At 44.1% G+C, this 52499-nt stretch overlaps 2 protein-coding genes across 2 annotated transcripts; one reads left to right on the top strand and one right to left on the bottom strand.

Moving 5' to 3' along the window:
* Nucleotides 1-5842: 5842 nt before the first annotated feature.
* TMPRSS3 (transmembrane serine protease 3) lies at nt 5843-24507 on the bottom strand. Its single transcript, XM_040056190.1, has 13 exons — nt 24490-24507; nt 23024-23168; nt 21224-21334; nt 20189-20305; nt 18663-18786; nt 17525-17650; nt 16781-16824; nt 14531-14696; nt 12577-12746; nt 11174-11269; nt 9873-10015; nt 8566-8718; nt 5843-5860 (listed from the first exon to the last, which is right to left on the bottom strand). Exons 1-13 carry the CDS (start codon nt 24505-24507, stop codon nt 5843-5845), a joined length of 1431 nt encoding a protein of 476 aa, XP_039912124.1.
* Nucleotides 24508-26946: 2439 nt separating this feature from the next.
* On the top strand, nt 26947-46871 carry UBASH3A (ubiquitin associated and SH3 domain containing A). The gene is made up of 14 exons (XM_058419394.1): nt 26947-27059; nt 30890-30943; nt 32234-32420; nt 33802-34000; nt 34696-34865; nt 36265-36473; nt 37260-37386; nt 39503-39602; nt 41107-41229; nt 42018-42110; nt 43127-43271; nt 45232-45344; nt 45853-45959; nt 46648-46871. Exons 1-14 carry the CDS (start codon nt 26947-26949, stop codon nt 46783-46785), a joined length of 1878 nt encoding a protein of 625 aa, XP_058275377.1. The 3' UTR covers nt 46786-46871.
* The last annotated feature ends 5628 nt before the right edge of the window (nt 46872-52499 follow it).

Here is a 52499-nt window from a genome sequence, read left to right as displayed (position 1 = left end):
TCCATGCTGTGGAACCTCATACTCAATGTACAAACTGGGGGCAGTTTTCTGTGAGGGGCTGGGGGCTGCGCTGGGCATTGGTCAGTGGGTGGTGGGCGCTGGGTATCACTTGTTTCTCTTGGGTTTTATTTCTCTCCCTCTCTCCTTTTCATTGCTGTTGTTCTTTTTATTAATATTATTATTTTCAACTATTAAGCTGTTCTTCTCTCAACCCACAAGGTTCACTTTTCCTTTCTGATTCTCCTCCCCACTGTGGCAGGGAGGGGAATGAGGCAGCTGCATGGGACTGGAGTCACTCAACACTTCTGAACCTGTTGGACAGAATTTAAGAGAGAAACTGCAGGAGAAACCAGTAATGCCAACATCTGACAAGTTTTGTGCCAACTTGTGACTGTTCCCAGCTGAGGGAAAAGCAGGGATGTTGCAGGCTTTGGGTTGGCATCAGCTGCTGGGCTGATGCTCTGGTGCCTGCCCTGCCTCCTGCCCAGCCAATGCCATGGGCAGGGTACATGAGGGACAGCCAGCAGAGGGAACAGACACAGACCTGTGCAGAAAGCAAAGGGCTTGTGAAGCAAGGAGTTCTCTGGGAGGTGGAGAGGATCTGGGGTATTTCAGAGGAGGAACTATAGAAATCAGGGATTATGGTGGCATGGGTGGATGTGGTGATGCAGAACCACAGAGGGGCAGGGACACAGAGCTCTCCAGCTGCCATGGACAGGTTTTCCTCCTTCTGCAGGGAGAAGCAGGAGGAAGAGGTGAAGGAAATCTTGAATAGTTGTCACCTTTCTCTTCCCTCTTCATTGCAGCCATGGTGCAATGAAGTGTTGTTTCTGGAGAAGTTTAACTTCCACTTCCCTACCAGCTTTAAGGCTTTCTTAAAATTCACTTATCTGTACATGGCTATAAGTGTTTAGCACTGGGTACCTGTGCAGAAATATTTTTATGTGATGGTCTTATTTGTGAGTTGTGATCCCATCCTGGTCCTAGTAAAAGTGCTTATTAAAAAGGAAGGTTGCCAAACTTCTAAATAAACTTTTTTCTTTCTGTCATTGTTGAGTGACAAAGCAATTTCTAAGGAAAAGGATCTTTTTCACTGTTAATGTCCAATTATAAATTCAGCCTCCAATGGGAATAGACAGGTATTTGGAGATGTGAATACTAAACTGCTCAGCAGATCCCTCTGGATCAAAGCCAGATCTGCAGTGACACCTTACTGCTATCCCACTGTAATCTTTTTAATATTTTGAAAATAAAAATATACCAAAGCATGAGAAATCCGTAGGCTGTGATTTCCAGGGCATCCCACAGTGTGAGAAGCCAGCAGCACTAGCACACAGCAGTCCCAAAATTTGGGGAGCTGAGGCCAGCACCTGCCAGACGAGACATGGGAAGGTCTGTGGATGCTCTGACCACACTCCCAGATGCCTGAGAGTCCCCTCCTCTGCTGGGGGATCTGCATCTCCTCAGAAACCTCTCCTCAAACAGCCAAAAATGTGACAAGTGCTGTATCTGCATTTACATTATCCACTGCCGGTGGCTGAGGCACTAAATGCTCAGCGTTTGTTTATTTTTTTAATTTTTTTTAAACAGAGGATGGAGGCAAAATTTTGCTGTATGCTGCCATCTGCTGTGGGCCTCATGATTATGAGCATTTCAAATTTGTTTCTGACAGAGATAATGCTGCTTAAAGGTGACCAAGTAAAAGACACGTGGAGTTGTATGAAAAGGATCTAAAGCTCCCTTCCACTTGGCCCTCTATGCAAGATGCCCTTCAAACACTGGGAAACCTGTAGGAAGGAATTATGATTTACTGGTGATTTTATGGGCAAATCATTTCCTTTAAGTGCTTCACTCTGTGGTGCTTCAAGGCATTCTTGTTCTTTTCCCTCCTCATTTTTCCCTCCCTCCCTGCCTTCCCTCTCTCACCTGAAAGCTCCAGGGGCACCACATTTATGGCTGGCAGCCTCAAGCAGAGCTCTGACGTGGGTGCCCGAGGCAAGGCCAGGCTCCTGCCTCAGCTGCCAGCCCTGTGCCTGCATTTACCTTGAGTAAATACGCTCCAGCAGCAGGAGGTGGGGAAATCAATAATCTTTTTTCCTCTAGCTCATTGCATCTTACAATTGCATTGCTCACATTGGCAGTTATCAAAGCTCTCTTCAGGGAAATGAATTGGTGATGGAGCCAGTTTTCTTTTGATCAGGAGAAACTGGTCTGGTCGTATTTTGACAACCCATAAGACTGGTGCGGTTTTTTATGTCTGCCTTGCCAAAAATGATGCAAACTGTTCAAAAACTTGCTCATGTACCTGATGTGGATACTGGGACCACAACCTACTGTCCTTTACTGGGGCTGGAGCTCCACCAGCAAGAACACGTGTGACAAAAGCAACAAAACAAACTTGGAAGCCTCTGCTCACGTTAAACACATCAAAAGAGAGATTAGAGGCAATGATCGAGCGTGCTCTTTCAGTCCAGATAAGAAACACTTCCTTGTACCTTCCCTAAAGTCAAACACACCAGGTAAGCTCCTTTCTTGCTGTGCTTTATGTAATCTGGGGCTCTTGGTGCCCACAGCTCTGATACTGCTTCTCACAGGGCTTTTTGTTGGAGGAAATAAATTTGGCCTGCAGATCTTAAACCAGTGCTACACTCACAGAGATGCTGCAGTGTGTGCACCTTTCAGGGATCAAACTAGGCTGGAACCAGAACCAGCAGGATGCACAGTGGCAGCCCTTAGGATGAAAGCTTTCAACCTGCTTGGTTTGGATATTGGAGACACTCTAAAAAGTGAAGAGCCAGATCTGATTTTTTTTCAAGCCTGATGTACAGTTCTTAAATTTGCATTTACAGACTTACTTGAATCTTGCCCCAAGAGCAGAGCTGGGCAGATCCCCACCTCTGTTCTGAGATGTACCTGGTGCAGGATTGTGCTAAAATTGTGTCAAAACAAGTCAAATGAATGTCAGCTCTTAGAAGGCACTTTGGCTTACTCGGACACCAATCTTAGGCTCTTGTCTTTGTGCTTATCTCTGCCTCTTTACAAAATTTCCTGTTCATTTGTACATCACAAGCAAAAAAAAAAAAAAAAAAATTGTATTGGCCAAAGGAGAGTTCATCCATGTGATATTTCTCAAAATGCCTGGGAAAACTGCATACTGAATAAAAGTCACTTGTGGTTTATCCAAACTTACCAGCTTTGTCTCAGTTTCCTGACTAAACTGTCACGGTGACAGGAACAGATGATGAAAGGCAAAGGAATTTTTCTTCATGTGTTGGTCGGAGTGTGAAGAACATTGGATTAACTCCCTGACAGTCTGTGACATGTTGCTGCAAGGCTGTGCCTACAAGCAGGTTGTGTTTCTAAGGGATACCGTGGTTGTAATTTAACCCTGTGTCACACCAGTGGTCTGAGTTCACAAACCAGAGGCTTTTTCATCAGCCTCTTTAATAACGTGGCAAATATACACTCCCCTAATATAAAGATCTTAAACACTCCCAAGGTGTTTACCATGAAACCCCTAATCAGGATTAGTTAAACCAGAGCTGCCTTCAGCCCCACCTGCTTTGGCAGCCCTCTGTACCTGCACATGTGGTGTTGAAAATTATTTTTGTTGAATAAAGAGAAGAAATCCCAAGGAAAAGGAAAAGTTTGGTAACCTGCCTTAAAAGCTCTTTGAAAAGTTGCTCTTCTGTGCACCAGTTCATTCCAGTTTAATACAGATAACCAGTTCATCAGCCTGTGAATAAAACACAATGCCCATGTCCATACAAAACACCTCCCACAGCAAATGTCCTAAACCCCCCGCTATAGTCACTTGGCTTAATATAAAGAAATATGATAATATTGTGATTATATTTATTTTAAAGCCTCTGGCATGAATGTTGATGGCATATGGAGGGAGAGGAAAATCCAGCTGTAGGGAGTGACTCTTTTATGTGGTGAGGTGTATGCAGCTGGATGATATAAGGTCCCTTACAAACCAAACCATTCCATGATTCTATGATTCTATATCCTGCCTGTGCATTATTAAGACAGCACAGCAAGGGGTCTAACAGAAATCAGAAGGAATACTGAAGGGAGATTTGCAGGCTCACTGGTCTGGGTCTACCCATAAGAGGCTGTCATTGATCTGGGGGTCAATGTGGCTTCTGGTTGGGAAGATTTCAGGAGCTTTCCACATTTTACACTGGATTTCTCTTTAATACAAAAGCAGACCACAGTGGATAGCTATCATACAGTCTTTTTATAGAAACAGAAGAGTTCAAAAGGAATTTTCAGGGATCCTTTCAGGAATGTGAAATAACAACACTGTCAGTACCAAGAGCAGCACCCTCATCTCCAGACTGCTGATAATACAAAATATCAGCCGTGTTGGCCTGTGAAAATGTCATGATAACAAGCAATGAACAGAAAAATTCTTCTGAAAATGTCTCAGCTACACAAGGGTTCAACGTACTTTGTTGCAGTTCTGCCATGCTCCTGTCAGTGGAAATTAATTCCAGTTTGCAATAATGATTCCCTCTTCGTTTTAACAACATGCAGGCTTGGGAAGTGCTGTTTCCATTGCGCTGCACTTTCTTCAGTCAGGGTGAAAGGTGTTGGTGCAGTGTCAAAGTTTGCATCCACAGAACAAAGAGGAGGTTGACAGTTCATGTGGGTTTGCTGTTTTCTCTTGAATTTGACCTGATAAACTGGAGCAAAAATTAAGTTCTGATTCTGCTGGCGCTTTCTTGCAGTAGTGGTGATGCAAATACTGATATAGAAGCACACAGACTGCATCCAAAACCACATGTCAAGCAGATCACCAGCACCTGATCAGATGATGAGATCAGTTTTGGCTGATAGTGGAAAGTTCTGACAATATTATCCATTATTCAGCCCATGCCACCCCTGGCAATCAATTCTAAAATTGACAACTTTCACGCCGGGATTTTTACAAAGGCCAAGTGTCAAACAATCAGGCATTTTCCAGCCTAAAAATAGCTGAGACTGTGGTATTAAAATGGAAATCAGGAAACCACAGCAGCATTTCAGATATTTTGTCCTTTGTCTGGCTGGCATCAGTCCATCCACACACCGATGTCACCAAGAGGCACAAAGAGTGTGGGATCTGTATTAGCAGAGAAAAGGAGGGAAAGCAGGGCATAAAGAAGCTCCTCTTCCATTTAAGTTCAGTAATCTCAGAATTTTCCTATCATGTTACAACCTGTTGCTCATTTCAGAGATATTTACTGCAGGAAAAAACCTAAAAATTCGATTTTTAGGAACCTTGTTCACAGGGACATGATAATATATTTGAATTCAGAGATTATTTTTTCCAAGAGTTGAACATACTTGTCAAAAGTGCCAACCTTCTGCTTCCTGCTTGCTTTTGGATCCAAAGTAAGCTGCTGCTGCCTGTGCAACAAAGCATGGACCTCTTGTGGACCTATATGAATACTTTCAGGAAAAAAGGTATTTTTGTAGTCTGGTTCTTGGAAGGTAAGTACTAAAATAACAGTGAACAACCTGATCTAAAGTTGTTCTAGTCTTTTTCTGCAAAACTTCATCGTGACAGCATTCGGGGTTATCAGTCTCAGCTTTTTTTCCTCCGTGTAAAATTTGTAGCTGACAGTAAACACACATGCTGATCATCCACCATCCATCTGCTTCTTCCACCTGAACCAGGCTGAATGTGCAATGGTTTGCATCAAGTGCAGTTGCCAGTAACCAAAGGAAACGGTAAAAGGGGCTCTGTGAAGGTCCAGAGCTCAGAGCAGGTGGCCAGAGGAATGGGCTGGGTCCTTCTGCAGGGCTGGAGTGTGATGTGGGTGTTGAGGAGCCCAGAGCATGGCTACTCTCCTCAGGTCTGCAGTTCTCTCTGGGGAAAAAAAATAAAATAAAATAAAATAAAATAAAATAAAATAAAATAAAATAAAATAAAATAAAATAAAATAAAATAAAATAAAATAAAATAAAATAAAATAAAATAAAATTATGCATCTGTTGGAAAGGCTGGTGTGACCACCCGTTGAACTCTGAAAGGGTTTTCCCACAGCACTCAGGTTACTGAGGGAACTGAGGGGCTGCTGGAGCCAGTCCTGCCAGTGGGATCATAGAAACATGGAATGGCTTGGGTTGGCTCTCTCACAGAGCAGAATTTCTTCCTAACACCTGATTTAAATCTCCTATATGTTGGTTTGAAGCCCTTCCTCCCAGTCCTGTCACTCCAGGCCCTTGTCAATAGTCTCTCTCCATCTTTCCTGCAGGCTCCCTCAGGCACTGGAAGGTTTCAGTCAGGGCACCCCAAAGCTTCTCTGCTCCAGTTTGCTCTGGGCTGTGCCCCACTACATCTCTGTCAGGTACAAGCCATTCCCTTGGCCCCACTTCCAAAGGCACACTAGTTCTACGGTCTTTAGGTTTGCTTCAGAGTCCATTAAGTGTCTATGTTTACATGCTGCACCTCAAAATCCTTTCTAAGGGAATAAACTAAGGCACTAATGTTTACATCTGAAGGATGTCCATCTGAAAAATTCCCATATTTTAGCATTTGGCTCAACAAAGATTTTGCTTCTTCCTTGATCACTTTATAATGGAGATCTGTGAATTCCTGTGATATGAGCTCTTCGCCCAAAATATTTGTATAGGCAAATAAATCAATGATATATTCAGAGGGAAGAAATTAAGTCATATTACTTGAAATCAAGTAATATTACATGTCTTGAAGATGCAGAAGTATCTTGTTTTCCTGTTTTCTTTGAGTGACAGATAAGCTTGTGATAGCACAAATCTTCATGTGCAATATAAGTTGTGAAAACAGTGTGTGTCATGCAGTATTCAGACGTGGGCTGAGCTGAAATTGCACACATCACCTTATTTTGGGCATCTGCTGGTCTGTGGATGTTTGATATTGGCGGTGTGGTTTGAGGAGGAGGTCTCACATATTCCACAAATGAGGTGGCGGCAGGGGTGGTTTCAGCACGTGCCTGCATGGCTGGATTGCTGGTGCTGGAATGGCACCATTGCTATCCATGCCTTCTCTCACTCCAGCAAGCTGGGTGTTGGAGCAGCAGCTCTGTCTGCGAGGGCAAGGCTGGAGCAGGATGGGGTTGGCCTTGCCACAAAGACATGAAAATCACAATTCAAAGCCTGTGCACAGCTCTCTACCTGTGTCTGCATGTCCAGAATCCTTTCAGGGCACTGGAGGAAGGTTCTCCTGCCTTGCACTTGCCCTTTGTAGTGCCACTTGAGGTGTCCCAGTGCACTTGGCACCATCTGAGCCTTTGTAGGGTATCTGAGCCTATCCATGGGGATGGATGGTGGATGCAACTCAGGGCGAGTACAGATCCTTGTCTTCTGCAGGAACACCTGTGAGCCAGGCAGGACAGCCTGAGATCTCTGAAATGGCTCTGGGTGACCCTGCTCAGGCAGTGGAGCCCACCTGGGAGTCCCACCTGGAGCACAGTGCCTGTCTGTGCTCAGGTGTCTGAACCCATCACCTCTCTGGGTGTCAGTGTCAGTCACAACTCAGTGTCAGCACTGGAGAGGTGCTGACAGCAGCAGAGCTGGTCTCCTTTGACTGGGCCACCCTTGGGTCAGGTGAAGGTGGCTGCAGTTTCCTCTCACTTCCCTGTCTCTGCTCTCCTCTCTTTCCAGCCAACACTCTGTTCCCTCTGCAATTTCTTTGGCCCACTCATCTTCCACTCCCCAGGCTTCTCTGTAGCAGCCCCACAGCTCCAAATCAAGTCACGGAATCACAGAATGTTAGGGTTGGAAGGCAGCTCCAAGATCTGCTCAACCCAACCTCTCCTGCATGGGGCAGGGACGTCTCCCACTATCCCAGGCTGCTCCAGGCCTTATCCAACCTTGCTTTGAACACTGCCAGGGATGGGGCATCCACAACCTCCTTGGACAGCCTGTGCCAAGGACTCACCACCCTCACAGTGAAGAGTTTCTTCCTGTCTAACCTACATTTCCCCTCTTCCAGTCTGTGCCCATTACTCCTTGTCTGTCACTACAGTTCCTGACAGAGTCCTCCTCCATCTTCCCTGTGGCCCCTTCAGACTCTGGAAGGTGCTCTGAGGTCTCCACACAACCTTCTCTTCTTCAGGCTGAACAGGCATGTCTTTCTCAGCCTGTCTTCTTTGTGGAGGTGCTCCAGTCCTCTCATCAACTGTGTGTCCCTTCTCTGGATTTGCTCCAAGAGTTCCATGTCCTTCCTGTCTTGGGGGCACCAGAACTGTACACAATTTAGCCCCCTATGATCTCCTTCCTCAACCCCCATCCCCTGACTCAGCCCTTCCACACCTCCCTGCTCCCTGTGCTGCTCCAGTCCCCCTCCCCTGTGATTCCCACCCCTGTGGATGTGCTGTCCTCTCCTCTCTACCCCCCTGGGGTGCCCCCAAACCCCGCACTAAACCCCTGCACCCTGCTCTGCCCGGGGGCCAGTCCCAATCCCCAAACACCCCCCGGAATTCCGCGTGTCCAGACACCACAGCTCAGCTCCAACAAATGTGGGCTGAACGTCGTGTGGCGCAGGAGGAGCAAAGGGACAACCAGAGGGGGAGGAACAGGGCAAACCCAGACCTCCATCTGCTCGTGGATCCAGTCCAGGAAGGACGTGGTTCGGCTGTAGACGCCCGGCTTGTTCTTCTCTGCACAGCCCACTCCGAAGCTGGTGGTCCCTACCAGCTTCCAGATGCTCATGTCTTCACAGGCTAAAGGGCCCCCACTATCTCCCTGAGGGGAAAAAGAATTAAAACAAATATCAGTGTCCCAGAAAAGGAGGGAAATGTCTGTCTGGGGAGGTAGGGGCAGAGATATAGTCCAGTAATTCAAAATCTCTTGTTTCTGCTCTGTTTTGGGTCCTGGGAAAAACACGTTACAGCAAGACTTGGAGATTTTTGAGACCTGTATGAGACCATATTTTAATTTCCCTGGCTCCTGAGCTGAGCTGAGCCCAAGGTTGCGACACCAAGCTCTCATCTGGCCTCCTTCCCTGCCTGCTCCTGCCTGCTTTTCCAGCCCTTCCCAGACATTTTTGCTATGCAGATTCAACTCAATGGACTTGCATTTCATTACTGAAAACTCTCCACTTCTTTTTTGCTGGGGCAGTTACCTGCCTTAGGAGAATCAGAGCCAGCAGAACAACTGGAAAAAAGGGTATTTGGAGCAAGCCTGTCCCACAGGTGATCAGGACTCCTCCTGTCACGTGGAGCTGTGTGCTGAGCATGCTGCCTTTGGACAGCCCTCCTGGGCAGAGCTGGTGCCAAGAGCCTTTTGGGGTGGTTGTGTGCAAAAAGGGGATGAAATGCAGATCTAGGCACCCGCTGCCTTTGAGATTTTTTTTTTTTTTGTTCCAGGTGTGATTGGGATGGAGCAAATCTGGAAACATGAAGTTCACAGAATCATAGGGAGGCTTGGGTTGGAAGGGACATTGAAGTCTGTGTAGATCCAAGCCTCCTGCTTGGAACAGGGACACATTCCACTAGGAATTCCTTCCCAGCCCTACCTGGCTGCTTTTCACCATGGGCTCTCTGCACCTTGCAGGTCTCTGGAGCTGCTCACAGTGCAGGGAAGTGCAATTCAGTGCAGTGCAGAAGTCACTCTACCAAGGCAGAGAAAGGATGGCATCATGCTGCAGCACATGCAGCAAAACATGTCTTAGGCAATTTTGGCTTCAGAAGTATCAGATAAGGTCCAGAGAAGAAGTATAAAAAGGAAATTGTAACGTGTGAATACACATGGTCAGTGATTGATAATCGTGGTAAGCAGAATAAATGGCACAAAGCCAAATGTTTGCCCAAGAAAAGCCTGGGAGTGCCTTCTGATAACTTATCACTCATGTTTTTCCATTTCCAATGAGCACAGTTGCAGTTTGGAAACTTCCATACCTGGCAGGTGTCCACCCCTCCCTTTAGGAAACCAGCACAAAGCATTGAAGAAGTTATGATCCCACCATAGACATCCCTGTGATTGCAAATCGCATTGGAAATCAGAGGAACACCTGCGTAATTCATGGTGTCGGATGTGTCACCTGTTAAAAAACAGAAAAAAAACCAGACAAAACCTTCCTGTCCTTGAAAATAATCTCCATTTATAAACAGAGAATGTTTTATATACAAAGATTTGGCAAGGAAGATCGAAAGAAACGTGGTTAAGTGACAAGACAGAAGTAAGGCAACTTGGTGTCTCATCACTTACAGAACACAGCAATTGTCCACTCTGTAGAGATGTGGATTATCACAGTGTATAAATATGTAAAATAACATACATAACATAATATGTATATATAAAAATGTAAAATAACAATACAATCTGGACATTGTGTGTTTCCACTTCAAAGCAGACAATAAATGACACTAATGAACTAAGAAACTTGTTGAACATTGTGTTCAATGCTAGTGCCAAAACCCGTTCTGAATTTATCGCCTGTTCTGTTAGTCAACAAATCATCTGATTTACTTTATAAATATTTATTTTATTTCATTCAGAGCCTGAATGGATCCTTTCTACAAACGGGAATATTTGCACACTGCCTATTGTCAGTTTAGGGCTGGTTTGGTTTTTTTTTTTTTTTAATGTGGCAAACCTTGCTTTCATTTTCTCCCCACCTTTGGCTGTTATCTGTGGGTCAGGTAATGTTCTGTTCTTGTTCTCTCAACAACAGGAGCACATTCAGTGACATGAATGAAGAGTGATAAAAACCAATTACCTGACAACTCACCCCTTTTCACGTGAAGTTGGTTCAGTTTATATGATTGATTAACATCACCCATGAGTCATGGTAAAAAAAAAATTCCCTTTTCTTTTTGATGTTGTTTTATCCAATTTCTACATCACCCAACCTGCTTTAAAATACACGTAGGCTTTCTCTAAAAAAAAACTGGATGGTTAATTCTTGCATTCATCCTAAAGGGCACAGCCTGTTTGACTGAGGCTGAGTACAACACAGGGGACATTTTATATGTGTAATTTCCAAATGTTTCAGAGGATACCCATCCATTCCTTGTGATAAGAGTTTGCACAGCACTTCTGCAGTTTGGTTTGTGCATAAAATTTAGTATTATGTCTTCTTTCCCCCTCCAAATATTCCAGAAAATTTAGTGTTAAAAAGTGTCTCAACCAAATCCTAGATTTACTAGATGTTAGATGTATGCATGTAGTGAAATCATCAGCAGACTATTTAAAATACCTCCTTCCACAGTTGCTCCCCATCCTGATACCCAACACATTTTCCCTGCTGGGAAATGTTCACCAAAATTGGGCAGGCAGATCGGTTCAATGTGACCTATTTAAAAAAAAAAAAAAAGTTTATATGCCTCAGAAAAACTGGAAGATTTGGCTTGCAGTGAACTTGTGATGAACACCACCCACTCCCCACATAAATAGCCTAGCAGTTTTCTGCAGGTTTTTTGTCTTGTGGGCAACACTGAGGGCTGGAGACAGCACCCACGGCAGCCCAAAAGAGTTTTGGATATGAAGCAGCACAAGGAGGTGTCAGCAGGTCAATAAATTCAAGAATGAGCAAACAAGACATGCAGCCTAAGGGCAGATCAGAGGCCCCAGGGCTGCTGGGGTGAGACAGGGAGCTGGGTGAGCACGTCCCTGAGAGGTCAAGAAGATTCTTGGAGGGTTCTTTGCTTCCCACCCATCAGCTCACAGAGTTTTGGTGCCTCTGTGCTCTGGGACGTGGAATTTCATGGGAGAGAATCAGTGCTTGATGCTAGCAGGGACAAATGGGTGTTGAGAAAAGGGGGGGGGAAATACAAAATATATCTGGGCAGTTCCCAGTGGTTTCTGTTCTCCACAGTGCAGTGATCCCAGGTCAAGGCATCAAGCCCCCAGAATGGAACACAGGGGGATCATGCTCAGGTGCAGAGCAACTACTGTTCCTTACAGCTTCCCAAAGTTATTTGTAAGCAGAAGAAATCAGCAGTAGCTGAGAGACAAAATAGAACAAAATCAAGCTTAATTTTCATTAAAAGTAACATTTTAAACCATTACAAGAGGACTGATTTAGAAAATGACTGCCTAGATGTGTCAAAGAGCGCCAGCTCCCCTCTGCAGTCAGCTCACAGTGATTAGGAGGTATTGGCAGGTGAGCATTTCAATTCATACAATATTATTACATATTATTTCAACTCATTGTATCAACTGCAGGTAGCATCCTATCAAGAAAATAAATATAGTTTTAATTTAAATCATCATTATATTTGAATTCTCTTCCCTTCTCTTTGAAATTCAAGCTTAATTTTCAGCTTTGGACACTTCTGGATCCCCCAGTACTCACAGAAAGGACATGATAAAAATCTCTATGACCTCCAAGCAGAATGAGGCAGGGTGTTTATTTTAGATAGGAAGAATATTTAGAAAGAATAAAGTTAATGTTTGCCTATTAATAAAGACCTGCAGTAAATCAATACCAGAGTGGACTGGGAACATTTTGCAGCACGTTGTTGCTGTCCATGACTGGATATGGAGCACAGAGGAGGTGCTCACACTGAGGCTGGGGGGTTTCTGCTGGTGTTGTGTGGACAGGGGTGTTTTAGCTGGGAAGGTGAGAAAGTCAAGTGAAATTTCACAGAGATAAATTACCATTGAGAGCAAGAGGTGCTGCCAGTTTCATCAGTGCTATGTCATTCCCCATGGTCTTGGGTTTGTAATTCCGATGGTAAATGATTTTTTCCACTGAGTGTGGGTGAACCTGGGTGTCCTGCTGAGTCACAAAACCGACCTGAACACTCCATGAGCTCGGCAAGTACAGGCTGGAACAAAGAGGTAGAAGAGAGGGTCAAACCTCCAGAAAAATCCTCAGGTTTTTCTAATTGTCCCCTGAGCTTCCTGACCCCATGAAACTCTGCAGGCAAATAACTCCATTCTGCTGAACTGGCTTACCTCTCTATTAATAATGGCTATGATTTGCATTTGATTTTTAAAAATGTAAAAGGGGTGACTAACCTTAGTAAGACACTGGGTCACTGGTACATTATCAGTGCAATTATACATATCTTACTACATATGTGAGAGTTTTTTCCTCAGCCCAGCTGTGTGTGCTCCTGTGAGACCCCACAGCTGCTGCCTGGCACACCTGCACTCAGCCAGACCCCAACAGACCTTGTGGCGAGGTATTTTGAAGGAGAAGCTTTCCTTCTGGAAGGTGTTTCTGCCCCAGCCACGAGCTGGCACATCCTTCAGCCTCCAGCACGTGAGCACCTCCTCTCCTTTTGACCTCATTCCCCTGGGAAAAGGCTTCAGGGATGTGGGTTGTGTTGCCAGCTCTGATCCCCATCACCCTTCAAACACATCACAACCACCTGGATTGGAGGGGACAAAGATTCTAAAATGATAAATTCCTAATTTATTATTTTTATGGCAACACAGGACTCTAAATTGGAGTGAGGCTTTGTCTCTCCCATCTCTTCTCTCTACTGGGTATTAAAGCATCCTACAAGAACTTACTCAGAGGAAGGCATCCATATTGTAGGTGATTAAAAGTGGCCAGACAAATCCAATTTTAGCTGTCTAAATGTCTTTGGTGAAAGTGGCCTGGAGTTTGTAAGAGCAAGAAGTGCTCCTGCACTATTAGCATCAAACAAGACTGCAAAACCAGACAGCTCATTATAAATTTGTTTGTAATTACACAAAGAAGAAGAGTTTAAATAACTATTTAGCATCTATTTACAGCTCAAAGACCTCTTCAGCTGCATAAAAAGGAGCAGTGAGTAAGTGGCAAAGAGCACAAAGCACAGTACAAATAACTAACAATCACTGATTGAGCCTGTCAACTTGAAAAGTATCCTGCAATTTATTTTGGAGCTCCAGTGGATCAGAGAAGCCAAATACAAATTCTGTACATGCAATTTATAGAAATTACAGGTTGGGATACCTAAAATCTAGCACTTAAATCTTGATTTAAGATGTTTTCCCAGGGAGCTGGGAGTGGTCAAGACATCTGGAAGCTGGGGCCCTGGGTTTGGACCATTTCTTGGGAAAGCTTTTTTTCAATAAAGACTTATGCTAAAAGAGAGAGGAATGGCTTAAATGTTATGATGCCTTTTGGGGACTACCTATAAACAGAGGCCAGACAAAATTAAGGGAATAAAAAGCAGTTATATTTATTGAAGGGCCCTCAGGTATATTTCAGGCAGAAGAAGCCTACACCCAAAATGGACAATGGGTCACAGGTTTTCACACTTTTATAAGTTTGGTCCATTTGCACATTGGAGGTTAATCTCCCAAATACAGCCTCAGGTAATGAAGCTATTTACCCCATGTTTGCTCCCCCCAATCCACTTTTGTGTACATTTCTCGGGGCCTGGGACAGTGAGGTGCCCTTGATTCCCAGGCCTGGAGAGGAATTGCGATGTCTGACTAAAAATGGGAAGGCAGCCGCTCACACTGTGCGTGGAGATTAGAGCTATGCACTAAAGAATTACAGGACCAAAAATACAAGAAAAACACGAAAGCTAAAACCCTACGGCACCCGTCACGGGTGAGGCAGCGTGCCCTGCAGGGCGTTTTTAGGAGGAGGGGCGATTTGGGCACTCACTCGTAGACGCAGTGGGCGGCCGTGAGGATCCAGCGCGGGGTGATGACGGAGCCCCCGCACAGGTGGTGGCCCTGGAACTGCAGGCTGACCTGCCAGGGCCACTGCCGGGGCGACGACGCGTTGCCCCCCACGATCCGCGGCCTGTAGCTGGCCCGAGTCCCACACGCTGCCAGGAAGAAAAGGTTACAGTTGTGACGGGTTTAGATCCCAACCGGGCGGAAACACCAACTCATTTAAGCGGTTTCATGAGTTCGCCAATTCCTGCCTCCCAGATTTTAGTGTAGTGGTTTGAGTGTCTCCTAGAATTATTTACTCTTTTTCCTGCTGTGAGATAGGATTAGGAGAAAAGCAAAGCAGGCTCAGACTTGAAAGGTATAAAGGTAGGTTTATTAACAAACACTAAAAGAAGAGAATGAAAATCAAAATGAAAACTTCAAAATACTTCTCCCTGTTCCCAAACTGTTCACTTTCTGTCTTGGGTTATGTAACCAAAAAAAAAAAGAAGTGTATTCTATTTCATCTTTTGGGGAGATGTTTTTTCCTTATCTCTTGTAACTCCAGGGGGGAGGGAGATGGATGCCTTCTGATAATGGCCCAGCCATTCAAACCAGGTGGGGCAGTGTTTCTTATCTCTTTCACCACTCCTCCATCCTCCAGGGCGGCATCTTCTGATGATGGGCCATCAGGGCCCACCAATGACATGACACATTCCATCATCCCACTGGGAGATTCTCCACACAGTGGGGAGGAGCCAGCTGTTCCTAACTAGATAAAAACTGGGACTGAAGACCACCAGGTATTCCATTTTTTTCCACTGGATGCCCAGAGGAAGACCGGACCCATCTCGTCACTACTGGATTTTCTGCAGGACCGTCTCTACTCCACAGAACCACATCTGTTACTCCAGGAGGATTTATTTAGACTGCTTCCAACACCCTGACCACCATGGTGTCAGGTTGTATCCCTGACTCTGTCAGGGTTTTTCAGGATTTTTGTTTGCTTGCTGGCTTGTTTGTGGGGTTGTGGGGGTTTTTTTGTGGGTTTTTTTTTTTTTTTTTTTTTGCTACTACATTTGTGTGGGTTTTTTTGTGGTTTTTGGGGTTTTTTTTAATATATTCCTAGTAAAGAACTGTTACTCCTATTCCCATATCTTTGCCTGAAAGCCCCTAATTACAAAATTATAATAATTTGGAGGGAAGGGGGTTTACAATCTCCATTCCAAGGGAAACTTTAGCTTTCCCTGGCAGACACCTGTCTTTCAAAACCAAGACACATTCCCACTGACAACATAAAGAGACAAGACCTGGAACTCTTGGTCAGTTCACCACCCATAAAATAGTCTTTCATCAGTTCATTTAGAGAGAGAAGTCTCTTTTAGTCTGCCATGGAATTTCCCCACTGACAACTCAGAACAGTTTTCTTGTGGGCTTTAATTCTGACAAAAACCAGCCACCCGGAAACCCGCTTTTGTGAAGTCCCTCCCATTGGCAGCTTTCCTGCAAGCTGCATGTGGGTCATGGACACAACTGGGGTGTGTTTCCAGAGAGGAAACACAGCCCTGCTTTGGGTCACATTCAGCCCCTCTTCTCCCAGCCTGGCTGAGGGTGGGATGTCTCCGCAGCTGGAGCATCTCCACTCCATCCCCATGGCCACATCCCAGAGGTTTCTCCTTCTCCTCCCCATCCCTGCAGGTCATTCATGGTCTGGGGGCTGTGGGCTCCATGTCTCTCCCTTCCCTGCAGCTGCAGTGCTCAGCTGAGCTGTAAAACTCCCCCTGCTCTGCTCTCCTTCATCCTCAGGGTCCCACACGGGCTGGCTCAAGCATCTCCTCTCCCCTCATGGTGATTTTGCTATTGTATTTTGATTTTTCATATCCCAATCTGAAAACCAGGTGGCATGGAGGTGTGGGATGAAAATTCAATTAAGGCAGAATTTCCGTTTTCCTGCCAAGATGCCAAAGACTTGTAATTACAGTATGAGTCCATGGACTCAACACAGGATCCTTAAATATACACTTCCTACTGGGATTCTCACTGAAATGCTCCTGCTATCTGATGCTCCCAATCTGCCCTCAGCCTATTTTCACTTTCTGAAATTCCTTCAAATTTTACATAAAAAAACCAATTTTTCTCTGGTGTGATAAATTGATAATATAACATGCCCTGAGTACACCATTACTCCCAACTCTTGCCATGCAGTGTATAAAGAAGGATAGTTTCTGCTTTTATTTTCACTTTGTCTGATTCTTACCCAAACACTTTAAGATGATCACATTGCCAGAAGTGCACTCCTCCCTGAGATAAGACAGTGCAGCATTAGTCCCAATTCACAAATGCCTTGGATCTTTTTCAATATTACATAATTTTCCTGTGCACATAAATATAAGTAACTCATATATTGAAGGAGGTACAAAGGAATGAACTCATCCAGTCTAATCAGGGATTTTAACTGAGGCACTGAAGTCGGGAGCTTGGCCACCATCAGGAGGCTGCAGACCATCTGCTGCCCTGCTGAAGAGGGGTTCACTCTTCCACGAGGGAAGGCTCATCAGCAGGCCTGAAGTCTCCTTGGATCCATTGCTCCCTTCTCACTGGAAGGTAACTAAGGAAAACCAGCATCTGTCAGGAGGAATAAATGGACCATGAAGGGTTCATAAACCCACTGGGAAATGTATAAGGGTCTGCAAACTGAAACAAACTGCTCCATAATGGAAAAACAGAAGTGCCTGGTGCCTACCCATTTGCAAAAAATGGCATCATGGGACAAGCAGTCATTTCAAACAGGTCATTTGAAAGCCTTTGTTGAGTTTAATGGGTCTTGGAACAGACTCTTGGTTCATGTTCCAGCAAGGCTGCTGCTGAACCTCAGTCTAGCATGCGTAACACCACCAAACACTCACAAAGTACTGCATGCCTGAAAAAACAGCAGCCATCCCAAACTATCAGTAATTCCCCTTCTATTGATTGCTCTCTTCCTGAAGCAGCTGAGGCATACCTGAGGTTGGTGGCATTGTGCAGGGATGTCACTTGATCAGCTGAGAACCAGTGGCTGAGGGACACGAAATGTCTTTGGAACTGTTTTTCGACTGCAGCCACGGGCAGGTAACCCGAACTAACGTAACTGCAAATAAACCATAAACACAGCTTCCCCAGACAGCATTGCAGCAATCTGCTGAAATAATTCACCAGATCTGCTAATGAAAACCACAATAATCAGATTCTGGCATTGGATAAAAGTAATTCTATCCTCCCCCTATGCTCCTTACCGCGTGCATGTATTTTTGACATAATCATGTGTGGAAACCACATGTGCTCAGATGCATTTAACTGGCAGAGAAAGTAAATTTTAATTGTAATATTACAATGAGGCTTTTCATTGTATGTGGTTGGCACATTTCCTGAGGCATTAACAAGCTCATTGTCTCCTTGTTCTAGAGTCATGTTTTGCGGCAGGGAGGATGAATAATTTTAAATTTTTTCTTCTCTTCTTTGTTGAAAAATTGAGATGTATTTTATCCTAAAGGCAACGAGAAATTGTTCAAAGGAGGTTTTTACTTCTAACTATAACAGAAATCAGAACGATGCCATGATAAGAAATAATACAGCATCATGCAAAATCATGACTTCAAATCTTTCTCAATTTTGTGAAAGTTTGTGAAAGAAATGGTGCTCTTCCAGGAATGGGATCAATCCAGCAAGAACTTCCTTGCCATGTTCTTCTCTAATTATGAGGTGGGCCTTAACTCCTATCAGATGTCATGACATGAATTGTGTATACAATTTACCCACGGGGGAAGTAAAAGAAGGGGGAAATGTTTTTAGTGCCTCTCTGACAGGCTACTAGAGTGACAAACAGGATTTGGGCACCTGCGTCACACAGGGAAGATTTAGCCCAGCCATTACATTTAGCCGTCATGCAGGATTTATATCAGTAATAAAAGGTATTTGCCATGTACATGCACTCAGAACTATTTCCCACATCATCTCAAATCTCCTCAACCATATCACTGGTGAAGGTGCGTTGTTAAGTCATTTCTAAGGCACAAATTAACACAAAGTTCCACTAGAAAGACTGAAAGCCTCAGAGTTTGTTCAAAATGCCAAATAAAGCTGCTGGCACTTGGTGTCCATACCTTGAGAAGCCCAGGTGTTTGCAGGTCGTGTTCCCATACTCTGCCCTCCAGTCGTCGGAGCACACCGTGCGCCAGGACCCGAAGGTGAACACTTGCAGCACTGCCCTCTTCCCACTCAGCCTGACTTTGAGATTCAGGACAAGAAACGACTCAGTGAGCTGTGAAGATGAACATCAGGCACACAACAGGCAAACCACAGTGCCAAGGCACCGCTGTGGCGTCCGTGTTTTCTGGCTCGCTGGGTTTTTACTGCTTGTCTTTTTCATCATTTGGATTCTTTGGCGGAATTTTTTTGTGCTTTATTTTTTTTCCCCTCGCGTTAGAGAAGGGAACTAACGTACTCTGAGCTAGGACAAAAAAAATCTTGGCTCATGGGAATGTCAGCTGTAATACAGGTGGTGGAGGCTGCCTGGCCCTCCAGCGAGCTTTAAGCAAGTCTTGCTGATTGCAATGAGCTGGAGCTGCAGATGCTTTGCCCTGAGGAAAGCCATGGTCAAGGTAAGGGATGGAAGGTGCTGGGCACCTCCTGAGTCAGAGAGGTGGCTGCACTTGTGCCCAGCTGTCCTGGACCTGGGAAAGGGCACATCTGTGTGGTGTTTTCAGGGAGAAGGGAGGCCATGCATGGTATCGCCGCTGAACAGGGCTTTCCCACACGTGTCCACAATTCCAGTGTTATGGAATTGCAAAGGGAGACAGGAAAAGCAGAGGTATTGCCACTGGCTCCACAGAGGCCTCAAGGCTCCCTGGGGAAAACTCTCCAAATTGTGCAAAACTCTCCAAATTGTGCAGGGTTAGCTGGGGCCAAAAGCTTGTGGTTCTTGTCATTCCTCCTATTGCACAGATGGAAAGATGTGCTGCCTCCTTACCTGTAGGTACAGGAGCCAGGATTACAAGTGCACTGAGCTAAACCCCAGTTATTCTGTCTATTAATATTAGAGTCCTTTCCCTCCAGTGGCTGTGAACACCACCTTCCATAGCACAGGACAGGGAAGTACCATTTAAATCATCCCTGTGATTCCCCAAAACTACCACAGAGAGATAGTCAGAAAGAAGTTATACATTTCACACGTGAAGCAGCAAACTCTGCAGCACTGAATGCGCAAAAGGCTGATTTCTCCCATTCCCACATCCCACCAGGCTTCTGCAGTCTTCAAGACCGACAAAGCACAATGGTGTGCCAGTGAACACAGAGCTCTGTATTTACACACCATGAGGCAGCAGGGTTACACCTGGCAGGCAGAGGAATTGTGAGCAGTCAAAAAGCATCTGGGCTTCTAATGGAGAAAATTATCAAAATGGCAGTGACAATATCCAGCAATCATCACATTTATCTAAAAAACAGTTTGATTTTTCATACACTGTAAATCAGTACCTCAGAGAGGTTGTTCCTCTGAAGTGGTGATTTAGATATTCCATTGGTCTTTGCCTTTCCTGTCTCACCCAAACTCTTTACAACAAGCATTCCTTGACAGCTTGCCAATTCTACAGGAGGAGGTAGGAGGGATTTATGATCAAAATTAAATTACCACATCTGTACTCATCCTCCCCTTCTTTACAGTTGAAGACACCATTGCACCTGGCTGATTTCTGGATACACTTAAAGGACGATCGACAGCGAAACTTCCCAATGCAGTTGTACTGGACTAAAAGGAATGAAAGAACACAGGACAAGGAAAACACGCTGGGATTTCAATTTAACACTTCTGCATTCCATTATCTGTCCAGATTTCAGTCTTGCTAAGGAAAAGCCAGCTCCTGTCCTCCAGGAACCTTTGAAATACAACCTGGAGGTTGCTACATGGTGCTGCTAAATCTCATTTATTAGTAATGGCTCGTGGGAGGAGTCAGCCTTGCTGTGTGTGCTGATTCCTTCCCAGCTCCCTCTACACAGTTTAAGTTTCACTGAAGGATGAGTTCCCACCTGGTGCCTCAGACCCTGAGCAGCAAATTCGGGAGACCCTTGGAAATTAGGGAGACCCTTGGAAAACAAATCCAGTGCTCACCCTTCCCAAGGGGATGCCTCAACCTCCCACAAGCTGATCCCTATTCCAGGTGTGGAGACACATCAACATATTTGACCCCTGGACCCAGGCAGGTCACACTTCCCAGCCACAACTAAACTCATTCTGCATTTCCTCTTCCTTTGTAGAAGTTGTTTTTGTTAGGGGAAAGTTCTTGAATTCTTCAAAAGCAAACTTGGAGAAGTGAATTACAAGACAAAAATATGGTGTGGGCTACCCACAGGGGTTTGGTTTTTTTTATCTCCAGTTTCTAAACTCAGCTCATTCCTCGAGGGGGGCTGATAAAATTTTTCTAGAGAAAGGTTTCCTGAAGCTGCAGGTTCCCCAGTGTTGCAAATATTACACCAATCCTTGCAGGAGTGCCAGACCTATTTCATCCCTACATGTAAATAAAATTTAAAGCCATCACATCAACAAGATTTTTTACTTCCCCAAACAAGCCACAGTAGCAGTTCAATTCCATTCTCAGTAAAAGGCTCATGAAAAATTAAGCATTTGAATAGTTAAGTGAGAACTTAATGAATAACTAAGGGTACTCACCACCCAGGCCAATGGCAGCTGCTAGGGTTACTGCAAGGAATAAACCACAGATATATGGGAAGTATTTTAGGGAGACAAGAGCATGGCACATTGAAGGTGGTTCAATATCTCCTGGAAAACAAACAGGGAGAAAGGTTCTGTGAGATTAAACCAGTGGAGTTTGCAACGAAGAAGATTTATCTAACATTAAACTAGATGTCATCAATAAATCCTGGATATATTTTATGAGATGACCTCACCTGAAGGGATTTGGATTTGCTCTTTCAGGGAATGAGAAGGTTCAAAATACTTTGGGGCTTCTGCTGCTCTCAGACTTCCCTTGAGCATTTGCTTTGGGTGGATGTGACTTGTGCCCCTGCAGAGCACCTGGCCTGTCCTCAATGAGATCAACAATGTGAGCTCCAAATTTTCATTTTCATTAGCTACATCAGACTGGGAGCTTCTCAAGCATATGAGCTCTTCTGCTGAAAACTTGAGTCCTGGGATAAAAATGAAATTCAGACCTGTTCTGTCTGTGTAATTAAACCTGTGTGTAGAAGCTTTCTCCCTGTTTGTTTTCCAGGAGATATTGAACCACCTTCAATGTATTCTACATTCTTCTATAACTAAAAAACTAAACTGCACTAACCCATGACAGCAGCTCATAAATAGAATTTCAAGACAAGGAGGAAAGTCACTGGACCCTTTGGACTTGGAATCAAGGTTAACTGAAAATTATTGAAAGCTACATTTGCAAAAGAGGCAGGATTCTCTAACTAGTCTCAAAATCTGTGAAAAGTGATCTGTTCAAAGTTTTGCTATAAGGACAAGAAGAGAACTGAGTGATGGGTCGAGGCTGAGTCTTGAGTTTTCAAGTACAAAAAGATGCACCTAAAATTAGAATGTACATGAGCAGTTATTGCTGAATACATTTCATGAGCTGGACCTGTTTACCAACCACTGACCTCCAGAGCTGACCTCTACTTAGTGGTATTGCCAGTCTGGAAGACAATGAGAGATTCTGCTGAAAATAATGAGTGCTTCACGTGTCTCAAATGTATTCTGATACACAAAGGGCAAACTGTGGGGAAATAGCAAACACAGCTGGGTCACAGGTGCACACAGGAACTGGCAGAACCTCGTCTTTAATTTTAGTTCGTACATCTCTTCACTTCCCCGTTCCTCAGGCTTAATAATTGAGATTGGCAGATACAATCAGTCAAGGATAATAAGGAGTGTCTCCAAGGGTTTATAGACTCTCTAGTAAACCCCAGCTTCCTCAGCCTCTCAGGAGCAGCTGAATAACTGGTTTTGGCAATGGAGTTGGTATCTGGTAATGACAAAAATCTTAGACAGCTGTAGCAGCTAATGGACTAGAAAATTAAATTGCTCTATTTTCACTCTGGAAGCTCAGCCTGTCTCTGTCAGAACCTGTGGTTATTTTGAAACCTGTGGGAAGCAGCAAACAGACACGCTAATCCTCCAAGGCTGCTGCACTTCATATTCAGGTTTTTTAATGGCCCAGTTTCCAGGTTGGCGAAATTTCAAACAAACCATTCAAAAATGTGTCTGAAAAGTGTGGGGAAACATTTGCTCGTGTGCGAATAATCCGGCTGTGAAAAATGCTCAAAATGCTCGAGCGTGCAGGTCGACACAAGATGCCATCACACCCCTGGGCTGACAAACCTCACACCGGGGGGAGGGAGGTCGTGTTTCCTCCTCCTCGGGGCGATTGCTCACTCTGGGTGGGCAAGCACAGTTTGGCACACAGTGGCCACTGGGATTGCAAAGGTCAAAGGGCTCTCAAAGGGTTGCCCCTACCAGATTCATCTGCACTCGGGTCCACTCTTGCTTGTGGTATGAAGAAAAACCTTTTGAAGGTAAACTGAATTTGTGGTACTGGCGGTTCATCTTCGGCGACGGAGATGATTTCAAGACTTCCAGCTGTGGGATTTGTCTCTTGAACCTGACTCAACAGGAGAGGAAAAAAAAAAAAAAAAAAAAGAGGAAAAAAAAAAAAAAAAGTAAAAAGAAAGAAGATTGTGTTATAATGCTGTCATAAAGTCACAGAATGGTTTGGGTTGGAAGGGACCCTAAAGATCATCCTGTTCCACCCCCTGACATGGGCAGGGACACCTTCCACTATTCCAGGTGCTCCAAGCCCCATCCAACCTGGTCTTGGACACTTCCAGGGATCCAGGGGCAGCCGCAGCCTCTCTGGGCACCCTGTGCCAGAGCCTCACAACACTCACAGTGAAGAGTTTCTTGCTAATATCTCATCTAAACCTTCTTGTAGCCCCCTTTGGGTACTGGCAGGCCACAACGAGGTCTCTTTGGAGCCTTCTCCAGGATGAACAACACCAGCTCTCTCAGCCCTTCCTCACAGCAGAGATGCTCCAGCCCTCTAAGCATCTTTCTGTCCTCCTCTGGACTCACCCCAGCAAGGTCCATGTCCTTTCTGCGCTGGGGACCTCAGAGCTGGACACAGTACATTGTTATGTACTTAATTTTCATGAGAGAAGGACTTATAATTAATTTATCAGCCAACTACTGAGGTTAATTTTTGTTCAGATTTGTCTAAGCACCGGAGCTACTTCTACTAACTCACACTGTGGGTGTGAATCCATCCCCTGCTCTGTAATTGCAATAGAAAACAAGAGGAAGACTAAAATGCATAGGACAGCAGCACAGCGCCTGACAGGATCCTCATTCAGGGGAATTTTACTTCAGTAAAGTTTTGATTACGTACTACAGGGAAAAAAAAATAAAGTTAGCTACACTAGAATTTGGGGAAAATAAATTTGAAATGCTAATTTCTTACTCTGGTTCTGCACAATGGCAAAAGGAATCAGATTTTTTAACTCGGAGTGGTGTGAAATAGGTCCAGGTTTGTTAAAGACAGTGGAGCTGGTAAGCTGTAAAAGCAGCATCTTTGCAGAGTCGTGTCCCAGAAAATGCTTACAGTGACACATTTTAGGCAAAGAATACATGTTTTATATGTGACATTATATCTAAAATGAAATATAACCTGGAGAATTTTTTCACCTTTCAGCAATAAGGGTTATGCTCCTTCATTTGGCAAAATTTCACCTACATTTCAATGAGCATAAATTAAACTTTGCAGAGAATCTGCCAGCATGATTGTTAAATATTAAAACCAAAAAAGCCTTCCAGCTGGTGCGAAATTTGCCCAGCAGGAAACAAAACAGCATTGTGAACTAAATTACATGCAAGCCAAACGCTGACATTATTCAGGGGCTATCACACGCTCCCAAAGCTTCACTCACCTCTTCCTGAGAAGTCATAATTAGAAGCAAAACTGTTTTCCCTCTTCATTATCAAAAGCAACCCAAAGGAAATGAGGAGTTTGCTGAGCCCCTCTGCCCGGGGCCGTCGCGGCCGTTTCCAGCCGGCCGTCGCGCACAGCCCGTGTAACCCAACCTGGAGAGGGGTATCGGGTGGCCCCGGATGGCATGGCTACGGAAAGGGGCAGATAAAAATTCAGCACGCTGTTTAATTAGCCTCAGAACACCAGGCAACGCTGTGGGATTTGCAAAACCTTCCCGTAACCCCCTAGCCAAGGAGCCCCACTGATGGAGTCCTGGGCACGGAGGATTTCAGACTTTCTGTTCTGACAGGCACTGACCCCCAAGAAAACACTGCATTTGACCTGAGGCCGTGAAGAAGGATCCCAAAATTGAGTGACAGCACTGGGATCATGGGTGTCCAGTTTGAATAGAAGTGTGTGATATCACAGGGTGCAAAACTTAGAGTTTAAGATTTTAGAATAGAGTAATAAATAAAAAGCAAGATGGAGGTTTTAGGGCAGAGGCTGAGTTCTTTTTCACCTTCCTCTTCATGGGTCTAGGTGGTATTTTTTAATTGGATAAAAGAATCCACATTGCGGGCCACAGGTTATTGGGTTAAAAGTAAAAATAATTTTGGTATCATTTCTTAATTGGACAGTTTATCCTTAAAAGGCCCTTTTTAGTTTGTTAGCTTGAAGTGCTGTAGCACTCACAGTTTGTGAGACTGTAACGTAGATAAGAATTAATAAACATCTGAGTCTAAACAAGAAATACTGTCTCGTGCATTTGATCCTGACTGGCAAAAAGAAGAAAAAAGCAACACCCCACAAGCACCATGTGAGGGCTTGCTCATCCTCTGTCAAAACCAAGGGCCTTGAACACCAGGAGCTGTGGGTGGCAGAGAGCAGCAGCCCCAGGGCTTCAATTCTTCAGCACACAAAGCTCACAGACTCACCTTGCTCCTCCTTTGCTCGGTTTAAGCCTTCGCAGTGTGCCTGCACAGGGTTTTTGAAAAAGCAGCACCTCGTGTTGCTGAATGAACAACTCAGATGTACTCTGGGATTTAGAAAATGGAAATGTACACTCAGCTGCAAGGAAAGTTCAAGAGTAGTGATAATTTGGCTGGGTTGTCTTCACTTGGAAGAGATGTTCCTGACAGAGGGAAGGGTGGAGGGAAGAAGAAGGGAGAGTGATGCAAAAAGTCACAAGAGTGTAAGTGGAACAAGGCTCCTGAGAGGCCAGGGAGGAAGTGAGAGTTTTCCATTATAAAATCCATGTCTCTGGAACATGGCTGAGAGAAGCTCTTCAGTCCCATTTCTGTGCAGGATGGAGACTGGCACTTCAAAGGAGAGGATACCACGTCATGATCCTGTTAACTTAAGCCATGACATCAAGAATCCTTCATCATCTCCTGTGTCACTCTCTCAGCAGCCTTCTCTGGAAATGGGGACACTCTCCCCACCAGGCTTCAGATAGTTCTGATGATTCTCCAAATGGCTGGAGAACCAGCTCAACTTGGGCAGGTGTCCCAAGGGGAACTTCAGCCAAAATGGGCTGAAAATAGGAGGGCTCATTTCAGGTGACCAGCAGCTCAGGTGATCCTTTCAGTCCACGGGGTGAGGCATCCTGTCCTTCAGAGGGAGCACTCATACCTGCAATGAGGACAGAAAAAGCTGTCTCCAACCAACTCACCCACTCTGGCGATGCTGGGGACCAGCTCTGCAAAGGTTCCCACAGTGCGACTGGCACCACTGGAAAGGACAAATTCTTCTCTCTGCTTCCACCCTGAGCTGCTCCAAGCTCAACCTCAGGGTGTGGTGTTTAGATGGGACATTGGACTTAATCTCCCACAGTTTGGTTGCTCATTGCCTTTAGCTGAGAAGACCAAAGCAGGAGCCACACATGATATGGGCAGAAGGACTTGAAAACCGAGCCCAAAAGGAAAGTTTTGGCCTCCAGACTAACTTCCTACACACTGTAGGATGGCCCCACTTGTTCCCCCCTGGTGCAGTTGCAGCTCAGGTGGATTTCTTGGCTTTCAGGTGACAGTTTAAAGAGAAAAGCTAAAAGATCCCACCTCAGCCCCTTCAGCAAGCCCACTCTGGCTGTGGTGGTTACCTTTGGGCTCCTCACCTTGTTCTGCCAGGGCGTATAGGAAGAGCTTTTGCTTTTTCAGCCACCCTACGACAAAAATTCAGAGGCGCAGGTTCTATGAAAACAGGATGTCAGCTTTTGTCAGAGAAGATCACAAGGGGTGTGAGGTTTGGGTTTGGGGTTTTTTTGTTGTTGTTGTTTTTTGTTTTTTTAAATTTTATCTGCCTCTTTCCCTCTCTCTGTTTCATTTTCTGACTCCCTCCCTCCCTCCTTCACACCCTCCTCCCACCTCCCGGTTTCTGTCAGCGCTGAGCACTCGGAGAGGGGCAGGACACGGAGGAGATGGCGGTGGCCGAGGCACAGCTGTACGCAAAGGTGTCCAGCAAGCACCGCGGCAGGAGCACCGCTGCCCTCCTGGAGCCTCTCCTGGCCAAAGGATTCCCGGCTCATATCGCGTGAGTAGTGTGCTCGGCTGCCTTTGCGCAGGGAGATTTATTTAAGGTATGAGGGGTTTGCCGCTTTTATTTTGATCAGGAGATTGGGCTGCTCCTGGGGGTGGTGTCCCCGTGCAGAGATGGGACCTGTCTTGCTCTGAATTCCGTATAGAGCAGTGTGTATTGCCCACATAGTGTCGGAAAAACCCTTTTTCTGACCCAGACGGGGCTCCTGAGATGTGTTTTAAAGACTTTTATTCCATTTTCAGTCTCATGAGAAGGGCGAGACAGTATGGATGTTACAATTCACCCCATCACAATCAGAAGCCAAACTATTTCCTAACTACAATACATTATAAGCGTTTTTTGGCCTATCAGCTTTTGCCACACAATGCTGCTAGTGCTCCTAACCCAATCATCTATTAAAATACCCGGCGTGGGTTTGGTACAATACATCTTTCATAGTTCTATTTCTCCAAAATATCTAGTCTATTTGCAAGGCCATCATTTGAAATCTGTTTCTCATTCAAATCCTCTCTCAACAATGTCCTATTCCATGGCCTTTCTCAGTCAGCACACTTTATCTCAAGGTTTGCACACAGATGCACAAGACTTTGTGAGCCTTCTGTCAGGCTTTGAGAATCCTCTACAGATCCATTTCCCAAAACACAGCCTGCTCAATATCCAGTATTTTAAAATGCTGTGTAAATTCTAAAGAGGCACACCCTTCCATCCTGGATTCTGAGAGGCTTCGCAATGAGTTGAGAAGTTGATCACAATTTGCTCTCAGGATATATCCTCTTTCATTTTTTTCTGCTTATTGCTCTTATTATGAGGTAATTAAACATGGATGTAATTTCTAGCCAAAGTTTTTTTCAGGCCTGGAAATATCTGCTGGATGGTGTCACTGGAAACTGTTTTCTTTTTCTTTAAGAGGGTCCCTAAGCATGTCAATTTTTCTTCCTGTATTGAATCAGGACCTTGTTCCAAAACCCATGTTCTAGAAAATGTGATAGTAAAGAATGAGGCACTATCCTTGGCAACTCCAAGAGATGAAAGAGTAACTGGTGGCGGGTAAACAAGTCAATGCAAAAGAAGAGCACGGGTCACTCCTCCCCCAGACTTCTCTCCTGTTGAACAGGTTGGGAAGGGCTTTCCAATTTCTGGATGGCAAGTAGGGATATTTTGGTTCAAACTGTTCAAAAATTAAACCTCATTATTTAAATATCAAAGAACCCCTCATTAAAAAAACAAAAACAAAAACAAACAAACAAACAAAAACCACGAAAGAAAGAATAGCCATATCCCTCTACCTTTTGACTGAAAATCAGGCAAGTGGAAGAGGTTGCATTTGTAAGTGCTGTGTTGTTTTTTGGGAACAGCTGTGGTAGCAATCAATGTCAGACATGATGGGCACAGCTCACAAGGGAATTGTGAGTCCCTTGTTCCCAGTGATGCACAGTGGGATTTTAGCTGTGGGCTGAAGACATGGCTCATTATTTCTCTATTAATACTGTAACTTTGGTCAACCCAAAGTAATGGCCACTTTTTGAATTTTTTTTTCTTCTTTATGCGATGCTTTTCCAATCTCCTTCAAAACACTTTCTGCTGTTACTGAGATAACTTTGTGCTTCCCAGTTCAAAATCAAGAAGCAGCAGCAGAAATACAGTGCAAATTTATGTAAGATAACAAAATATCAAAAAGTAATTTTTTAAAAAAAATATTTCCTATTATTGACCTTAAGAACTTCAAAATTTTGATTGTGTTTTTAAAAAACCTTTTAGCTGTCTCTGTTGTCCCTCAATTAAACTATGAATGAAAGTATTGAAAAGTTTATTTTGACATATCCTGGCCAGAGAAATATGAGGTAGGGTGGAAGTATTGCAAAATCTTCCATCATGTAGAACCAACAGGCCAAAGCAGCATTTCCCCAGTGAGCAAAACTCAAATATGTGAGGGTCAAGTCTAGACTAAGAACAAAAAATTTCCACAAGAAACTGTGCCAGCAGTTTCTGTTTTAGGGAAGAGCCTACTTATTCTCACTGTAGATTTATTTTTAATCTACTTTCATTACAGATTCTCGATGGTTTATTCTTCTCTCTGTCTGAGAGAAATTGGTACACGCAGAACTTATTGCACTATTTTTCAATTTTCACTTCTCATCTTGGAAATGTAGGATTAGTCACAGCCCGATGCACCCCTAGTGCTAAGGGCTCTATAAAACCTTGCTGGAAATCATCCTACAGCCAGCATATATGATGAGAAAAAAGGTGGGGACAGGTATGGAGAGGAGCACAAGAGAACGACGAGGTGGGACTGAGCAGGATGGCAGTTCATGGCCTCGGGTCTCACTTTTATTACATTTAATTTTGAAGGCCCCATGGTAAAGAAGAGCTGAAGCCAAGCTCCATTTTCACTTCAGAGCTGTTTGCACAGAGCTTGTCCCCAGGTGGGAGGAGCAGCATGAAGTGGTAAAACACTCACTCGGAGGTGCAATTAATGGTTTTGAACCTTGGCATCGCTGCCACCGACACTTCCACAAGGCACAGCAGGAAAGGCTGCATGAGAAGGACAGAAACACGGCTGTTTGTGTTTGGTGTGTGTGGTGAAGGAGGGCTCAGCAGAGGCACGGAAAGGAAATGTGCAATATTCAGTCCCAGAGGGCACAGGCTGGCTTTAGACCTCGTGGTTGTGCATTGATTTGGCCACGGGAGTTGATTTGCTTTATGGAGAAGAGAGGTAGAAGGTAAATTTTGAGTGGAAAGTCTCATGTTTGTCCTTATCTCTGTTGAACCCCACTAAAGAGCCAGCAATGGTAGCATATAAATGTTATTAACAAGCTTAAATGTAGTTTTTACACTGGAGAGAAGACTGAAGACTGAGAGGGAGCATAAGGATGAGTTTGAGTCCTTCAGCTCAATGCACACACTGCTGATGTGCGTTTGGGCATCACGGGGACGGATGAAAAACAAAAAAGGAAGGAGAAAACACAACTCAATGCCCTCAGGAGCCAGAGGCCAGAAAGGGTGGCCTCAAAAGACGAGGAAAGACATCAGCAGATACTAAGAGATTCAGTCATTTTTTCCAGTGTCCTCTGTCTCTACTTCCCCTTCGTGTTTCTTCTGAGAAGTCTGTAGGCGCATTTCAGGGGTGGAAACGGGGTTCATGAGTGCAGCTGCTGCTTGGACACTGGAATCCTTCACCCACCACCCAGTATTTAGGCACAAAGATTTGCTCCTGTGAAACACATAGCTGGCTTTTTGAAAGCTCTAGTTAGGAAAGGAAATGTGAATCAAATCCCACCCCAGAGAACGGAAGTTGCATTAACAGAGAGAAACGAGAGATTTTGTCCCTCATCTTTGATTGAGTTTCTGGCTTAGACCTGTGTCTCTGCTGGCCGTGGGGGATCCTCAATCCAGATTTCAAACCCCAATATAAGCACGTTTTACTTAGTTTTAATGTATGGGCTTGGCCCTGGCGTCGTGAATCAGAACCTTTATTTCTATGAACCAAGAAAACTCTGTTCTTACAGTGCTTGGATGGAGGGTTTATCTAACCCCAAGGAAATTCATACAGTCAGTAAGGCTGCTAAGGAAATACCTCCAGAATACAAAGGAAGGCATCTTATGGGGAGGACAGGTTAACAATCTTGAAGGAATTAAAGACTTGCAGTGAGAAAAAAATTATCTGGAAGGCTTCAAGGACAATAACATTTGCTAGGAAAAACCTTCTTGCTAAAGGTTCTGCCTGTGCTGGAAAAGAGATTTGATGACCACAGTCACTAAATGTCTTTACATTATAAAAGTTTTCTTTCTGGCATTCTGAGGAACCAATTTTGTGCTTTTTCTAGGCAAAAAGCCTTGGTTGCTACTGGCCAAAAGACAACAGAAGATGCAGTAAAGTGGTAAGTACCTGTGATTTCTAAAGTGTGCCTTCACATTAAACCTGCCTAAAAATTCTTGGTGTGCTCATCCTGTCACTGACTTCGAAGTTAGCTGCCATTAAAAAAACAAACCTGAATTTTAGATTTTTTTTTTTAATTTATTTCACTCAGAGAGGTCAATATTTGTATTTGCATTATTCTAGGACACAAGGTAACTTGCAGAAGGTTCAGGTAAATTGAAAACAAGCAGCTACTATAACTTTTACTCATGAGTCAGTTCATGGGACCAGCTGGTCTGGTCAGAAAAACCTCCTCAGCTTTAAGTCCGCTGAGAGAAAGGAACAAGGAAGAACAAGGAAACAGGGAAAATGTTTGTAAACCCAAGACTGCACCTTAAAACACGTGCACAAACACCAGCTGAAGGGGAACAGGATGCCCCACCACCAAGTAAAGTGGAAGGTTGATGGCCAGAGGGAAGTATTATTACAAGTAAAGTCACTTCTCACTTTTGAATGCCTCAAAGTTTTTACCTCTCTACCAAGACTCTCACAGAGTATTTATATGTCATTCATGTGCTGATAACTGATGTAATATAATTTTTTTTTGTTTTAATTCACCTTCACATTAAGTACAGTCTTTCCTTGCACTTTCTTTTTTCTTTTCTTTTGTGAAAAAGCCAGAGGAGGCATTTGAGAATGGCTTATTCTTTCCAAATAATTTTTTCGGGGATACTGCCACACTTCCCAATAGCCATTTCCAATCCAACAGCTGCAAAGACAAACATAGAGCACCTGAAAGACATGGTGAACGATATCATCACATGGCATATGAGCTTCTGACCTTTCCTTGAGCATTTCTGATTTGTCTTGCTTGCTTTTCTTAGCACTGAATAAAAAGAGCTGGTTTTGAGTATCTTTTAATCTTTGTCTAGTTTTAATTTTGTCATTCTTCAACATGTTCCACCCATTGCCTTTTTCCTCCTCCTGTTTCTTGTTTTGAGTTATGAAAAAGGGGAGAAGAAAAACAACAACCCCCTAAAAAGTTTGGGGTTTTTTTCTCTCATTTTCAGACACTCATAGAAGTGAAGACACATAATAAAACGTAAAGTACTCAAAAAACAAGCAGAAAAATAATTTTGCCATTATTTAGCACTTCAGAGAGAAAAAAGAGATTTCATTTCAGCTTTTCATTCATAAGAAAATAATAAAATCACAATTTTTGCAATTTCAATGCATCTTTTTCTGATCTCCACTGTGGAGGCTTTCAAACACAGAAACACGCTCACTCTCGGTGTTACATTCTTGATTGCAGGTTGCATTCCCACTGCAACGACCCCTCCCTGGATGACCCAATCCCTCAGGAATACGCCCTTTACTTGTGCCCCACGGGCCGCCTGCACGGCCGCCTGCAGGACTTCTGGAAGGAGAGCAAGCGCCAGTGCGGGAAGAACAGAGCCCACGAGGTTTTCCCACACGTCACCCTCTGCGACTTCTTCCCGGTGAGGAAGGGGCTAGCTTTCAGCCGGGTGGTGTTTGGTGGAACTGGGCCACCTGCTGTTGTCTGGCACCAGAACTTGTTGGTGGACCCAGGTCCAGGCATGTTGCCTAAGGTCTGAGTGATGCTTCAAGTTTGAGTGATGTTTAATGTCTGAGTGATGCTTAAAGTGTGAGTGATGCTTAACGTTTGAGTGATGCTTAATGTCTGAGTGATGCTTAAAGTCTGAGTGATGCTTAAAGTCTGAGTGAATCTTAGAGTGTGAGTGATACTTAGAGTGTGAGTGATGCTCTGTGTCTGAGTGATGTTTAATGTCTGAGTGACAGTTAATGTTTGAGAGGGATGTTTTGGGGTAGCTGATCCATCTAGAGCAGCCCTGTGCAGTGCAGCTGCTGTCAGGCTTCCAGGTGTCCATTGCTGCATGGATTTAGGGTGATAAACCTTCCCAGCCAGGGCAGCAGTGGCTGCCATCAGCCAGCGGTGCAGCAGGGACAGTGTTACCACAGGATGCAGACAGCTTTGGTACAAGCCTGTGGGAATCTCAGGAAAAGCTCTGCCTTCCCTAGAGAGCCCCATCAACAGGTCACTGCTATGGTGGCGTGTCCCAGAGTTTACTCTTTTTATTGAAGCTGAAGATTTTGTGAAATCTTTTGTGAAGTCCAGCACTGGACTTATCTGGAAAAGCTCTGGACTGTCCTGGAATCCAGTTTTAGCATCACATGAACGTCAGCTGTATCTGGGATGTGCTGAAACAGGCTTGGGCTGCAGCAGGTGGATAAAAATTACTCTGTTCATCATACTTTTGTGTTAAACCATTAAGTGCTTCCTTCCCCCTAAGGGTGGGTCGACACAACCATGCCTGTGGGGTTTTTTACCCACAGTGAAAATAAGACTATTTTGTTGAAAAATACTGAGTGGTGCTCTCTGACCATTCAACACAATTATACAGAACAAAAATCATTAATTAATAATGAATGCCATGGTCTTGGGAGGCATCAGTTTTAAAGGCCTGGAAGAGATGACTGCATTGCAACCCTCACCTTGCACATCTCAGTAAAGGACTGTAGGATAACAATAACACAAATTCCTGCTTAGAACTGAAGAGGGAAATCATGATCCCTGTCTCATTTCAGACTGGTTACTGCATGCCTGACAGATGGTAAAATATTTTGGCTTTTTCCGACCCAGGCTAGGCACACCTTGGATTGAAGGCTCCATCCCCTACAACAGAACCAGGACACTGTGCTGATCCAACTGCCAAATACTGCTGGGTTTAATGCCAGGAATTTCAGGCAAATTCCTAGGTATTTTGTGTTTCTCAGGAAGTTTATAGCCCCACAGTTTCCTGGCAGTAAAGCCTGCTCCTCCTCTTTCTTTTCTTTCAGTGTGAAGACCAGAAAGTGGAATTATTGTATGACATCTTAAAGCGAGTCGGTGACAGCTTTTCCAGGAGGTTTCCACCATCCATTTCCCTAACACTACATGCATCTGCCAGCTACCTTGGCTTCTTCATTGATGACAGCCAAGCAAATGTCCTCAAAGAGTTTGCTGTGGCATTCTCATCAGAAGCTTCAGCCCTTGCAGGTAGGACCAGCACCAGAGGGAAAACGGGAGGGTTGTAGCACAAATGAGTAGCCACAGTACTGAAAACATTCACTGTGTCTCCAGAGGAGCTTAGGTGATATTTTCCTGCCAGCAAACAACCTTTTCTCCTAGAGATTTGCAAGCAGAGTAGCCAGAGGAGCATGTTTTAGTCTTTGAAGACACAGCACTTTTGCCTAGAAGCTGAAATGATCCTGTGTGCAACTTGGCAGGTGATTGACCAGGATATCCAAAATGGGCAGGGACAAAACACCCCCCAGATCTCCACCCTCGTGGTGCTGTGGCCCAGCTTGATGGCCTGGCTGCATCCCAAGGAACAGGGATTAACACCTTTTCCAAGGGAAAAACTGCATCATCGGTGGAGACTGAAGGGGCACAGCCCCACCACAGCTTTGTCTGGGAGAAATGAATTCAATACATCCCAGGCTGGAGAGGAAATCAAACCATGGTCATTTCTTTGCCTCACAGATGAAGCCCAGAAGCAAATCCAGTCCACATTTGTGAATGATTTTGGCGTGATTAAAACCATGACACCCTTCAAAACCATTTTTCAGTATATCTACTCTACCACTAGTTACTATGATACCTCCTGCATCACGCAAATTGTGTAGCATAAAACAAGAAAAGCTTTAAACAGCATTTGTTTCTATGCTGTGATGTGATTGTTTCATCCCTAGACTGCCACGTGAAGCCCTCCTTGAAGCAGTTCCACCTTACCTTGGCTCACAGGTTTTATCCTCACCATCAGAAGACTTTGGAACAACTGGCCAAATGCATTAACCCAGGGGAGCCCTGCCAGTGGGTGGCTGCTCTCTATTCACGGGACATGCGTTTTGTGCATTACCAGGTACTGGAATTGGATTTATTTCATTTCCTGAGCCTTTAATTTTCTCTGCTACAGTCATCTTGCCTTTTCCATCCTTTAGAAAATTTCTGCCTGCTCAGCACAGTGTTTCAAAGAGCATGGTTGTTTCCAGTGCCATTTTGGGCTGAAAAACTGCATTCTGAATCAGTAGATGATATCTTTATTTTGGTAGGTTGCTTGACCTGCATGTCTCAAAGTCTAATTCCAACCCCCAAAGGAAAACAACCGCTAATCTTACCATGACATGAGAAAATAAAAGACAGGAAATCACGATCCTTTAATATTTTCTAGGATTTGTCAGTTTACAGTTTTGAAGCAAAATTCCCATCAGCACAATTAGTTTTCTCGATTTTTCCAGCCATGATGAAAACTGCAGCAGTGGGCAGGGGTCAGTTCTCACTGATGATTTTCTGTTTAGCAGACTCTTAGTTGAAACCAGTCAACATTCTTTCAGTTCTCTTTTCCAAATTTAAATTATGGATTGTTCAACAGCTTTATGTCGGATCAGTAAATCACTTTGTCACAAGTCTCACACTGGATTTTAGTCACACTCAGGAGAGCTGCAAGCAATCACAAAAATAGGTCAGATTTATGTTCACTTTCAAGTAAGTCTGTACCAGTTACAGGGGGGGAAAAAGTATTTTTGTGAAAACGAAGTGCCTGTTTTTAGACACACTGTAAGTGTGGTAGTGTCCTCCTTCTCCTCTGCTGAAGTACCACTAAGGAGCAGATTGCAGAGTGGAAAACAGAACTGCTTCTGTGTCCAGGAGAGGTGAACAACTGTAGCATTTTATTTTCTTTTTCTTGTTAGAACAGGAATTAATTGCACAAGAGATGGATTTTCGTGTTTGGACTCAGATGTTTATTAGTTCTTATCTATGTTACAGTCTCCCAAGCTGTGAGTTCTAGCTAACAAAGTGGAAAATGCCTCCATCTCTATCTCTCTACAAGGCCTTTTAAGAACAAATTGTCCAATTAAGAAATGACACCTAAATTATTTTTACTTTTAACCCAATAACCAACCACCCACGGCAATGTGGATTTTTCTACCCAATTACAAAATTCCACCCAGACCCATGAAGAAGAGGGTGAAAAAGAAGGACTCAGCCTACACCCTAAAACCTCCATGTTGCTTTGTATATATTACTATACTCTAAACCCTTAAACTGTAAGTTTTCCACCATGTGATATCACACACTTCTATCCAATCTCCACACCCACAATCCCAGTGCTGTCACTCAATTTTGGAAGATTCTCCACGGCCTCAGGTCAAATGCAGTGTTTTCTTGGGAGTCAATGCCTGTCAGGACACAAAGTCTAAAATCCTCAGTGCCCAGGGTTCCAACAAACAACATCCTGACCCTGCTCTGTGTCCCCCCAGAGGCTGAGGGCCCTCTTCCAGTACAAGCCCCAGAACATTGACGAGCTCATGATCAACGCTGGGGACTTGATCTACGTGGACCCCACGCAGCAGAGCGACGTGAGCGAGGGCTGGGTGATCGGCACCTCGCACCGCACCGGCTGCAGGGGCTTCCTCCCGGAAAACTACACTGAGAAAGCCCACGAGTCTGACACCTGGGTCAGGCACAGGTAGCTTGGGGTTTCATGGGTGTTGCTTTCCTGCTGGGGAGCCGTGGCAGCTCCTCCTTGCCGGGATCTGTGGGCAGAGGGGGAATCCTGAGCGTCTGGGTGGGATGCTGGGACATCTTCTGAGAGAAAAGAGACAGGACACAAGCCTGCAGACACCCAGAGTTCAGAAGTTCAGCTGCTCGAGGGATGACCCCTGTTTGCTCTTGAAGAACCTGAACGCCCTGATGAATTTTGAAAGAGCACATTCTGCCAGGGCAGGCTCAGCCTTCAGCCTGGCTCTCTGCTCTCTTCTTCTTTTCTCATTTCAAGGGCTTGTAAAGTTAGCTTGAAACGAAACCACACGAAGGTTGCTCCAGCGCCTTGGCACCACCCTTATCTTGTTGATGTGCCCTGCATCAGAAGGCACCTGTCTGACATCCTGCAGCACAGCTGATGCTACTTGTAGATTAGAGATGATTTTTCTAAGCTAGGAAGTTTTGGTGTGCCTCTTGATGTCGCAGAAAAAGGGAGGCCACCAGGTAGTGTTTCCTGCTTGAAGGTCCCACTTCAGCAGGGTTACACCCAATATACACCATCAGTTCCTAATACTTCAACCTCATAATTTTATGGGGCATATTCTGAATGAACAGCAAAGTGATGAGGTGGATTGCAAGTGTGCAAAAAGTATTGAATGGAACATGAATCCTGACTTGCTGATCCTGTAAACAACGTCATGTCTCAAAAGTCTCTTCTATTTGTGTGTGTGCCCATATGTTTGTGTACGTGTTGCTTCTGCTTTTTCTACAGGGAATATGTTTTTGACACAGCTTCAAGATCCTTCACCAAAACTGAAAAGAAACCCAATGAAAAGCTGAATGGGGAAGCCCATAATCTCAGTACGTCAAGGAGTGTTACCAATGTTCTTTCTCTTCAGGTAATTGTTTTTTCTCATCTTTGCCACATGCTTTAGCAGATATGCCATTAATTAATGGCATTTAGTACATTTAGTAGTATCTCCTTTCCCTCCCTCATATTTTCATGTTTTGTTGTACATTTACACACACATTTATTATGTTGTACGTTTATATATACATGCACACTCATACTGTACTGTATAATATCTCATAATTTTTTTTGTAATGTAGATGATGTATACCACACTTGTCTTTCATGCATCTTTCCCTGTTCCTGTCATAAGAGCACAACACATGAGTTCTCTGCTCAGGTTTCTCTGAGCACAGCCTCGGTGGGTATGGAGACAAATCTGATAGGTGAGACACAGGCACAACCTACCCTGACTTCCACATGGCTTCAGGCAGAGTAATTAAATCAGAATTAGGCTCACTCTTCACAGCTGCTCTTATGTCCAGATCCTATGGATGTTGTCCTGGAGGTTTCCAAGGCCCCAGGTCACATTTAAATGTTCCATTTTCTTCTTTATTTTTAGATATGTAGCTAGTGCAGATAACTGCACAGAGCAGCTAGCTGGAGTAGTTAACGACACTGGTAGGATCACTTTTTTTGCCCAGGTTCAAAATCAACAGGTATCAATTTCTCCCACGTCCACTGGTCTTCTGGTAGGAAGAGCAAAACAAATAAGGACTCTGGTTTCTTCCTACAGCACATTTGCACCTGCATTGCCTTTTGGGCTCTATCAGAGATGCCAAAATTTGTTTTCAGCACAGGCATGCCTCGGAAAACCCCTTTAGCTTTCTGGTCCCACAGCCTCTCTTCCTGCTGTGCTGGGCAATGACCCTGGGCTGGTTTGTGCTAACATCAGAGAAACTGAGGGCACCTTGAGGGAACTTCCATTCTGGGGCCTCCAGGGCACCATGTATGTGACTGTAAGAACTCTCTGAACAAGTCACACGTCCTTCCTCTGGCTCTTGGCCTCTCTTATCCAGGTCAGATCTGTGGCAGAGCCAAGGCTTGGCCTGAGAAATGTGTTTTGCAGATGGGCACATCTCCAGTCTAGAGTTTCCCTGCCCTCTGGGTTCCTTGCATGCAGAAGAGGAAGACCACAAAACCCTGGGTTTATACTCTGATCTTGTGGAAGTTGATGGGTGTTTTATGGCAGGAGTGCAAGTATTTAACAGCATGCATGGATATCAACCTCAAACCAATTCTTAGGAGTTCCCTTCTCTTTGCTGAAGGTGCAGAGCATTTAACTCAGTGCTGCAGCAGTAACACTGTTTTAAAGTTTTAAAACCTTTGACCTGTTTCTCCTTAACTTCTCACTCGTATTTAATGTGCATTGTATACTAATCCTAAAATACTTCAAACTTATCTGTAATTCCGTGCAGTCTAAGTAAAAAAGGTGATCTGGGTTCACTGTTGATCTGGCCACACAGTTATAAAAATGTAGAAGTAGTATTTTCACTAGGAAAATAAGGAGAAGCTTGGTGTTAGTCCTGTATAGGAAAGGGCATTACCAGTCAGGTATTAGCTAATTTTCTGGTTTTTGTTTGTATCAACCATATGATTGATATATTTAATAATGATATAATGATATAATAATATGATAGAAATTTAAGTTATGATTCCTTCCCACACTGAGATTAAAAAATCTGTTAGCAGCACTGGCTTTCACTAGTGCTAGCACAGAAATAGAACCTGCAGCCCATGAGGGTCAGGGATGTGACCCTTGACAGAACAAGAGGAAGTGGCCTTAAGCCACACCAAGGGAGGATCAGGCTGGATGTCCGTAAGACTTTTTCCACTGAAAGGATGGTCAAGCATTGAACAGGCTTCCCAGGGAGGTGTCAAGTCACCAAACGTGGAAGTGTACAAGAAACAACTGGATGTGGCACTCAGTGCTATGGTTGAGTTGACAACGTGATGATCGATCAAAGGCTGGACTCGATAATCCCGAAGTTCTTTTCCAACCTTAATGATTTTATGATTCATTTGCCTTTAGTGGAGAACCAGTCAGGCTTATCACTGTCCTAAGAAGAGGCATCAGTTATACTGCCTCTTCTCCAGGAATCCAGACTTTTCCTGCAGGTTATAGATAACATCCTTATGAAACTCCCTTTTCCCATCTCTCTCAGAACGCCGCCCTGCGGAGAGGTGTGCTGGTGATGCGCCACGGGGAAAGAGTGGATCAGGTCTTTGGCAAATCCTGGCTTCAGCAGTGCCTGACTGCAGATGGTGAGTAAGGTAACAGGAGGATCTTCAAAAACCAGGACCAAACCAAATTAACCCCAATAATGGGTAGAAGAGATTCAATCTTTGTGTAAATGTCAACACTGGCACAACAGAGTGATAACAGTGGGAGTCAGGCACAACACTGCTTCTGATGCCTTGGGAAGGCTGACCTGGAACAGAGACTGGACAGAGCTAGAAAATAAAGTTGGTATTTATTGAAAGGCCTTCAAGGGTACACCTTGAGCAGGACAAGAGATTGACCAGGGCTACACCAAAGGTGGACCTAAAATGGTCACAAATGGATGACCGGTCATGAGGTCTCACACTTTTTAAAGTTTTGGTCCATTTGCATATTGGGGTTTAATTGTCCAGTTACAGCTCCAAGTTGTGAAGTCCCATCCTTCTTGTTTTCTCCCTTCAGCCACTGTTGTTTGTGCTTTTGGGCCTGAAAGTTGTCCTTGGTGTGCAGCAGGAAAAGGATTTGTTTTGTGTCCCTGCTCTGTGCAGAGAGCTGAGTGACACTGAATGTGAACTCAGAACCGCACCCCTAGGCAGCACAGAATCTGAAAAACATGAGAGCTAAAACTTAAGGCATCACTTCGACCTGCACATAACCAGGTCACAATGTCCTAAAGTCCTTCATGTTTATGCTCACTAAATTCTGCAGATAAACAAAGCTCTTGTGCTGCTGATGGAAGTGTGTCTCGCTGGTACATGAACAAATCACAGGAGCACACTCCTCACCTCTCATTACGTGAGGTGTGGTTGTCAGACTCCTCCACCTGAGTCAGAGCCATGGGCTGTTGATCAGAGTCACACTGCGTCACTAGTCCAGCCTGGGGAATCTGTGGTGGAAATGAAATGTCAGCACTGACCTAAATTAAAATCTGAATTTCCTCTCCCTCTCTCTAAGAAAAAAAAAAAAAAAAAAAAAAAAAGAAAAAGGTATGTTTTCAGGTGAAGAATACTGACCCAAATCAGGGAAATGTGTCAGGAGGAAGGAGGGGAACAAGAAGGTGGGACTTCACAAGTGAGAGCTTTATGCTGAAATTCTGCCCTGCTGTGCTGAAGATTCCCCGTGTTTAGTGCATGGAATTCACACCAGATAAGGACAGTGGTACCTTACAGCTGCATAATCAATGCATTGGTTCCATTTTGATTCAGTGGAATTTTTTTTTTTTTTTGGTCATTTTGGCAATTGTAAAATAATGTAGCTAGGGAGTCAATTTTTTGTTTCTCTTGAGTCCCACAAAGCCAAAATCTCCTGTTTTCCTGTTCTTCCTCTCCTCCTCCCCATTTGCTCCTTCTGAGCTTGAAAGAGAGGGGCTATTCTGTTAGGACAAATGATTCCCCAAGCTAGTGCTGTCACCTTAAAACATGACCCCTTTAAGGTAACACCACTGGCTGGTTTTCATCAGTGAGACACTGATTCTGTAAAACAAACATAACACAGCTGCTGGCTCCCTTGTGCTACAGCACACACACAAAATATCCTGCCTTGTTTCAGGGAAATACTACAGAGCAGATCTGAACTTCCCCTCCTCCCTGCCGAGACAGAAAGACAGCATGAAGCAGTGTGAATGTGATCCTCCTTTATCTTGCTGTGGTATTTTCCAGTCAAGGCTTATAGGTAAGCTGGGTATTATCCTCCTGCAAATGTAAGGGTTTGGGAAGCAGGCTGTCATCATCTGCCAAAGCTCCTGCTGGCTTTGTAGCAGAAAAATTTCCTGCTTAATGTGGCCACAATCCTCCATGGGGAACCACTGCATGGGGAACCATCTTCTTAAATAGTAAAATACAGAGCACAGCTGGTTACTTGTCTTTGAGACCCTCCATGACAGTTCCTGGCAGAGAAAGCTGAAAGGAAGAAGCCAGAACTTCTGTGCCCTGCTGCTTGTCTGCAAGGGATGAATGTCTTCTGCAGTTGCCCCTGAGTGGGCAGTGAGGAGTGAAGGGGCTGGCCAGAGGAAGCAGCTCCATGGTCAGCAGACTGTGGTCACCTCACTGCAGGGGGTTGGGGGGTGTGAGTTAGGCTGACTCAATTCACTCACCAGATGAAGTTGTTTGTCTTCCCTGGGCAAGATGCATGACTGTGACAGTGCTGGTCTGCTGCAAATGCTTGTCTCTGATGGTTCAGATATATGGAGACAGCCAAATGTCTAACTGCTGTTTGCAGATTTGGGGTGAATCTTCTGTAATTATCTTTCCAACACTCATTTTATAATTGATGTTTCCACCAGAATGAGCTTTCTAATGAGCTCAATCAGCAGACAGTGGGAAAAAATTAACAGAAAGGGACTGTCAATGTATCCTATGTTGATGAAATTGCAAAACTCTGAGCTGGTTTTTTTTTTTTTTTTTTGCACAAAGTGTTTTGTAGTCATTTCTCATCTGTCCCACTTTGCTGTTGCCATCCAGGGGAAGCTCTGCTGGACCAGGAGGTGACAGTCAGCTACGTGTACTCGTCCCCCGCCCTGCGCTGCGTGCAGACAGCTCAGCACGTACTGCAGGGTAAGGCAGCAAAACCTGCCAGGTGCTTCTGCCACACTGGGAACATCTCCACCAAACTTCTGTGAAGCCTCTGACATGAGCGATTAGGAAGATGTACGACTCTGTGGTTGGTTGTGGTTTTCTTTAGGCAGGGAAGGAGAGGTGGTTTTGACTAGCTGGTGATGCAGGCAGCAACAAACCTGATGTGTGTGTACAGTCTGTGGGGTATGAGCACATAAACACTAGTCCCTGATAGTTAAAATGGAACCTAATGTTATACGAAACAGAGGTGTTTCATATCTGCTCGAATTCAACATTAGTAGCTGTTCATCAAAGCACCACTGCTGCCTCTTCCAGAAAATATTTTGACTCAAATATCAGATGTTTCCAGAGCTCTGAAGGATCTGAATGTGAATCAGGGAAGATTGTTTCCATGCTTTCTTTTGCAAGACAAACTGCTTTAATCCTTCATATTGCAGAACATCTTTCTGTTCCTTTCCTCTCTCTCTCTTTTTTTTTCATCTCCTGTTCCTTTCAGCAAGTTCACAGTTCATTACCTTGTTTACATCAGAATGTTTGTTTACATGCTTGTTTACAAGCAGAATTCACTGCTACTCAGTAACCTCTCTTGAGAATACTCAAAAAATAATGTTTCTTTTGACACATGAATTCCATTTCTAATACTGGACAATTTGGAGAATTTACTGCCCCACTGAGGAACACTGAGAAAAATGCTGTATAAAAATGGTAAAAACATTTCCTGTCTGATGCTTATTCAGATTGCAACATTACTGAGGCTTTTTCTTCTAGAAGAACATCACAGGATAGCTTCAAAAATTATGATGAAGATAAAAATTTGCAGTCCCTTAACATTAGTTAGACAAGAATATAATGGTGGCTTCCTTTAACCAATTGTTTGACAATAAGTAATTAATTTTCCTTAGTGAAAGTACAACAGCAAACAAGGCAGAACGTACAGCCTGAATGTAGCACTTTGAGTGTACCTTTCTCCTGAGATCTATTTCTTGTTCTTGCAGGGCTTAAATTAAATCAAAAAGTCAGAATCAGGGTGGAACCAGGACTATTTGGATGGACCAAGTGGGAAGCAAGCAGAGCAATCCCCACCTTCATGACTGTGGCAGAACTGGTGGAGGCATCTTATGACATAGATACAAGTTACAGGTAATTGCTCTGTGTCTGGCTGATAAAGCTGTGGGGTTTTTCCCTAAGATATCTTGTCCTTTTATGTGTCCCAAATCATTACAGACACTGCAAACATGGGGTGACTCTGCCCAAATTCAAATCAAAATAGGATATAAAAATAAGATATGCTGTCACCAGCACAAATATCACACACTCACACAAATATCTTGTGCGTGGGACCAGCCCTCCTCTGGTGTTGCCTTGACATTATGGGCATTAATGTCAGGTGCCAGGAGGTTTGCTTTTACCTTTGGTTCATGTGAAAAACACTTTAGAAATGTGAAGAATAACCTGATTTTCAGTGACAAAGAAATGTGACATTATATAAGGTCAGCCAGCCCCTGGCTGAGGGTCTGCAGGGCAGCAGCAAGAGGTTTTGGGCACAGGCAAGATAAGAGCATTTCACTTTAATTGATGTTTCTGGCATCTTTTTAAGTTGCTCAGAGATTAATACTGTGCTCAGCGAGGACTCTTTGGAGCCCTCATAAATTGGCGGGGTGAGGGTCGATGCCTCTTCTGAGCACTTGCAAACCACAGCCCAGCAGGAAATGATAAACCTGCAATTCAATCTAGCTCCTCATCTTGTTCACAAACCCGTGAACTGCTCGGTGTTTGCAGTGCACAGCCAGATCCAGGAAATTACTCAGCTGTCTTTGGGATTTCCCACGTATTCAAGAAAGGGGGAAAGGAACCATCTCATGTCTTAATATATTCCTTACAGCCAAGGATATATGTTTGTTTGAGACAGCATAAAGTCTCCAAAATCCTTCCTTTTTTGGAGCACAGGTCTTCCTGGTGTGTTTTGCACTATCAGGCTGTACTCTCTAGGGGGTTTTTGGTACAAAATCACTTGCCTCAAAAGAAACTGTGCAAATGCACAGCAGTGGGAGGTCCAGAGGGGAAACTCCAAGGCAATGTTAATTACAGTGTTTAGGCCCCTCACAGCTCACTCAGGTCAAGGCAAAAACAGGGTCAATGAACTATAAACTTGCACATAGAATGCCAGTTTCTTCCCACCACATGCAGGATTTAAAAAATCCTTGGGCACCAGGTGTTATGAATGAGTGCTTGAGATCACTTAAAGCATCACCAGTAAAGGGCATCAGTAAGAACCAGATATAACATTAAACATCAGCACAACAAAATTCACTGGCAAGGTTCACTCTGCCACTGAGCTCGTTGGACAGCAGGGTCTGGTTTTTCCATATTCAACCACTGCAGACGTTGTCCATCACCCAACCCCACCAGACCTCTGAGGCTGCCCTGACTTACAGCAGTGAGAAGGTCTGCTCTTAGGTTTTGTGGGTGCCTGAAAAGGCCTGGTATAGAAAAGAAAGAAAAATGCCTGGTCTCAGCAGAAATGCTTAGATAATTTGGAGTAATGCATTGTGATTATGGTTCCTGGAAACACCTTTTTTAAAAACTCTAGCAGTGAAAGTCTGTACTATCTATTTGCCCAGCAATGCAGATAAGCCTCGTTCATTGTAGATTTTTATTTACTCGGTTTATTGAGGAGATTAATGCTGAGGTACCAAATCTTGCAAGCATTCACATCATCAGAATCTCTCCTTTGTTTGAGCTCAGTCAGGATTGGAAGACTCAGGCAGCTCTGCAGCTCATGTCTGGGCAGTGGTTTTTGCTGGCAGAATTGCTTGAAGTTTTCTTAGGCATAAATCCTGCTTTAAATAATATCTGCTGTAAACTATAAGTTTTATTGAAGCCTGGTTTTCCCTGCATCTGGTGCTTTATGAGCTATGAAATTTAATGGAAATTACTCTGAGAGAAGCCAAGGCTTCAGACAAGCAGAGATAACAGTGTGGCAGCCAAGTCAGCGGATAAACCTTTTATCTAAGTGCCTTTTCTCTGGTGTAGTCATTCAATTCTGCTTGCAAAGAGTGTATTCATCTAGATTAACATACATTTGTGATTTTATTGTCAGGGGTATCTTCCAACTCTCTTCTCTGGTGCCATCGGAAAGTTATGATGACTATGTCAGCAGAAGCTCTGCGGTTATAAAACAGATCACCGCTGCCTGCCCCAGCAAAGGTAAAGGTTTCCGGTCTTTGTATATTCTGTCAGACACCTGCAGTAACAGGAACTGGCAGAGATTTGCCAATAGAAGCACATATAATGTGAGCTGTTGGCACTGCACAGAGCTTAAGGTAGACTCAGTGCTTGTCCTGGGCTACACTGAAGTAACACACAAGCAATCTGTGGGATAGAAATGAAAAAAGGAAAATAAAACTGAGACAGTAGAGTGCTAAGTTGCAAAAGTATATGCTTTTCTTGGTCTTTCTACATCAGGATGTAGCTCAGCAAAAGATAATACACTTTCCTGGAAAGCTTTTTTTCTCTTTCCCTCTCACACGCCTTCTCTCAATAGCTGGCATGCTCAACACAACCAGATATGTTCTGCCCACCACAACACGCTCTGCCACATTATCAAAAAGGCCTGCAAAGACAAACAGCCCCAAAGCCACCTCACCCCCATCTGCTGATGGGGAAGGTGGCAGTGCTGCAGCTCTCTCACCAACCTTCTTTGCTTTTCCTGGCGTGCCAGGTGTCATCCTCATCGTGGGCCACGGCTCCTCCTTGGCATCTCTCACCCGAGCGCTCGCAGGGCTCCCCAGCAGAGACAGCGGAGACTTTGCCCAGATGGTGAGCAAGGTAAGAGCATGTTATTTCATCAGGAAGCCTTTGGGTTGCTTCATTATATTTCTAATGAGGAGACTGCTTATGCAGCAAGAGGTGTGTAACAGCACGCCAACACTGATTGACAGCAGCTCTTTCGTTCTAAAGGGAATCTCACACAGTTTTAGCAAAGCACTGCAGGTAAAGAGAAGGATTTTTATTCTGGGGGCTTTGTATGTGACTGGCAGCTTTGGAGATTTTCATCTAGAAAGTCAATGCCACGTAACACCTCCAGACAAGAGGCACATTTGGAAACCTCTCCACTTGGAGCTAGTCTCCCTCCTTCCAAAGTGGAAAAAGAAGGCTTTGGGGTGACCAGTTTGCAGCCCTCCAGTACCTGAAGGGAGCATACAAGAAAGATGGAGAGAAACTTTACAAGAGCCTGGAGTTACAGGACAAGGGGCAATGGCTTCAAACTGAGAGAGAGTAGGTTTAGATTGGATACTAGGAAGAAATTCTTTACTGTAGGGGAGGGTGAGGCACAGGAACAGGTTGCCCAGGTGTGAATGTGGAGTGGTGACACAAGTTCAGCTTTCACCCCTCCAGCTTTCAGCCTGGTTTTAGCTCATTTCTGAAGTGAGAGAATATCAGGGACTGCTCTTTTCTGTAGCAAAGACTCCCATTCATATCAAAACAATGACCCTGCTGGTAACTTCCTTCCCAGATCCCTTCCCTGGGAATGTGTTTCTGCGAAGAACAGAAAGAGGAGAACAAATGGCAGATGGTCAACCCACCAGTGAAGACATTAACTCACGGAGCAAACACAGCATTTAACTGGAGAAATACTATCCTGGAAGACTAAAAGGTCATCTCTGCCTTTGCAGTTGTCAAAAAGGAGCCAAAGGCAGGATTATGGTTCATCACAGTCCAGTGATTCATCCAGAAGACACACAGAGGGTGGGAAATGCCCCCTCTGAGTTGTTGAAGCGCAGAAAAACACTTCTGAGATTGGTGCCTGGATTTTGTTTTTATTTTGGTGACTGAGAAGAATGAACTTATGAAGTGGCGTTCAAGTGAGGAATAACACTTCTGGTGGTAGTGAGGAAAGTACCTTTTAACTCTTCCTGAGTGTACAAATGTTTAATAAATATGGATATAACCACCTGATTATAAATTCCATTCCAAGAGGCACTGAAAGAAACAATGTTTTATTTTTAAGACTGAACAACTTCCAGCAAGAATTCCATTTTTTTTCCCCCTTTTTCAATCACTTGGCCGTTTTCAGACAACAGAAAAACTGGGACTGAGAAAAGTCAACTCCTACCCAAAGAGGGGACCATCTCTAGCTAAAGCCACTGTGTTTCCTGTTCACTCCGTCAGTTCTGTGAGAGCAAATACCACACTGACTTTATTTACCTCTTCTACGAACGGAGTCATTCTCTATCACACCAGCTCCTCATCCAGCAATTCTCAAGTGATGCATATTGCAAAAGGGTCTAAGTTATTCCTTTTTGAAGGGAAATGAACTGATTGCTTTACTGTTTCTGGAACAAGGAAAGATGCCCTGTGTTACTGTACTGGTGACAAAACTCTGAACCCTTCCCGAGGCAGCACTTGCAGCACAACAGCTTTGCTTTGTGCTGAATTTATTAATGGTCACCCACCTTCCCAGTGGGTCACCTGAAAGGTTTCTGCAGCTCTTTTCTAGCTCTTAATTAATGTGTTTAATTAAGGGAACGTAGCCCTGAAATTTTATGCACAAACAGGAACATGCCTTTCCAGTGTCTGTTTTTCTCCTGCTTTTCATTTTGGTTATCAGATAACTGCCTCCAGGAAAATACAGTGTTTCTTTCAATGAAAGGAAAAAAATGAAAATGTTTCTCTCAGAGCATGACTAAAAATGTTTTCATTTTCACTCCTCACTACCTGCTCCTATGTGACATCTCCCTGCATGCCATTAGCCACTGGGGCATGCAGAGAAGCCCATCCAACATTCCAGCTTTGGGGCTAAGTGTCTGACAGGCACCTTTATCTGTGGGGGTAGAGATTTTGTTATCTCAGCCGTGCAGCTGCAATGATTCACTCTGACTTCCCAGCTCTGGTGGAGCTGCCTGAGCTCTCAGTTTTCTGACAGTGCTGCAATTTTACAGTGAAAGTCAAATGTCCCAGGGCCAAGAAGCTCTTTAATGAGCAAGGGCACAGGACTTGAGCTCAGGAGATGGGTGGCTGCAGCTGCAGTCCCAGAAAAAGATAAAAAACACCAAATGTCACCACAAGCTTTTCCTAATCAGGGGAAGCAGGATGCCACTGCAGTGCTGAGAGGACTGTGGCTTGGCTACTTCTCCACATCTCAGCCCAGCACACACTTGCTGTCAGCCAAGAGAGAGGCAGGTGTGGTGAGGGATGATTTTGCTCAGCTCTGACAGTGGCCAGGCTCCTCTGTGGTCAGCAGGGAGGGCAGTGACTCACAGGTCTGGCTGAGAAAGGGCTGTATGATACAAGAAAATCAGCAAAGACACTTAAAAGACTGGTCATTTTTAATGTATTAGTGATATTATATTTCATTACAAATTTTTTTCGACCTCTGTAGAGATAACATGGGGTTTTTCCATAATGCTCTTACACATTAATCCTAGATTGGGCTGCAAACCCAGTTTGGTTTAAGAATCTGTGTCTTCCTTTAAAACATCAAAATAAAATACCAAGTGAGATCTCTCCCTTCACCCACTGGCATCAGATGTATTATCAGGGTGGGTCTGTTGTGAAAAATAACCTGTAAGAACAGCATCTCCTTTAACAGCATCATGTCCTTTCTTTAACAGCATCAGCTCCTTTCTTAAACAGCTTTCCTATGCTGCTGCCACTGTGTATAACTTAACAATGAAACACTTATTTTTGCTTCTCAGTCCTTCTGGTCTTCAGAAATAATGTTGCTGAAAGCCAGCTAATGGCACTCTAATCCTGTTATTGTCCATCCAGCTCCTATCCTTAATGAGTGTGTGCAGCTCCCTAGAGGCAGGTGACAGGAGGGGAGAAGGACATGGCTGGGGGAAGTGTCTGTCTGTCAGTCTGTCTCTTACAGAGGATCGATTTTACTGCTCTACCCAATCTTGGCATCTAATCAGATCCCCACAGTGCATGGACAACACTACTGACAAGCTCAATATACTTCACAGGCAGATTCCTAAAACACTCGAACCAAAATCCCCCGGTGCTTTTCTTTTATTCTCAATACAGATGCACACCAATGAATTTTACTTCAGTGAAAGCAATGAATTAAACTTCAGAGCGTGTTGAAAAGAGGGTTTGGAAACTTAAGTTTTCTTTTGTGGTGGTTTCTAATCCAGACACTGCAGTCCTAAGCAAGTGAGGACAAATGCTTAGTCACAAAATACTGTATGAAAGTTAGCAAGACCTTTCCATGTCTGCTGTTCAAGTCAATTGAACAGAAAGAAGATAAATAGAAGGAACGGGCAGCACAGTCAGGAACCCATTGAAACTGTCTCAGTCTTAATAATGGAAGGGCAAGGAGAAGCTCTTCTTTCTATTCCAAGGACCCTGCTTTGGGCTTTCCTGGCACCCCATGAGCACAGGTTCAACTCTAAACACTTTTTAAGATCAGAGCTGAAATTATGTCTTTAACATGTAAGGTTTCTTAGTTGTATAATCTGGTGCTTGGGAGAGAGAGAGAATTCCTAAAGTGGTGTGTGTACACAGCGTGAGACTAATCCCTAAACACAGGTGAAATGGAGAAAACGTCCTTGGAAACTTCCAAGTTATTTTCATGGTAAGCAAAAGAAATAAGAAATTCTTTTCCAGTTGCTTGGTGCTTGTTTGATGGTTTTGGTTGGTTGGTTTTTGGTTGGTTTTGTTTGGTTGGCTGGTTTGGTTTGTTTTCTTCGTGCAACTTCTAAAATTAGTTGTTGCTTTACTCCATTGCAGTTTTGTTTTGTTTTGTTTTACCAGATCCATTTCATTACAAAGTTATGTACTTCAAAAGACCCTTTTAGTACTGCCCTGAGAATCTGAATGGGGTTTTTTTTGTATCTTAAAATATGAGAACATAAATTCTTTTGATGATGACCTGCAGTGAAGCTAATCTGTGGTGACCCCTTGTGGGAAAAATAATCTCAGTTTTATATGGCTAAATAAGGTCTGATGTGATTGAAGGATGAGGAGGAAGAGCAGCATTTTTTTTTTTTTTTTCTTTTTTAAACAATAATGCTTCTTCCATACCCTTTGAAAGGATAACAACATTAAAAAAAATATATTGTTTGGGACTACTTTCAGGCAAAGGAGCTTGGAAAGACACCTGAGAGAAGTTCTTCTGAAAAGTGAGATAAAATATGCCATGAAAGTTCTGATCCTGATTTTTCCAAAGCTTTTTTTCCTTGTGCCAACATTAATACTGGTGTAAGGAATATGCAGAGTTCTGCTGACTCAGAGAAGTAGGTACTTCTATCCTTTGCACAAATTTAAGTCACAGATGAGGAATAAAACATTTGAGTGGATTTTTTTACTTCTCCAATAAAATCACTGTGAGGTCTCCAAAAGGAGCAAGTCCTGTTGCCAGGAGCAACTTATAATGCATTAGAGATTTCTGGATGTTCTCAGTTTTCCTTGATTGTACTCCAGGCAGGAGGCTTGTTATTTTTTTTTTCAGAAACACCACTGGAGGTCACTCATGTACTAACTAACAGTGCTGCAGGGGGAAAAAAGTAATTTAAACTATCCAACAATGAACCCAGCTTGACTTGAAGATGATGCTAAAATGGAAGCAAGTTTGGAATTATGTTGTGCAGATATTCCTCAAATTTACAGTAGACTATAATAGAAGTAGCAAGTAAACTAATTATCTTCATTTTCTTATAAAATACTAAACACCCCCACCCCCAACATTATCAGACCAAGTTAGCTTTGATCTAGTTCCAGTAATAATGGAAATGCAGCACAGCTCTTCATCCAAAAAAGCAAAAATAGGAAAAGATAATTCATCTAAAAATGCTCACTGGGGTAACATCAGTGTGACAAGAAATTGCAAACAAAATGTAAGATAGGAGAGGAAATATTGCATGGGAATTTTCTCACTATGATATTTCTGATAACAAAAAATTACAAGGAAGAAGTAATAAACTCCACTTATTTCATCTAACTGGTTTCCCTATCTCAAATTTCTCTTAATCCATTTTTATCACTAACTTTGAAACTTTCAGATACATTTTTGCTGGAATTCTGAGTTGCAGAGATATGGAAATTGCTAAAATGTTTTTCCTCTTTCTGCTAAACTAAAAATTCAAGATTCATTTCTTGCTCTGAGGTGAAGAACTAGGAAATGTAAGTCCTGTTTCAGCAATATCAGTACAATAGCTCATCCCAAATGGGCCCAACCTGGTTGTTTTACTTCAAAAGCAAACTGCTACTGGCTCAGGCTCCAGGTACATTAATATTCATACCAAAATTCCCACAGTATGAGAGTGCCAATTAAAACCAGATAGATGTGCATAATAATTAAGGTATTGCTTACAAATTATCAGGGAAAAAAGTTTCAGAGCAGCTTTATTCACCTGCAGAAAGCGAGAAAATGATCTGTCAGTGGCATTTAGTACTTGTTCCAACACTTTGCTCAGCTCTGCCTTGCTCTGTACTTTCAATTTGCTATTTATGTCTTTCTGTTTTGATTCTGGAAGCTTCTAGGAGGGTTCTGCAGCTGCTGTGTCCTGATTGACAGGTTTTTGATTTCAAACTAGCTGCATGTTAAGTAATTATCTGCCTGCTGATAAAGACCACTGGGCTGGGATTGTCAGCTCTGTTAAGGATGTTTCTTCCACTGAGAGATGGGAGCAGAGCAAGCAGAGCTTTTGGTAATTTGTCTGGGTGCTGGGGAATGGCAGAAACTCTCCTCCGAGCAGTGGCAACTGTGCCACACCAAGGCTGATGGACCACAGGGCCTGATTGCCAGCACCCTGGACAAAATTCCCTTGGCACCACGCTGGTGACAGCCTGGACAGGGTTTGGGCAGGGGGATGTTGGATGTTGTGTCTGAGCCTCTCCCAGGGCTGTGGGCGATGGGCTCCTCCCCTGGGGCAGGTGTCTGGTGGTCCAGGCGCCGTGTCCAAGGAACTGCAGGAAGAGGTGCTCAGGCTACTCCCATTTAAGGAGGGAAAATGGGATATCAGCTGGAACTCCATAGAGGTGAGAGCCTGAACCTGAGGTGGAAGGATGTCAGGGGTTGTGCTGGGTGGAGCAGAGGAGGAGGACACCCTCGAGGGATGTTGCTGAAGTTCATGATTTCTGACAGCAGCAGGAATGTTCCTCATCCCTGCTCAGACCAAAGTGCACAGTGTGTCAGTGTGCAGGGCTGTGTGTGGGTGTGCAGGACACTGCTGGGAGCCTTGGATGTACTGGAGGCGCAGGAATATCCGGAGCTGCTGTTGGAGATGGCAACCAGAGAGCCCCTGGGGAAGGACTGAAGGACAAACAAATGAAGCAGAATCACAGGCTTCACGAGCAGAATTTTAATTAACCCCCTAGCAGTCAGCAATTCAGTTTGCACATCTGAAAGCTTTACAACACAGA

Source organism: Hirundo rustica, chromosome 2, assembly GCF_015227805.2.
Source record: "Hirundo rustica isolate bHirRus1 chromosome 2, bHirRus1.pri.v3, whole genome shotgun sequence".
Taxonomy (NCBI): domain Eukaryota; kingdom Metazoa; phylum Chordata; class Aves; order Passeriformes; family Hirundinidae; genus Hirundo; species Hirundo rustica.
Note: the sequence above shows the minus strand (reverse complement) of the source record. Positions and strands in the feature narration are given on the sequence as shown.

What these genes read in the sequence shown, in the direction of transcription:
- TMPRSS3 (XM_040056190.1), bottom strand. An exon ending in CCCGAGTGCAGATGAATCTG is followed by an intron (nt 21,335 to 23,023) that starts GTAGGGGCAACC and finishes TTTGTTTTCCAG; the next exon opens with GAGATATTGAACCACCTTCA. An exon ending in GGGAGCAACTGTGGAAGGAG is followed by an intron (nt 10,016 to 11,173) that starts GTATTTTAAATA and finishes GTTTTTTAACAG; the next exon opens with GTGACACATCCGACACCATG.
- UBASH3A (XM_058419394.1), top strand. Translation starts at nt 26,947, where the DNA reads ATGGCGGTGGCCGAGGCACAGCTGTACGCAAAGGTGTCCAGCAAGCAC. An exon ending in GGATTCCCGGCTCATATCGC is followed by an intron (nt 27,060 to 30,889) that starts GTGAGTAGTGTG and finishes TGCTTTTTCTAG; the next exon opens with GCAAAAAGCCTTGGTTGCTA. An exon ending in TTTCCAGTCAAGGCTTATAG is followed by an intron (nt 41,230 to 42,017) that starts GTAAGCTGGGTA and finishes GTTGCCATCCAG; the next exon opens with GGGAAGCTCTGCTGGACCAG.